Source organism: Gadus morhua, chromosome 2 (assembly GCF_902167405.1).
Source record: "Gadus morhua chromosome 2, gadMor3.0, whole genome shotgun sequence".
Classification (NCBI taxonomy): Eukaryota; Metazoa; Chordata; class Actinopteri; order Gadiformes; family Gadidae; genus Gadus; species Gadus morhua.
Window position 1 is genome coordinate 27,879,336 of NC_044049.1, and position 69,859 is coordinate 27,949,194.

A 69,859-nucleotide genomic window follows, 5' to 3' on the forward strand; every position below is an offset into this window, starting at 1 on the left:
GCTGCCTTGCTGCTGCGTCGCCTCGACTCAAGGTCACGGTTTCTGGGAGGACCACGTCAGGCCCTTGGGGTGGACGCAAGGAGAGTCTGCAAGGACGTGATGGATCCGTACACCCCCTGGTGTTGTGTCATCGTGGAACCATAACTAAGCCTTGGCTTGTAAAAAGCTTTGGATGAAAGCCTCTGCTAAATGTAGATGTATACCAATAGCTAGTTTGTCACCTAATGCCCTTCACAGTTCTGCTCGATGCACAAAATGCTGCACAAAGTATAACTGAGCCTCTGGTTGGTCATTAACATAACTGATCTCCCTTCATCCTTGTTCCAGACAAAGCTATGACATCAGTATTGTCGCCCAAGTGGACCAGACAGGATCTAAGTCCAGCAACCTCTTGGACTTGAAGAACCCGTTTTTCAGGTGAGTCTTTATACTTGTGTTGGTCCAAAGGAGGCAGTTATTTGTTGATATTAAGATGGATTGTTTGTTAGTTTCTTAACCCTGGTATTGCAAGCCAAAATTGAGTTTGTGTTCAGATGGAGCCCTCTGACGCGATTAAGCTAATACCCTCAGATGTTCCTCCCCCTTCTTTTGTTTGTCTAACCCTTCCCTGTTTGTCTAAACTTGTCCTTTTACTCCTGCAAGTTTGACTTCAAGGGTTATTCAATGATCATTTCATCTCGGTACACTTAATTTCTGGCGTTTGGTATTGTGTAACCTTGTCATTAAACAGTGTAACTGAGTCTTGTGTCTCATACCCCCCTGTTACCCTCACTAACCCTGCCTTCCTATCATGTATCTGTAGGTACACAGGCACCAGCCCCACACCCCCACCGGGCTCCCATTACTCCTCCCCCTCAGAGAACATGTGGAACACAGGGGGGGCCTACAGCATGGGCCAGGGCATGGCTGTGGCAGGTAAACGGGGCTGATTGACTCGCTCCCCACAAGTCAAGTAAGCTGTCGTTTAGGCCTGGTGTAGGACCCTCCATCAGCACGCACGGCCCCGCCGTAGACGTGGAGACAAGCCGTCTTAAACTTCCCTTGTTGTTATTCTGGAAGCAGGCGCCTCGCACACATGACCGCTCCACTTTCTGGAATATGCAAGCGGCATGGGGCAGGAAGGGGGTGGACACTGAAAAGGTTTTGGGCACGTCTCTATCTGCATTGTCAGCTTGGGGTAAACCGAACGCATGCAGGGTGAGCAAAGTTAAGTGATATTTGTAGATCCCTCATTATCACAAATACGGACCCAAATGGGATTGATAGTGGTGCACACTCAGATGCTGTTGGATGGCCTCCCCTGAACCAAAAGCCCTCAAACATTAATGGAAACGTAGGAAGGAATTCTCTAAGATGGGGTTGAATTGGCACGATAAGATGGCCAAAGACCCAGAATTAAAATATGAAGGTCAGTCCAGTGAGTTAATGGTGACCTCAGAGTTGCTGTGATGTAACGGCCGTGCTGTGTCTCCTCAGGGATGCCTGCGGCCTATGACCTGAGTACGGTCATCGGGAGTGGTCCAGCAGTGTCACACAACAACCTTATTCCGTTAGGTAAGTAAGCAGTCGCACCGAGTGTTGGGAGACCTGGGTTTGTCACGCCGCATCTCTGTCTTGATCTACACGCGGTGAATGAGTTAAGATGTTTGGGGAGGCGTAGTTAAGGCGGCAGGCGTGCGTTGCTCGCCCTAGGCTGCAAGGTGCAGTGGTAAACCCTGGAGCCTGGCTCCTGTGTAAAGCCACAGGTACGAAGGACGCTCAGCGTCTGGGAATTAGGTGGGAAACCCATCAAATAATCCCCACTGTTGGGTTTAAGGAGATGCGTTTAATAAGCTTAACGATCCTCAATTAACTTGTTTCATTAATTATTTGGTGGTTACAGGCCTAAAAGACGTCATGTTTCCATTTCATGACAAACGTTTAAAAAAAAAAAAAGAAAAGTATCGGCTGCGCACTTGAGTATAGCTGGCCGCCTTAAACCATGTTGCAGTGTACAATACTGTGACTAATGCGAGGTCTTAAGGGTCAAGATGGTTGTGTATCCATACGACAACCACGGTCAACATTCACCTCAACTAAACTCGGCTGAGATCTATTATCTTTATGGTCCCACCCACGGCACGACATTTCTATCACCCTTGGATGCATTTAAACCAACGCTGGTTGGGAACTCGCTATCAACGCACCAATCTATCTGGACGGCCGCAGCCGGTCATTGTGTTAGTCTTTCTCCTTCTTTTCTTTGGGGGACTGGGTTTTCACGCTCAACCACTTTGCCTCCTTCTTTCACAGTGAACTCTGGGATTGTGAACCACACCCATTCTAGGATGGGGTCCATCATGAGCACAGGCGTTGTCCAGGGTATGTCCACTCCCCGGGTGCTTCTCTGTCCATCCCTACACTTCATGCAGTGTTCCCCAACCTCGGGGTCACCTGATCTACAGACACATCGTCCAGCTCACGCTCTTATCCAAAGGGACTTACAATGAGTACATTGGTCTGTAGAAAGAGAAACAACCATAGATCGCTGTCAATACAGTAGAAGTAGAAAGTAAGAGAAAAGTGCCAAGCACTTAGAATGACTAGGTTAACCCAATCCCCGTACACAACAGAAATAGCTTGGATAAGATGTAGTGTTCTATTTATTTTTTGGATGATGGATGTGGACTGATATCAAAGTAGATTGCATGACATGAGCTTTAGATGTAAGATGTCCCATTCGTGACTGAAAAAGGGGAAAGGTTGTTGCAATGTGCTTAAGGTCACAATGTCCTAGATGGTTTGATATTAGGGGTAGATGTTTATGGTGTAAAAATAGATGCATGTTTGAGGAAGATGCCTGCAACACAAAATGTATCGGACATACTAAATAATGGCGTCACTGACCCACAGGTTGGGGAACACTGACTAAGAGTTAAAGAGAACCAGCCCTGGGGAGACGTAGACGTCTCTGGCTGAATCATGGGTTCACCACAAAGACTTTAAAGAGGGACCCCTTTGGGGCGTGTGGGGGCTGGGGGCGACTGGCCACGCCCTTTCTTTTCTTCTTTCAGCCCACTGTGCTCGGGGAAAGTGAAAGCGTCCTTCATCTCCATTTGAACCGTTCCATCCTTCTACAGTATGGCCACCTTCCTTTGTCCGCTGACGTGCTGCCTAGAAATATTCTTACCCTGACCTTAAAATCACCAAATAACTCCAAAAAAGCCCCTGAAATGCCTGATATCCTACCACTTAAGCTATTTACCCCAACTACAAAACCAATCCTGCGATCATCGGCCCAATAAGCCATTAAGTTATGTTCCATTGCTTTGTAAAGACCATCTTAACTTGGAGGACAGGAACAAATCAAACATAAAAAGTCAGAACCGATGGAGAGACCTTCATCGATGCTTAAACTAGTTTTGTTTTTTTGTGTCTAGCTAAATATTAAATATGAACTAACATTTTCTGCATAAACATGTTTAGGAAAACTTGACCCAACTAGTAATTAGAGTTTATTCTGTTCCAACCAATTTATATTTTAGTGTATTTTTGCTTGAAAAAAAAATACCCAAAGCCTTTCAGAAATCCTATTATTTCTTGCCCTGTTCCACTTGGCCGTGGATCTTCAGACGCCACCTCCCAGTATCTTTGTGGTCCATGAGAACGGCCGATTAGCCTGAGTGTCATGTCGTGGTACAACCAGCACTGCAGCACTCAAACACGGCTCTTAACCATTTACTTCCATCGTTCCTGGCGGTCTGCTGCTTACTCGGTACGAGGAACCAGTAACTGCGACAGAACAACTGTGTTCCTGGTCCTCATTCCTCCGTTTCCTTCCCCTCCAGGAGCGAACACGGGCCAGGCCGGGCCCAGCAGCAGCACTCACTACCCCGTCACCAACCAGTTCACCCTGGGAGGCGCAGCCATCTCCATGGCCTCGCCCATGGCCATCCCGAGCAACACCATGCATTATGGGAGTTAGGAAGAGGCTTCCTCCGGTCCCCCCCCCCCCCGCCCAACTCATGCATGAGGAAACTGAATCTTAAGCTCCCAAAGGTGCCCACACTCGACGGCCACAGCCAACTCCAGTATACCAAATCCAGTACTATCCAGGCCCCTCCCAGCCCTTTGCTTCTACGTGATGGTCTACACTATCCTCGATGCCGTCCTCCGCCCCACAGACACGCCTCACTCCCCTAACCTCTGGACTTAAGACCTCCCCGCCGCCCGACTGCGTCTCCCCCTCGCTATCTGACCACCTTCCGTCCACCCGACAGCCGCTGAACTTTTTTTTGGGACCCGCTACACTACACAGAAACGCATCCATAAACACGCGCACAATGCATCTGGGATCTTTCTTTAACGTTGAGCTGCATGGCTAGACTTTTAGTACCCCCCCCCCCCCCCCCCCCATCCAGGACTGCATGCCAGATATAGTGAAAGGAACGTCCCTTCATTTCACTCGTATCCTCTCCCTAGTTTGGGGGCATCGTGGGACATCTTTATTGTGAGATATCAGGTCACTGTCCCTTTTACATTGCAGCATCAAGTTCACTGCACTACCATCACAGTAAAGAACTGTATAGCAACCTCGCGAGTGTTGGACTGAGCTGCTGCTGTGCGCTCCTGCGACCGCCCGCAGGCTGCCAAAGGGACTCCGGGCCCTTTTCTCCCTTTTTGTTTTTTCTCCTTTTTTCGTATTTTTTTTTGTCTGAGGAATAAAAAAAATATATTTTGGATGTTTCATGGCAAAAAATGAACTGCTAAAATGTGAAGAAACATTTGAATAAGTCCAAAAAGTGAAATGTGTTTCAGACGACTATTAGCGTTATTAGAGAGCCAATCCTCTTTTTAAACAGCCCCTAGCAGAGCATTCTGATGAATACAACGGACCGCTGGGTGTCAGCCTGGCCGTCTCTTTTTATTGTAGAATAACCCGTAGCTTAGTTGTCCCAGTTTACATATTGTCTCCATCGCTCATATTCTTGCCTGGTATTGTTCCGAACCTCTTAAGTTCCACGCCTATCTCTTATCTTGGGATTGTCATGAAAATGCCCCAACCCAATTCAGTTTTTTCACTTGATGGGAACCAAACACTAGCATCAAAAAACACTGGCCCAGCCCCAAGCACCGCTAATGCAGTTGCTCCGTCTCTAATTTGCAATACAGGGTGATGACGTCACTCGCCACCAATTTGGGCCAATCGGAAACGATGGATGCAATATCCTGTTTCACCAGAGGTGTCGCTGTCCCTGAGCTCCGGTGTTAGTGTTTGGTTCTATATTGCGGCGGAAGAGATTTATACATTGCTTCCAAACGTTTGACCATTATCTGGTTTTCTTTCATTAACAAGCAAAGTTAAAAAAAAAAAATGGAAGTGTCATACACCCATCTGGATCCAAGTCTTGCTGTAGACCTACTAAACATTTTGTTTCATAGTTTGTTGAATAGAAATCATGAACATATCCAAATGCTTATCATGTAATGGCAACTCTATTGGCATTCATGCCCATGTTTCTTATATTGCTCTGTGTAGAAGATAGTGGTATCCACTTTTATTATGAAAAGTGAATGAGGAAGATCATTGTCTGACATTTTGTTGTGTCTGTGTTTCTGTCAGCCCATAAATAGCCTTTTTTGTTAACTGTCCTCTACCATAGGCAACGATGGCTGTCTCTAAATACCATTGTTTACCATGGCGGCCATTTGGTATTAAGGGTTAAGGGTATTATTATTTTTCCAGTTCAGAACTGGCTACTCTTGAATCAGCTCATATTGGGCGGGCGCAGTAGCGAGTCCAGGGGGCGACGTTAGCTTTGTTAGCCCGAGCATGTTCGTAATAGTTTGGGTTTTCTCGGCCGTCCCTCTGCTGATTTGAGGGAAGTTTTTGGGGAGGGAGGGGAATGGGGAATTAATGGTGTTAAAAAGGGGCTTCCTACAATTTGAAAGATGCCTTGATGTCTGTTGAAGCCTTTCATCAATTTATTTCTCAGGTACATGAAATTCCTCTAATCTCATGGATGTGTGGAACACCACTATTCACATGAAAGGGCCAATGCTGGTGTTTTTTTGTTTCTTTACTTTTTTACAAATCTGATAATTGCTGATTCAGCCAGGAAGCTTTAATATTGTTGTATGGGTCTAAACCTTTTATTTTGTATTATAGACTATAATGGATAACCACACACTCACGATGTTGAGTGTTTTTTCATTGACATGCCCCATACGTCCAAACAAGTATTTTAGACAACTCACACACATACTCAAACTATTCAGTAAACTGAGCGGGCAAATTCTTCCCTCACAAAATGCACATAACGGTTATTTTAGACGGGTGGATAGGACACCATTGGCCGAAGGGCTGCCGATGCCAAAGGTTAAGCTGAGGAATAAGTGACCGTTTTTAGCGTAGCTTACATTCATCGTCTTGGACCAATCCGTCCTGTATCTACCCTGATGTCTTGTGCTGGTGGGAGAACATCCTGTGGCTTACCAAGAGGATGTAGGCTTACCCATTTTCAGGGTATAACATTGTATAGGTCCAGGTGGCAAACAATGGAACATTATCTCGTCATGGTATACTAAACACCCTCAAACAGTGGGCATGCCGACTATCCTAAGTGAAGATGGCAAAGGTAAGTCACAGAAACTTGGGAAGAAAGGTGCATGCAATTTTTACATCTTTCAACCAACAGTGTTTTTATTAAGCAGTGACCGGGTTATTTGTAGGCAACAGAAATGGGAGTGCAATAGTTGGCATTGATTGACAGGTATTTTGTTTTTGTGATGACCAAAACAAAGAACAGCCCTTACCAGTAGGTGAACCATCAAGGATTCACTGAATCATAATCTGTTTATTTACACTCATTATGAAAATAATAAAATTTAGATGTCCCTGTTAAAAATGAAATTGTGGATTTCCCTCCGGTGTGAAGTAATTTTGAATGTCTAACTTATTACACACCTTGAAAGAAGTTATGGTATTTCCATTGTCTGGTACATTGCCTTTTCGTCAGTGAAGTGCCATGCCCCTTTTAAGTGGAATATTGTTGCCTTTGCATAGGTTTCTGCTGAATGCAAAGCAACAAGGATAGCGGTCTTGTTTATGCATTTTGTTAAGGTGCTAGAAAGGAAGGACGAATTGCACCACAATGTTGCGTCGATTCAAATCTAGATTCATTGCAATGTACCACAATGAAAAAAATAAATACAATAAAACTTAAGTGATGAGTCAAAGTCACAGTTTATCACCAGTAGCTGATCACATAGCAGGAAGAACTAGAGAGGCCCACTCAGTGTGCCTGGGTCACTTGGGTTGTCATCATAGGCAGCGTTGTGGTCGCTGGTGTTGCCATGTGAACTGCTGTATGAAAGAAGTACATCTGAAAGAACCAATGAACACGTTTCATTATTTCCATATCCGGTTAAATTCAAAAGGACAGTTTATTCCATGCATATTTTGTTTGCATAGTGTTTGGCATACATCCTGGTCAAAGAAGACATTGCTGTGACAGGATCTGGGGTGTTTATTCTAGATGGTATGAGCAGGTACTAGGTAGTATACTAGTAGTCAGCTGGTTAAGGGGTGAGTGACAGCAGGTACTAGGTAGTATACTAGTAGTCAGCTGGTTAAGGGGTGAGTGACAGCAGGTACTAGGTAGTATACTAGTAGTCAGCTGGTTAAGGGGTGAGTGACAGCAGGTACTAGGTAGTATACTAGTAGTCAGCTGGTTAAGGGGTGAGTGACATGTTCAATGTCCAATGGGTCCATTGTATTCCAATAGTGGATAAAGAAGCGATTTTTTGATTCTAACCAAACTGAGAACGGGCCACTTACTTTGCAGCCGATTGCCAGCAGCGAGTGCAGAACCAAGATGGTCAGCAGAGTGGTGGCGGCCGTCACCTTGGTGTGGTCACGCACGACGGGCAAGAAGGTGAAGACCAACACGGAGCCTGAGACCACGGTGGACACCAGGATCAAGAGCCAGCGCAACCACTCCAGGGGGATGATCCAGAGGAGCTGGGGGGTGGAGAACACAGCAGGGTCGGACACATGCACCGAGGGAAGTCTGCTGAGCCTCCATCGTGCTCTACTGGCACCAGATAGATAGATAGATAGAATTCATCCTACCCTGGTTGAGATAAAGGGTTAAGAATATATGCACCTGTACCCCTACTTTTGAAGAAAGAAATGATGCGGTATTAACCACACTTCAATGCAAATTGAATCCAGAGCTATACTTTCAAATATGGCAATCCAATCAAGTTTATGGATGTAAAGCATCAGGTCGCACTTGAAGCCCTTTAACGATCAGATAACAATCCTGTTTTCATCAATACATTTTAATTAAGTAGGATGAGTTCACTCAAACATATAAAGAACACAACAGCTGGTCCTACCATTTATGATGCATACTCGAAATAATTGATGCAAAGTTTGGTGGCAGAAAAGGTGTGAACTTACAGAGGTAGGGATGAAGATGAACAGGGAGTAGCCATAAACACACACGGTCTCCAGGAAGGTGTAGCACCCCATGTGGCCCTCAGGGCCTCTCCGCCACGTCAGGAACCCCCAAGCGCACAGGGGCACCAACGAGGCGTACATGAAGATGACTATCGCTGCTATGGTTACTGGAAACAAAATACATCATATTTAACAAGTAGTCAAGTGTCACCAACCATCATAACCGGTGTGACAGTGCCACCCAAGGTGTACAGTTAATGTCTCACCCAAGTCCCTTTCCATTCTAAATATTTTATCCCAAAAGAAACACAGAATTGTTAATATGATGCAGCAAGTAGTAGAGGGTCTGAGGTCAGTAGTTGACCTCCCCATGATTGTTATTAGGTGTCAAGCTAGGGAGGTTTATAATAGTTGTTGTATAATTCCACAACAATTCTAGTTCCACATGGTCCCCTGCAGTGTTGGGGGTAACTGCACTACTTTACTATATGACTATAGTAACGTGCCTTCCTGTGTTACCCAATCTGTGTTAGCCTGCGTGTTACTTGAACAAGTGTTATACAGACATGGAATCGCAGCTCAAAATATTTTTTTTCAAAGTCCTCCCTGGATCATGTGTCCACCACCGCGGACATTTGGTCCTCCAACAACAAAAGGCACTTAGGAATGACGGTGCACTGAATAGACGGCCTTACTTTAAAACTGGAGAAGGCTGCTCTCTTGCCTTTAAGAGGGTTAGAGGAAGACACACGTACGACGTCATAGCTTGCAAAATAGATCAGGTTCCTTCAGCCGTTGGACCACATACAGTAAAAGCATACGTCACCGCCGCTTAAGTACATTTCTGTTTTAATTGTATTGGATAAAGTGACCTTTTTATATTTTTTGTTGTCATGTTTCCCAAAGCCTGTGTTTTGAAACTTGTGTGTTGCTACTGATTGACCTCACCATAGCCTACTTTATCCTGTTGTTTGTGGATTTTACAGTGAGGCATTTCTTTGTGCAGACAGGGATATTGTTCTTTCATATGGTTTTATATGCTATTTTGTATCGATGTATACAATAAACAATCAGTGATGATAGGGCTATGATGTTTGTCCATTTATCTACACTAAATTAAGAAATGGGAAAAGTAAAGCAATAAGTAGTGAAGTTACTTTTCAAATGCAGTAACTAGTAAAGTAATCTCATTACAATTTACAGAAATAATAAGTTATAAGTAACTAATTACTTTTTTAGATTAACCACCCCAACACTGGTCCCCTGGCTACCTTTTGTACAAATAAAAACTAAAAACATTGATCAACAGAAGTCCTTAATATCCAAATCTATAAATAGGAAGCCATCAGACCAACTCTCTACCTAATTGGAAAGTTGCACTATTACAAAAGGCCAAAACTCAGTATAATTTGGCCAACTGTAATTTCTCTACATCATGGTAACAGCCATGAGTTACTTGACAAACCGAAATGTATACTTGCAGGGCTCACCATTTCTTATTTCGGTGAGCCCTACAGAACATCAACAACATAAATAGAGCTGGCTATGGAACTTTCGAGACCTTTTCTGAATGAACTTTCCTTGTACATGTCTTTCTGTGGGAGGAGACGCATAATCCCACTCACACCTGGTGGTATAATATGACGCCTTTAACTACATCTGGCTGGGATCAAAGGCAATCATATTATTAACCACTAGATGGCAGCAAAGTCAGGTTTAATAATGAACTTCATATATTTGCCAAGATATATTTTGCATGGATTGTACTAACCTCTGTGGAATTGAGGTCTGTAGTGATATGTCTGGTCTCCAAATTGGCTGAGGAATGTAGAGAGGTTGCCACTGATAGCAACTGAGAAGACCAGTGTCACACAGATCCAGAATGGACCTACGCACACACACACACACACACACACACACACACACACACACACACACACACACACACACACACACACACAGACACGCGCACACACATACACAGTATTTAACTACATTATATACGCACCTTTATATACGCACCTGCTATTGGGTATGGTCCAGAAATCTACAATGCTAAGCAAATCCTATTAATCAAACAGTTAATTTTACTTTTTTGCAAAGAGATGTTGTTATATTTTTATGTCACTTGCCATCAATTTCCTTTTAGGAAAAATGTGAATTAATTACTTAGGGCTAAGCTTACCATATAGATCTGGTTTGTTCCTTAGGTAGTATTTGACGAAGTTCCTTCCTGGTATTGGCATAACGGAGCCTTTCAATCTGTCCATAACCTGTGTAACATAAAACCTATATTAAACAGTTTAATCTTTTCTAAATGAGTTTCCTGTTTGATTAGAAACTCAACTTAGAAATAAATGAAAGATGCAGATAAAATGGGATAGGGGCAATGCATAACAGTTGCTTATCTTCATATTCACACCGTCTCAAAGAGTTTCTTAGTTACCATTTTATACAGGGTTGGTACTACATGTATACCACTAGGTGTCTGTTCATATTCACACCGTCTCAAAGAGTTTCTTAGTTACCATTGTATACAGGGTTGGTACTACATGTATACCACTAGGTGTCTGTTCATATTCACACCGTCTCAAAGAGTTTCTTAGTTACCATTGTATACAGGGTTGGTACTACATGTATACCACTAGGTGTCTGTTCATATTCACACCGTCTCAAAGAGTTTCTTAGTTACCATTGTATACAGGGTTGGTACTACATGTATACCACTAGGTGTCTGTTCATATTCACACCGTCTCAAAGAGTTTCTTAGTTACCATTGTATACAGGGTTGGTGCTACATGTATACCACTAGGTGGCGGTACATATTTTACCTGTGCTGTTTCCACATTGAAGAAGGATTGGTAGTAGTCAAAGGTCCAGAAGCCTCCAGTTGGGTTCTCTCCTAAGAGCTGGGAGCAGAGCCAGTTGTTAAAGAAAGCGGGGTACTAAGTGGTGAACTGGGAAATGCAGCTGCCCTGGGCAACATCTTACTGAGGCCACATTGGTCAAAATGCATCTTTTTAAGTTTATCCCCATGTTGGGAGGGGGGCAGCATAGTGTAGAAACTAGTGTTTGATTCCAATCTGAAAAGGGCTGGTTTTGATCCCAAATGTCTAAAAGTATTCCCATCCCCCATAATAGCAAGCATCTTAAAACCTCCCATGTCGTTTTCTATAGAAGAATGTTCAAGAACACATTAGAAAAAGTTATAAAAAGGTTATAACCCCGATTAGCTTATCTACTTTGAAATGCATCAGGATATTGCGAAATCACAATATCCGGATGAAGTTATTTCTTTCACAACCTATAGTTATACAAAAAATAGGCATGTTTGAATGTCACTGGCAATAGGACATATGTTGAAAACATGGACCTTTGACCTACCTTTGAATTCTCAAGACCCTCCTCATCCTCGTTTAAGTCCAGTTTGACATCCTCCTCCCCTGAAAGGGAGGCCAGGGAGTCAGAGACCGCCACCGTGGGGGCATTTGGGTCGAAGGACAGCAGGTTGGATACCTCTTCAAAATCTGGCAAGGGCAAAACAAGAAGGTGTCATTTGTTTGTTTGAATGCTGTTCTTCTGCATTTACTTGATTTACCACTCGTGTCATTTGAAAGATTGTGGTCCCTCACATACCCACTTTATAAAGAGCTGATTGGAAACAAGCTGTATCACTAATATTTAGCCAATATTTAACAACAGTGCTTTTGCTTGCGATTACAAGTATCGATTAACAAATGTCTACTGTATATAATCGAATCTCAGCAATCTATTGCAAACTCACCTTGGAATTTGAGTTCATCTGTATTGTCCATCGGGCTGACTTGAGAAACACCTAAGGGAGAAACTAAAAAGCATTTTTTTGGTGAGGGTAACATGGTGGCATTATCACCACGCTTCATTTAGTGAAATATAATTGTTCTGACTTCAAGTGATCAGTGTGTCTGGTCGTGTCATGAAGGCTATGTAGGCCTAAGTAACAAACAATATATGTCTTAATCATAAACTGCTGCTTTCAACAGTCACTGTGTCGTTTGCAGAAGTTGAGCTACGAACTTTTAATCAGATCGACAAGTCATTGCACAATTGCAGCCACATTTACTGGACTTACCTGGACTATGCGGTACTAAGAGGCTGCCTGTCTGCTGACGGTAGAGCAGCTACGACGGTGACAGGACATCCAAGCTGCTGGAAGAGACGTCGAGTGCAGAAGGACGGTTTTAGAAACACTGTTAGTTAAAACGATTCATGAAAATCGTTTAATATAGATGGACACAAATGTAAATATATATAATCTTGTGGTCTAATGGCATTTGAATGGAGCAGCTGTCATCATCCAGGTCCTTTTGTCGGGATAATGACGTGGAGGCATTTGACAACAACCTGGACACGTGACAACGCAGGGCATCCTGGGAAGAAAATGGCTGCCTCCGTAGTGACCAGGAGGCTTTGCTCCACCGCGGCCGTTGCGGCTGTAAAAACTACCCGTTGGGAGAGATTAAAAAACAGTAGAGTGGGTGAGTACCCCTGCTAGCGTCTGATTTTTTACCTGGTATTTTTGCGCATGAATGAATGTAGTTGACATTCAACATGGAGTCCAGATTTTGGAAACTTCTGCTGACTGCCTGCAGTCTGCGAATTTTCCTCTCAAATATTGGGGTTACCCCATCGTATTTTATTCAAAGTTAAATTATATCTCGAAGATGATTGCATTTCTGTCTCCTTTTCCCCGCAGCTAAGTGGTGCTCCGGCGTGCTTTTAGACTACAAGGAAGCTGTACGAGAAGTGGGACTGGGTATCCGGAACCGTCCGCTTAAATCTTCCGTGTACATCGGCCTGCTCGGCGGTGCTGGGGCTTGCATCTACACCCAGCCGGACGAAACCTCCTTCGAGACGGATCTGCTGGACGTCTCCAACAAGCTGGGTCTGCTGTCGCCATGGATACGAAGTGAAACCTCCGACCAGCACGTACTGAATCTGGTGAAGTTGCGAAACGAAGGTCGTTTGCGCCATATCAGCCTCGGACTGGTGGCCCTGACCTTCTGCGGTGATTATGACCCCGAGGCGGACCTCTACGAAGCCCAGTGCGGGAACCTGTCCATCCCTTGGAGGTCGCTTCATGAGCGGGTAGTGGACGTGGGCTTTGCCGGACGCTGGTGGATACTGGACTCCAAAATGAAGGACTATGATGTGAACGAGGCGGAATTCAAGAACCTACCAGTGCATATGCAGACAACGCAGCCCCCAACTGTCAAAGAGGTAGAGACCACCGAAAAGATGCATAAAGAGTCCTGGCTACCGATCCAAATGGAGGAGGACAAGGAGAATATTATATGAATTGTAACTAGTGTTTGACCGCCAGACTATACTATAACGTAATGAACATTCTCGGCTTGGCAGCAAACGCAGACTAGTTTCTTAATAGGGTGAAGTTGGTGCAGAGTAGCGCCTAACTCGGAATGCACCCAAACATTGCTCATTAATTTCTACGTTTGTTGGATCAAGCACATAGCCATCACGTGTATGTTGTATGAAAGACCAAAACATTAAAAAGAATAATGGTTTACTTCCAATAATAATGCACTGTCGTACTTTTTTTTTTAACTAACACACAGATCTACATATCTTTATATCTACATAAGTATTTTTGTATTGATTGTTTTGAAGTGCAATTTAAGATTTACTCTGCAGCTGATCTTAAAATATACATTTTATGTCGACTAACATGTTTTTTGATAGATTAAACAATATCTGAAAACAATTTTTTTAAATATTTGCAAGTGCATGTAGCCACACAGAGTATACCTTTTGCTCTGCAATTCGCTTTTGAAAAGAGATCAGTTGTCATCTGACACAAGATACCAGTATACATTTATATAGAATAAGTGGCTTGTTCTGCTCAATCAAATAGCAATGGAGGCTCCTCACGTGGACGCTGCGTACTCCCCGATTGCCTCGAGCCCGAGTGGACCTCCGGAGTGCGGCGAAGGGTGCACATGACTGCCGTAGTGGACTCGTCCAGAGGCCTCTTGCATAAATGAGGCTAGGGTTAATTGTGTGCCTTGCCTTCACCAAAATATGTCTCACGAAATGGATTTAGCTGACCTTTTCCTCTTTCTAGAAATAGGTAATTCATTGAGACTTCATTTCATATGATTGATTATAGAGCGATTGATTAAAGCGATTCGAAGCAAGTGATCAGCTCTTAGTAATGGTGGCGCCGCTAACCCCTGACTTTATACAGGACCCTGGACCCTTTAAGTTCAGTGCATCGACAAATATTTCAATGTAATTGAACACCATTCAGTTTTATATTTGTCCTATTTGCTACAAAGCAATAATTTGTTTATGTCATGAACTTATATCTAATGTTAAATATGGTGAGAAATAATCAGCAAAGTGGGCGATGTGTAAATCCTCCATGTTGGCTACGTAATATTATTCTTAAATCCATACTTCTTTCTCTGCCCATGAGCATCATTTATCACAGAGAATAACATTCCCCCCCCATCAATAGAAAAACACAACATACCATTTCTTAAAAAGCTTTATTTATATTGGAAGACTGTTACAACATAATGTTTTTACAGTTCTTTAAAGCAATCATAAAAAACAAACCCATTAAATTCAGACATGTTCACTTGTTTGTTCAATAATCATTATTTTGCTATCTCATTGGTCTTTCATCTTAGATATCTTTAATTTAAATTAAAGATATAATTTCTGTAACCGTTTCTGACCCGTGATGTTGAATCCAGATCTATCTAACGTGGACGGTCCATCTTGTGTTAAGGAGTTGCATACGCATGGATATCATTGACATTCAGCGTCCGGCAAGTTGACAGCATTATTCTCAACCCACCGACAGCGATGAATGTGAACTAAAATCCCGCTATGAGATTGAAGCACAGATCTTTCTCTATTTTAATGTATTCTCTTTTAATTCACAAAAACTTAAACTCTCCTTAAAGAGAAAGAGAGCATGCACACCATATTACCCGGTGTTGTAAGTTTCTAGTGAAGCACATTGCTTACATCAGAATCAGACTAAAGAATAAAAATCATACCATCAACAACACAGAACTGTTTTATTCTTGCTTCTTTTGTCGGTTCTTGGAGGCTTTGGGCTTCTTGCTGAATATCGATGTCTTCGTCGAACATTGAAACCCAAGGGTACACTCTCCGCCCGATGGTTTCTCTGAGTCACAAACTCACCGACAGCGTTGAATGTTCCCCCAAGTCCCAACCACCCCCCCCCCCCCCCCCCCCCCCATTAGCGTGTTGGAAACACCATAAATATGTGAATATGACCTAGTTGGATTCATATTCACTACTAAGTTGTCCGGTTGGAACCCCTTCTTGCTCTTTGGACCACTTGGTCCTTAAAGGTTTTTAAAGTATGTAAATCGAAAAACATTTTTATGAAAATATGTTTACTACATATCAGTGAGCTGGCACTGGGGCTAATGTTTACTGAATATTGAAATATCTGGAGTTAAGTGTGTGTGCGTGCGTGCGTGCGCGTGCGTGCGTGCGTGCGTGTGTGTGTGTGTGTTCAGAGAGAAGGTAGGTCAGAGCACAGAAGTAGGGAAATGATTGAAGGAAGGGGGGAAGGGAGGCTGTCTGGGTGGGGAGAGTGTTGATCGATTCCAGGCTTGGTATGCTCAGACATGCTGAATGGTAAAGTCAAAGGTCAGCCGCTCTTGTTTCCTATAAGCAAAGGCGCATGTGTTTGTGTGTTTCGGTGCATTTGCATGGCTAGTGGTAGCATAGTACACATACCAAAACAAGTAACCTCATGTACAACATGAAGACTAAACAAGGAATACCTTAGTTTGCACGGTGTCTGGCGTCGATGTCTGTTGTTGCAGGGGGCTGAGGACCGACCAGCTTGTGAGCACAAGACAAAACCAAGCATGTTAAACACAGAGAAACCCAACATAGTCATGACGAACAAACATGCACTCATAACCAAACACCGATATAACATCAACAGAGGTAGTCTGCATCGAGAACAACATGCACCGCTACTTCAGTATCAGCTCGTAGATATAGCTGTGTACACACAATTTCAAGGTCAAGTTAACGTGCGTTGTTCCCAGCTTCAGAGTGCGTCCATACGAGCCTGCCAATGCTGTTGATTCCTGATGTTTATCCCCTGACCACGGAGACAGCGTTAGCCACACCACTGGTCTGTTGAACCGCGTCTGAGCAGCAGCACGCATGAAAGCGTCAAAGCAGGGAGGAGGGGTCAAGACAGACAACTGAAACTGAAAAAGAAATGCCCCCACTAACCCCCCGGGACTTGAACCAGTGACCCCCCCCCTCGGTGAACGAGTTCAAGGGAGGCGCCGCCGTTAACAGGGAAGCTTTCTGTGGGCTGGTGTGTGTGTGTGTGTGTGTGTGTGTGTGTGTGTGTGTGTGTGTGTGTGTGTGTGTGTGTGTGTGTGTGTGTGTGTGTGTGTGTGAGACGTGTGTTATTGATGTTTGAGCTGGATGAGTTAAGTTAATGGTAGTGCTTGTGTCCCTTCCCCCACTAGTGTCTGGCTGACTGATTCTACACCAAGCTACCTGGGCCAGACTGGATCAATAAATTAATATAATTGTAATTAGCATTTTTTGCCGCCGACTCAGGTCTCATATAACGTATAGACAAACAAGACACATGCGCTCCCCCACACACCCATCAGCTGCTACTAAAGCAAGCATGTAGAGAACATTGATCACACATCCAGAACGCATTGATAAAAATGTCCTGATGTGTGAGGATGATGACAACTAATGCCCCACATCAAATACACCATGTCAAAACACATGTGCACTCCCTTCTTCCATAAAACAAATCCTGCAAGAAGATAAAAAAGAAGATAGAGCTAGACACACACCCTTACTTCTGTGCTGCACCTCATTGTGAATGAGGAGAGTGTAGCAAACATGGGAAATAGTTGAGAGAATAGCCTTGTCGCTTCTCAGGATGTATTATATCATTCTAGTGCAGTCTCTCCCTGTCTTGTCATTGCATCGCGTAGATAGTGGTCAAAGAGCAGTGGACACATGTCACATCAGCTTTGTGTCAACCGGCGGGAAGCCTTCAGGTGGGGACCGATGTCAAACCCACTCCTGTCTCGTTGCGCTCACAGTCAGCCTACGTGCCGCACAAAGGACAGAGCCTATTTAAATAAATCCCTGGGATTATGGGTTATGTTCAAAATAAGAAAAATAAATATAGCGCACCAGAAGACATGGATGCAACTTACCAGGCGCCGGAGCCAAAGACATGGATGTGCTCTGCTTGCTTCCCTTACCATGCTCCAGCGATGCCTTGGGTCTTTTTTGTCTTCCTGTGGTCGCCGTTGCATTAATTGTAACTGCGGGTTGTCTGGTGTCTTCTCTTTGTGCTAGTAGCTGCTGGAGAGTGAGAAAAGTGTGTGTCTGTGTGGGTGTGTGTGAGAGACAGCAAGAGGGAGTGTGAGGAAGAATGAGCGAGAGAGAGCAAACCGGGACACCCATAGACGGTGTCTGCGTGAACATACAAATTGTGCGTGCTGCTTGGGTTTTTCTCTCCAACCCCCTCTGTTCTCCCTCCCGCTCCCTCCCACCCTTCCTCTGAATGGACCCCTCCTCCACCCGGCGGTCTGGCACTCTCCTGCCCTCTCACCCGGTTTGTGTCTCTTCCACCTCATTTCCCCCCCTTTCCTCTCACTGCCACCTTCAAATTTAATTTAGGTACAAACTCTGCATCCCTCGCTCACATATGTATGTACCCACGCATGCATACACATACGCACATGCTTGTTTTTGGCAATAGGCATTATTTGTTTGATTTAAAGTAGAATATAGGCCTAGTTATGTTTGGATAGGTTACCGTGATTGAAAGTATTAGAATTATCTATGTTATTGTTACTACTAAAAGACAAAATCAATGTTTCCTCAAAAGGCATACTGAAAATAGTGATACAACAATCTGTGTCTCAGAGCAGATTATGAGGACATTTTCCTTCTACAGACGATATCTCCTTTTGTTTAGCTTGCCACATCGAGTGTGCCTGGAGCCTATTTTCCGATAATTTTGAGTCGAAGAGACTAAGGCGACGATCTTTGAGATTGATCCAGTATTTAGCGCGAACACTGAAGCCTTACGTAATCTGCACAAACAGGCTGCAATGAAATCCTTCGGGGTTAAAGCCCCTTCCAATATACATACCCTCTAAAAGTGAGTGTTTTTGCTTCTGACAGGCTCAGATTACTTATATTCTATCATTATGGAAAGGTACCCTGAAGATAAGTAAATCAAACAACCTTTTGCTTGATCAATGTTTCTTGTTGTGTCCAACAATACCAATCCATGGTGTCTCTGAACTCATTGTGCCTTGTTTTGTTCCAGGATACTTCCCTACCGTCATCCCAATCTCAACTCTCCTTTTCAGCCTGGTCATTTAGATAGCCCTGAGCGACGCTTTCCTTACACAACAAACTCTTTTACCCCAATGCTCACTCACGTTTCCACAGTTCTCTTCCTGCAACGACTAAACTCAACTCTCATTGTGCAAGACTTGGTTGGACATATTCACCAACCCACCGTCATCAAGCCAGAGGTTTTTCTGTAGGGACCCTTTCCATAATGATATTATCTAAGCATGACAGTGGCAAAAACAAGGCTGCATCCTTCACACTCAATACTGGAAATATCCCAAAAATCATTGTCTGCATAAGTCTCTTAGGCAGAAAAAGGAAAATGTAACAGCTATAAGTGACAAGCCTTACACAAGCCTTGTGAGAAGTTAGGAGCTCAGTCACAGACACCAACACAGAGTGGCCAAGAGAGCTGGTCATGTCTGGGGACACCGACTCAGCCTAAGGTCTTCTGACGACACTCCTTAGAGTAAAGCTGAAGAGGCGACCACAACCCGTGTAGGAAGACTTCTAAAACACTGTGGTGGCGCGGAGCCGTGCCGATTGTAAGCTCAACAAACACCCTCGCATAACCAGAGATTTAAACACTGCTGAGAGTGCGGCCCTTGGCAGCATCACTATTACACACGGTTCACACTGCTGTTTGGACTTTGATGCCCGTACCAGGCACAAAAGATGCAGCCTCACCTCTGACTCACTAGGTTCAGGAGGGGTCTGGAAGGCCATAAGAGCTATATCACTCAACTGAAAATAACTACTGATGTTCTTGGGGTGGAAGGCAGGATTGGGTCTGAACAACATGGAAAAGCTTTCCTCCTTGAATACCAGGCAGCTCGGGCTGACAGACGGAGCAACCAACCACCTGGCGGGTTTGGCAAAAACCATGGCCAGTAAAAGCCGTCTTAAAAGAGGCTCGAGAGGGTCCCTTGATATCCAATACAAACCCGAGGAAAGATCTGAGGCATGGTGTTAGCATGTTGGAAACGGTTTCTAGACCCTTCTCCATAGGGACTGTGGCGTGGTGGGACAATTAGCTGAAGCAATGGGAATGCATACACCACAGTCACAGCTACAACAAAGAATGATCCTGCGGGGTGAAAGAGAACCACATTCTCTAGTTGGTGATTCATCTGGACACCTAAGCCATCCCGAGCCTCTGCCAGATCAGTCTGACAATGTCAGAATGTAAAGGCCACTCATCTTTGCGAGGACCGACCATGTGAGGTCCCCGCGAGGCTCTGGGCACCCACAACATGATGCAGGGATGGGGGCTCAGCCGGTTCCTCAGAGCTCGACCACTGCTGGGTGGAGGCTAGAGGAGGGCAATTCTACCCCCATTGTTAATACTTACCACTGTCTGCCATCTTTTCTGATCAGAACGTAAGAGCTGTCCACCAGGGGAGAAAAATGTAAAAGCACTTTCATCAAGGTAGAACGTTCCAAATGTATGTTTGCAGCAGGGGCCTCGGCCACTCGCCTCTGACAGAGCGGAAGGGACACGTTCCCCCATTCCAGGTCCAATGACGGAGTGTACGGCATGGCACAGCGGGATTGGAGTTACAATCGAGAACAGCCCAATTGACGGTGAAGCTCAAGAGAAAGAGGTGATTATCACTGACTCAGTGGCTCAGAATGAGGATATCGTCATGAGGAAATAATCTCATTTTTCCTAGACGCCTCATCCCTTTCTCAGCCTACTTTGAGAAGGTGCGCGGTGCCAGAGAGTAACTGGATTCGTAAGCCACATCCATGAAGGCAAAGAGTGAAGAAATGTTTTTGTGCCTTGAAAATAGGGACGTGGAAGAAAGAATCCTTTGAGATCCAAGGATGTGAACCAATCTCCCTTTCTTACACAACACTCTGATAAGAGAGATTTCTTCATTAATTCAAATGGGTCTGATCTTCCTTGACTTCTTGGGAAACATGGAGCAGTGGGAGTGAAACCTTTGGCGCGATAGGGACAGCTATTCCCTAGACTAGGGGGTTGTAACACCCTTTACCAAGAGGCGAGCCACCGTGGCGGCTAGAACCAGGTCTCGCAATGGGGTCCTGTGGCTTTGATCCTCATAAAGGGCAGGGGACGATGCTAGGACTGAAGGAGGTATCCCGACTTCAGTGCGTTGTCAAAACATCTGCGTAAAACGCATCACCAACACAAATAGCAATCTGAGAAAGGGCAACCAAACAGCTGAGGAGTGCTGGTAAGGAACATGCAGTTTTCCTGGACCCCACCGCCCCACTGGGTATGATCCAAGAGGGTCATCCCTTGGAAAAGATGGGAAAGGTTGTCTGCAGACGGAACAACCCCAGCAGAAGACGATGGGCCTTAAGCTTTTCCTCGTTATTCGTTGTGCCAGTTGTTCCCGTGCGCATTTATTGAAACGTTTTACCTGTTAATCAGTGTGAATCAAATTGGGGAGAGGGAGGGGCTTCGCGGGGAGATACATGGGGGGGTTTAACTGTGGGTGGGGGTTAATGGATGGTATTCCAGAGAGCGTTTTAACTGTGGGTGGGGGTTAATGGATGGTATTCCAGAGAGCGTTTCCTCCGTAATAATTTCTTTCCAATTTATTAAAAGTAATTATTAAAAATAGTGCTCTCAATATATTTATCGTTGATGTTACGAGCCGCACACAGGGGAATCAAGTGAATTTATATTGCCAATCTCTGCAAAACCAACTAATTAGCAAACTTTTCTAACCGTTTTTACCGTTCATTTTTTTGCCACTTAACGCTGACAATCTAGCAATTTATTACCATTACGTGTAATTATGTTCTCTTCAAAGATGGCTACACTATATTCACATTAGTTAATTAGTTAGTTAAGGAACAGGCAGGAAGCCTCTCACCTGATAACATTAGACTCAGAAGCTCAGCTGGACGTTCCAGCCCAAGCGCACTCATATATATCCATGTTTGTATCTCCAGCCTTATTCCATTTGACGTAAGTCTATCAGGAGTTTATCTGATTTGATTCATTAATGATGTTACGTGAGGGTCTCGGCCCCAGGCAATCTACCCGTTGCTGCTAGAATAGTTCTCCCCCTAGGCTCCCTCTGTGATTGGATAGGGAAATTATTTTCTTGATTGGATAGTCAAATTACATGCCATTATATACCCATTGGTTATTCAGGCAAAGCGTCAAATGTGGGACAAAAGTTTGGTTTCCCGTAGGTTTGATATGTTAGTTATCAAACCTTTAATCTGTAAACACTAATTAATTATATTTGTTCAAATTCTTCCATTTTAATAATTTCACGCAACATGTTTTCACACATTCACGTATGGTTAAACAGAGCTACAATACTTCTGACCCTAATTTGATTGCAAAGCATAGATAGGCTAACATTAATAGCCTTTCAGCCTCATCCCCAATAAGCAACCTCCGCTAGCCAGTCTTCATAAGTGCAGAATAAGCAACCGCATTGTGATTTAAATCAATAGACGTCTACAATGAGGCCTAGTTGTGACCCTTTTGGCCTTCCATACGTGACCAGACACGCATCCCCTTCCCCCACCGAGGTCTTTGGCTACCCCCCTGCTTCGATGCCTCAGCTTGTGGTCGTCATCAGCATCGTCTTCACGGTCAAAATGGAGATATGAAGCCAATTGAAGATATGATAATGCTTTCGCCTGTGATTATGACTAATATATCCAAGATGGGTTAGGGCAAACTGTGAATTTGTGTAACCATAAATCTTGCCTAATGTGACATGAAAAAGCTGTGTTTTTTTCATAAGCATTATTTAATCTAATCAGTGGACCGTAAATTATAGTATATTTGTGTCAGTATATTGAAGAAGAGGTCACAGGTCAGATTTGAGAGACACCAAGATTGTTTATAAAGCAAACAACAACCTACAATCTACCTGAAGTATGAATGCCACCCTTTGGGGACGATAATCTTTTAATCCAGTAACGGAAGTCCCAAGAAGGCCATTGTAGGAGGAAAAATCGTACTATAGCGCCCTCTATTGTCGCTCAGTGCTCCCTACAGCTCTGACGCGCATCCAGTAGATCATCGGCAATAAAAGCCTACGATGTGATGTCATTAAATGAGTAGCAGTCTTAAATTGTCTCAATGCATTAAACAGTGGAAGATCATTCACGCCATGCAGTTAAATTATCTGAATACATTTGCTATTTTTGTTGTTTTACAGCGAGTCAAGTCTGTCCGACTAGCGCGTCGAGCCGCGCGCCTGCTCATCCGATCCCATGTGTGCTGAACGGACGCTTTCCACGCGCCGCGTCACTGCATAATCCACTCGATCGTTCCTGTCCTCCGATAAGCCAATAAACTCTCTTTCCGTAAGGTCATTCCGCACCTTCCGGCTGGAATTAGTGTTTATACTGTCTAAACATCTTCTAAAAATGAAGCATAGTTAATTAGCAAGTGTAATTTGTAGATGTTTGAAGACTGACAGTAGTCAAGTTTCGGATTTGGAGCGCCAGGACAGATGTGTCACTACTGCGGGATAAAATGTTTCGCCGGCGGGAAGCTTTACTTAGTTTTACTTCGTTCCTCGAGTCCCCTGGATCATTGTGCCGCCGATACCAGCCATACTTGTACGTTAAATGAACGCGTGGTGATAAAATGATACAACTAAATACGTAAGGGACGAGGTCGACAGAGCTCAAGTGATCAGTTGGACCTTGGTGGCATTACGCCTACGAACAGGTAATTTAATCAATTGATAAGAGCAGCCAACCAAATACATCAGGTGTTTTTACTTTTATTTTTTACATCAACTTTTACTAGATAGAGATAGGCCAATGTGTGCCAGTTGATAAGTGAGAACACCAGTTGCATATCCCATCCACCGGAAGATCTGAATGACAGAGGGCATTTAAATATGTTATAGTCTGACTCTTTATCAGATTTTCACAAACCGGCTTTTACGGGGGTGTCGACACACACACACACACACACACACACACACACACACACACACACACACACACACACACACACACACACACACACACACACACACACACACGCGCGCGCGCGCGCGCGCGCACACACACACACACACACACACACACACACACACACACACACACACACACACACACACACACACACATACCAACACACACACACACACACACACACACACACACACACACACACACACACACACACACACACACACACACACACACACACACATGGGTGACAACAGAGAATGGTTGTGCCTGGGTTGGACCCAGACTCGCTGTCAAGAGAAGGAAGAAGGATGTGTGGACCCAGAGACAGATCGGGGGAGCACATATGCGGAACTATTCAAACAGCTTGACCTGAATTACGACGGGAGAGTGGACATCAATGAACTACGGATTGGACTCGCCGCCCGCGGATTACAGTGGGATGATGCAGAAGAGGTGCGTGGTCACGTTTACTATTATAATACATGCTTACTAATATAAAGTTATTGATATTACACTTTAGCCATCTAATGTGGGTTGCATAATAAACTATTAAAGCTTAAATAGCAATAGCCTTTATGTCCAAATGTTACACAATTGCTTGGTCGACATACAGTCCTTCACACTAAACGTGAACACGCTTATAAATAAGAGTAATAGAGAATAAAGTTATAAAGCGTAGGGCCTCAGGCTAAACTATGCATGCAAACAGGGGAACTTGAAAGTATGCAGGAGATAGATGCATGATTTAATGTTTATTCTCAGTAGTGGCAATTGTTAAGGTCACAACTGACCAATTGTTGACCCATGCGTGGAAGACTGTTAGCCTGCCTGAAGTGGTTATCAACTGGAAGCCCCGTTTATGCAATATTTCACATCTGGGTTGTGGTCAGTGTTCACACTATGGGGGAGCCATGAGCACATGAGGGGGACGAGATCCACTGTACTAACGTCTGGGGGGTCTCGAACATTATATCAAAATGAAAATATCATTCAAACAATCTTCTTTACTTACAACAAAATGTGTTAAATTTTTTACAAAAAGGCAGTTTATTAGGAGAAAGACAGTGGATAATTTGTGATCGTAAAATCCACTTCAATCCTAGTTATTCCTTGATGAGGCTCAATAAATGAAGCCTGTTCTCTATTAATAACTGGCCATCCTTCTTCTTATTGGACAGATTGTGCGGCAGGGCGACAGCAACCAGGATGGCGTGCTGGACTTTGAGGAGTTCTCGGGGTACTTACGAGCCCATGAAAAGAAGCTGTCACTCATTTTCCACAACCTGGACCGCAACAATGACGGTGAGCACACACTTCATAATTACAGATGGAACAAACAAGCTGAAACAGTGTTTCTTAAACTAGTTTTACCAATAGACCCATGAGGATATATTTTCAGCCAAGTACCCATTCCACCAGCGAAAAGATGTAATGTGCTTTTCCCATAACTTGATCTTGAAATTGAGATAGAGGGATAGATCGGTTTTAGCTGGATACAGACCATACCAAGGTTAATTATTTGTCCCATGCCTTGTGCCTTGCATTAGGACATATTGATGTGAAAGAGATTCAACAGTCCCTTCAGGGCCTGGGAGTGGAAGTCAGCATGGAACAGGCCACCAGGATACTGCAGAGGTGAGAGAGAGAGAGAGAGAGAGAGAGAGAGAGGGGGAGGGAGAGAGGGAGAGAGAGAGAGACAGAGAGAGAGGGAGAGAGGGAGAGAGGGAGGTACACAAATATATGAAGTAATCCAGAGTTTAGAGAAGTGATAGTAGTTATAGATAGATAGTTGATATACATTCATATACAATGTGTTATTCTTACCTACATCTTGTTTGTGTATTTTCCCCAGTATGGACAGAGACGGCACGATGTCAATAGACTGGAATCAGTGGCGAGATAATTTCCTGTTCAACCATTTTCAAAACCTGGAGGAGATTGCCCACTTCTGGAAGCACTCACATGTTGGTCAACTACTTTTGTACACCAAGACGTTATATTTAGTTTTTATTGTCTCTCCATTAAAGGATTGTAATGGTTTGTCAAAGCGCCAGGTTAACTGTTGACATTGTCTATGTCCAGATGTAAAACCTCCTGGATTTTTTGTTCAACTCACTCCTCTAGCTGTTCACTCGCATTCCCGAAACTGTGCAGTTGGCAAGCAATTGACATCCATTACAAAACAAAGCTCTCTTTTCAGTCAAATCAGTAACCAATTAAACTTGCCCTCGCTACTTATTGAAATGTTGCACTCCATTCAGGATTCAGTTTTATCAAACTGCCCCTTATGCAGACATTATTATGGACGAGAATTGTAACTCAATCTTTTATGTCGTTGACCGTGCGCAATCGCAGGTAAATACAGAATCAAAACTTGTGGATTTGTTTTTTGTAGCCACTTTTCGAGAAAGCTACCTAGCGAGGGCAGTTCATATGTGCTTAAATCGGTGGGACAAAACAAAGTTACAGTTATGAGAGCTGCTAAACAGTTATTTTCGATACGATAGATGCTAATGGTTCGCCAACTTCCAATTTTGCAACCCGACAACACTGCAAGAGGGGGAGAGTTGAACAAAAACCATGGCTGATCTTCATCTCGATGTAGACATCTGACGTCAACAGTTAACCTGGGGTCTCAAACCTGCCAAACCCTCTGACGGGCAGGGCATTTAAGAAAGAAAAATCCCTTAGTGTAACTTCTGTAATGCAGTACAGACTTAAATAAGGATGAGCGGCAGAACACCAGCACAGCAGGTTCTCTTATCAGTCCACAGCTTTGAAAAGTAGGCATTTTGCGATGTTTCTCATCTCTGTCAAACGGTTATTTGGGAAGACAATGAAGTATGCTGATTTTAAATTGAACCAATGTATCAGCACCAGTGTGATGTCATCTAGATGTTTAACATCGGAGAACATCATACTGTACCGGATGAATTCAGCGAGCGAGAGCATCGCTCAGGAACGGTGTGGAGACAGCTGATGGCCGGGGCCTCGGCCGGGGCAGTGTCTCGGACGGTGACCGCCCCTCTGGACCGACTCAAGGTCTTCCTGCAGGTACGATCGTGACCGCTAGTTAGACCGACACTGGTCGAGGCGAATGAGTGAGCCTGGGATAGTGGGTTGGTAGGGCCTGGCAGATTGTTGTCAGTAGACTGCAGAAGTAGAATGTGGAAGTTATTTTGTAATGCTCTACACAAATAGTAGGCAGTTGTAGGATCAGCCTTTGGTCTATCCTCCTCGTTGTAATGTGATTCCCTTTGTCCTTAACCCTACGGTTGACCTCCATTCTCTCTCTTGATTTAAGGTGCGCTGCACAACTTCCAAGAGGGTCAGCCTTTGGGCAGGGTCTAAAGTGATAATTCAGGAGGGAGGTGTTTTCTCACTCTGGAGAGGAAATGGCATTAATGTCCTCAAGATCGCCCCTGAAACAGCGATCAAATTCATGGTTTATGAACAGGTGGGGGCAAAGAAAACAGAACTTGAAATCGAATGAGGTGAAAACAATTGACAGAAAGGAGGGTTATTGCTTGCGATTCAGAATGCACACGTTAGTGATTATTTCTTTAACATTTTTCTTGCTGTTTATGTCTGCAGTATTTATCTAGGAAGATATCTAAAACCCTTCTTTCTACAATCGTTGAAAAGTGTCAAATGAAAACAATGGATCACACTGGGATTTAATGCGTTCATTCATTCTTGATATGCTCCGGCCTCTTCCCCTTTCATCCTGTAGATCAAGTGCCGAATCCGGAGTAGTCGCGAAGGGGGCGCATTGAGGGTCCAGGAGAGGTTTGTTGCTGGATCCCTAGCCGGAGTTTCAGCCCAGACCTTAATCTACCCGATGGAGGTTTATCCTTTTTTTCCATTGTTTTATGTATCATCTCTCTTTTGCTGAGATACACACATTCCCTTCACCACCCCCTGAGTCCCGTGTCCTCCCTTGTGCAGGTGTTGAAGACTCGTCTCACACTCAGAAGGACAGGGCAGTACAGAGGGATTGCCGACTGCGCCGGGCAGATCCTGAGAAAAGAAGGCGTGCTGGCCTTCTACAGAGGATACCTGCCCAACATGCTGGGCATCATACCGTACGCCGGCATCGACCTGGCTGTGTACGAGGTGAGCAGCTGGATGTGTTTGAATTGAGTTTGGCTCAATCAATAATTGTATGTTAACAATTATACTGAAATATGTCCCACCTTGCTTCGCCTCACCACTGCCATTATCAATCCATTGATCGGTCCAACTTAAACCCACACCCCCAAAGACCCTGAAGAACGCCTGGCTTCAGCGGTACAGCAAAGGCTCTGCCGACCCAGGAGTGCTGGTCCTGCTGGGATGTGGGACCGTCTCCAGTACCTCTGGACAGCTGGCCTCCTACCCGCTGGCCCTGGTCCGAACGCGCATGCAGGCTCAAGGTGAGGCCGATGGCAAAGCTCGCCTTAAAATACGTTCATGAATACGCACAACACCTGACTTGTTTTGGGAAATTTGCCGCCAACCTAAAGGAAACGATAATCAAAAGGTTTGAAACGTAAGACCTTGATTGCTAAAGATACAGTGAATAGTGAAAAGTAGCGTCTCAACGTGGAGCCTTGAGGCTGACTGAGCCTTCAGTCATTGTTTCTCTGGCGCACCCCTCTTCAGTGTGCAGTGTCAAGGCTGTGGCTCATCAGTCCTGTTCTACGAGGGTTTCTTACCCAATCCTCAAACATTGTTGTCGACATTGTGATTATACTCACCATCCACTCTTGCTCTAGCGTTTGTCTTCTGACAACTTACATTACATTCAAGTTAGTATTCTGTATAAAATACTAAGTATTTTGTATTCAATTTTTGTAAAAATACCTGGTGGTAGCTGCATGTTGGCCTTAAATGGTCTGTAGAAATAGGGTTAGGGTGTTTGATCAGACCCTGCCAACCTGAAGTTCTATGAAGTCGAATATCCCCATCAAATCACTCAGCAATGGAAGCCTTTGTGTAACATACTCCTTCCTTTCTCCCCTAGCCACATGTGAGGGTCAGCCAAGACTCTCCATGTTGGGGCAGTTCAAACACATCATGTTCCACGAAGGCGTGCCTGGGCTGTACCGAGGCCTCGCGCCCAACTTCCTAAAGGTCATCCCTGCGGTCAGCATCTCCTATGTGGTGTATGAACACATGAAAAAGATACTGGGGGTGGGCTTCAACTGATGGACAAAATGGCAAACAATAGTTGCTCGCTTATTATGAAGAATGTCTCAGAATTCTGAATAATGGGATATTGACCTAGACAGTTTCAAACCTCGGGATGCATTTTAAACATGAATGTTTTGAACTGCAAGTGCTTTATCCATTGCTGATCATTCTACTATAGTCGCTTGACTAGGTTGGTCATAAATGCAAGGTCTTTTAAGATTATTATGAAAAAAATAAAAAGCTTAAAGATTCTATGAGTGGTATTATAGTTTTGTGACCTAAACTTGATTTCTGTAGATGCTATATTGGCACACATAACCATTGTAAATATTTATTCAGATTGCTGTAGCATCAACCATCAATATCACATATTAGTTGAATTTGCATGTGACCATATGTACCACTAAATGGTCATCAAGACACTTCGCGGACCATCTTATATGCAAACAGTAAAAAAACAAACATGCATGCAGTGGCTGAGCAATATTTGGCTGCTCTCCTTTTGTACACAAGTGTAAGAAGGTCGTGGCTAGGGAAAGAGTCAGCAGAGATGCTTATGCTTCCACAACCTGACCGTGTGTTTCTTTAGCCAACACAAATTAACACAAAACTTGAACGGTATCCGATGGAAAACCTACGATGAAATGCACAAAGCCACACTTTTTCTGAAATAAGAACTACTATATTTGCTTAAAATATTCAAAAGATATTTATTTAAAAGGATTTTTTCATTATCATTATTGTCAATATGTCTATTTCAAGAAAGAAATCCCATGGAAATGAATTAATTAGTGAAGAAATGGCACAGATAACTATATTGACAATCATATGGAAGATATACCATGTTTATGGGGAACACGACCAACTTGTTCCAGCACCTGCACCAGAGACATGCAGGTGTGTGTAGCAATAAGAGATGCAGATGCCAGCTCAGCACACAAAGCGCCTGAAAAGAAGCAGGTCATTCCTTATGCCAGGAAAAGGTTTGGTGGCAGGCGATCACAGATGCAGTGACATATTACATTACAAAAGATATGGTCAAAAACACATATTTGTGTGTCCCATCCTTTACTATTCCTTCAAGTGACTGCGTGTGTGGGAGTGTGTGGATGATGGCTGGTTGAAGCAGGCTCTCCTGGCCAGGTCTGAATGGACTCTGGGGCAGGTGAGGCTGAACACCTGGTGCACATTGAACAATAATGTGCAGAGGTGAAACCAGCCATCCCCAAACAAACACAGACACTCAGGGAGGCATCCTGCATGTCGACATGCAGCACCAGGCCATCTAACGCCCTTTATAATAAACCGGTCTCAACCCTAGCAGTGCTCTGCGTGTTTGGAGCAGCAGAAGTCCCCCAGGTGGTGTGTGGCGTCCACCTGGGGGGTGTGAACCCACACACTGCTACAGCGCGCTAAGAGGATGCAATTCACTTAAAGTTCCATCCAAACCCTATATGTATAGAAGCATGCTCTGTGTCTGTCTGACATTATCCTCAACTAGTTCAACACCATTCTGCTCGGACCAGCGCACACTTCCCCCCCAGGGAACACTTATCCAGTTCGGCAAAATCAACCTGCTCTTGTGAATTCAAGTTACAAATGAAGGCTATGCCTAAATGTCTTTATTTTTCTATGTCTTTCAAATTGAACAATTCAATTCTCCCCTGAAAGTTTAATTTCATTGCAAGCATGGTTCTCATGTTATGGAGAGAACTAAATGATTTATGACGAGACAAAGAATTCATTGTTTTGTTATAACAAAAGCTTTATCATTGTAGTAAGGTTACTGCGGTAGAAACACGGGCAGGGCCATTTTTATAGACTGCGCTGACCCTGGTTACTGTAACCTGCCTTGAGAACCGGCCCATTAATGTGATACTACTGGAGGAAAAGCATTCAGCAGTAGACGCTGTGACGTTACACTGAACGCTGCAGGTTTTACTACTAGGTTTGGTTGTAAAGAGTTTTTATTGACGTTCTCAGACTCTTCCTGGTCAGCTTAAAGGGTGTGCCAAGTATAATATCATGCAGCTGTCATCAGCTATCATCAAACAACTCTGACTGCCTTCTTTTCAGGATTTCAGGGATCTTTTTAAAGTCCATCCAAATCTTCAACTCTTTTTTTTTTTTCGAAAACTATACTGCTTTGTTGTTGCTTTTTATCCCAATGGATCTTTGACCTCCGGTCGCCCTCCCCCCCTCCTTGTGATGCTTATTTGAAAGTCCGCTTAGAAAAATAATAGAAATTTGCGCCCCCGATGCAATTCCGTCATAATTTTCTTTATGCCGTTTGTAGTATTGCTAGTAATATAAATACCAATAGCGATTTTTATTTTTTATGAACGAATGTCAAACGGAATCCGACAGCACCACGTCAGCGCTGCCTGCGTGTGTCTCGGATGAGGGCGTGTGTGCGTGCCCCGCTTACAAACGTCTTCATGTCACACCAGGAAGTGCTCCGTAATCTCTGCTCTGCCTCTACACCGACACAGTGCAAGGTTGTTTACCTGCTGAAAGAGACCAACCATTCCATTACTTAATGCACAATTCCGTTGTGCCGAAAAGACAAATACATACTTCATGTAGGCCAATTCAATTCACCGAACACGAAGTCAATTAAGGCAAAAACAAGTTTGAGTTGAGTGCGTTCAAGGTAAGGCTTTTCCTTAGCTTCCTGAATTGATCGTGAATGGGACAGGTGTTTAATGTACCTTCAGTTTAGTGGAGCGAGGGGTATCTTTTGACAGATAGCTACCTGTTCATGCTCGTGTTGGCAGATGTTTGATTTCCCCCGGATTTCCGGATACTGTCCTCACTTGCCGTTGTCCTCCCAATCGGTGCTAGATGTAATAGGAGAGTGCTTTCTAAAGGCATTGAGAATATACAAATGCACCCTTGATATTGAAATATTGTAACAACAAATATATATATATGCATACATATATATAACCCTTATATAAATGATATAATAACGATGCCTGTTTATGCATCACGTGTGTACTTTGATCTGGAGCTGGACTGAAAGAATGTAGAATGCTGTATTATAATATTTCTTCCCTACAGGCCTATCCTTTTTGGGCGATGGCAAACACGGCCCTGAGCGATATGGGCAGATATCTAAAGGAGATGGTGAACCTTTTAGAAGATGGCCAGAGGTATGATTCTTCAACAATAAAATAATCAAGATTGAATGCAAATGTGACAATATGGCCTGCCTCACTGTAGCCTTAGAGTGTATGTGTTCTGTAGTATGTCCATGTTGCTTCATCATGGTGCAGCAGTTTCACAAATCCATGTAGTGGAATGTCTAAACATATCTTGACATAATTACATTTAGTTTTGTCGATCTCTAAACCATTAAAGTTATGCCCAAATTCCGCATTAAACTATCCAAAAAACGAATCTGTGTTCTATATTTAGTTTAGTTGTGTACTTTCATTTACCCAAATGTTTCCAACAATGTTCAACACAGAGAATTCCGTAGTCATGGTAACGGTCCATTGGATTCGGTCATCTTTAAATGGCGTCATTATCCCTTAACAATTAACTTCTGGGGTAAACACGCAGAAAGAGTAATCCAGTAGTGATCTTATGTATTTATATTATATCGACCAAGCTAAGATCTGCGACTTGTAGGGCTGTGAGTTGTGGTCTGTTGGACTTGTTTGACCACATTCTCATTTGTCGGACTGGTATTACTTTCATAAGGAAAAAAACGATGGTTGAATAGACTATAAGACAGGTGGTCAAAACAACCCGGTTTAAACAACTTTAAACTGATGTCTACTCACTGAACTGTGGTTGGTGTTGTGGGGATTCTAAAAACGGAAGGCATAAGTTCTTTATTTTCCTGCTAAACGCCTTGTAGGCTTTGCACGCATCGCAGCTTCATCCACTGCGACCCGTTATATTAAACAAAACCTAGAATCTAATCTTTCAACGTCTTGTCTTTCTCCGCTGCCCGGCGCGACATTCCTCGACTGGTGTGACCCGCTATGCGTTGAGGCTGCCTCGAGACTCTCACAGTCTGATTGGACCAGAAGTGAATCTGATCCCCACGGACGCCCTCCAAACAGCCCTCGCCTGATATTGAGGCAACTATGTAGAAGGAAAAGGAAGTGAACAAATGAAACATTTAAACTTTTGGCGTGTGTGTGTGTGTGTGTGTGTGTGTGTGTGTGTGTGTGTGTGTGTGTGTGTGTGTGCGTGTGCGCGCACAGGGAGTTGGCAGTGGAGGTGGAGACGGGCTCGTTGAGCAGAAGCAGCTGTCCCGGTCCCCTGCAGGGAGAGTAAGACCCAATCAATTGAATATTTATGATCAATGTTTTACGTATATATGTGTGTCAGTTAAATACTTCAATGTATAATGGCGATACTGTCATTTCTCTTCTGCTTTCAGTGGCCAAAATGTTGCAAACATTTGTCATCTGGTCCAAGAGCTGATGTGTGAAGATACAGAAGACGGTGATAAACAGAGCCACAAGTACGTGCTCAGAATACTGAATCTGCACTGCTTCATTCCTCTTTTTAGTTTGGGGCTTATTTTAATAATCATTTATTTCAATATACGTTAACGCTGCCTTGACAAAAATGGTCTGTTTGTAGACCAGTACCGTCTCTGAGATTTATTTTTGTATATTTGTTTCTTGTAGGCGATATTGATACTCTTTGATGTATTGTTGTAAGGAAAGTTTTTCTTATTCTTTTTACCTTTATGAACATGAAGGGTACTATGTGTGTGTAGAATCAGAGCACAATGTAACTTATTTTGTGTGTATTCGAAAACATCTGTTATACAGCAGGTTGCAGAGTGTGGGCCAAAACGGTCACATGGCGTTGTTGGGCCACTGTCTGACCGCCTACCTCTCCATGCTCAACAAGGACGGCTTCCGCAAGCTGACCACAAGAATCCTCTCAGACACCACGCTCTGGCTCTGTCGACTCTTTAGGTTTGTACCGGGCATGTTTTGTTTTTGTTCTGTGTGTATGTCATAGACGATGGAGACGTAATGACTACATTCATCGTTTTTCCAAGTTGAAGTGCTTTTTCAATCGGTAGTTGAATATCATATATATAAAGATGTCTTAAGCTCTGCTAGCTTAGACTAACTTGACGTGATGTTATTTGTGATAAGAAAATATGCTAGAGTGACCTGCAAGTTACTGGAGTGTAGAAACCCGATGTTAAGCCTTGAGACCAATGAGATGGAAGCCATATAGTTTTGTTATTTACTTCCAATGGACCGCAAACAAATGCTCCTCTGAAAGAATAAATGTTTAATCAGACTCGGGTTTCAACACTCAACATTCTTCTTGCCCTCCACTGTAGCGCTAGGGTCTGTCGTAGCACATGTTGCGTCACATTCAAGTGTGTTTTTCGGTGTGCATATTGTATTGCACAACATAATCCAGCTGTAATTTTAACTCTGATAAATTGTAATTTTTAAATCTATTCGTTGCACGTACATTCCCAAATTGTATTAACCGGCGGTGATATCTTGCAAGTTTCTCGCACTGTATTTGTGGAATTTGCTGGAAGTGCAGTTCACACCTGACTGGGACGTTTCCTCCAGGTATGAGAACAGTTCCGCCTTCTTCCACGAGGACGACCGAGAGGGCCTGGTCAGAGTGTGCAGGCTGGTGCTCCACACGCTTTATGAAGACTACGCGTCCGAGGGCTACGCAGCCTTCAGCTCCGCTCAGCCCATCATCTACCAGAGCACCTCGTCTAGGGAGGGCCTCGGACAACACGTCTGCAACCAGGTATTACACCGTGCAAGACATGGACGAGCAACGACCAACGCTACAGCAGGCACTAGACATTGTTTTCATCAAATGGTTAGAAATCAAATGCTAAAAAACAAATCTTAATTTAATAGTTTTGACAGTGTCTGTGGATACCTTTTCTATTCGTAGTGGATATAGTTTTTCGTTTTCAAATTTGTAAATAGTACATTGGACATATTCACTGTAAGCAGAACTCAAAATTGGTACCACTTCGCCCATAGGGGGCGCTGTAATCCGCGATAAAGTCCAACGATCAACTCCACTGCCTGATTGATAAATATTTCGGAAACTTGGTATATTGTCATTATATCACATGCCGAAGATTTTGGCCTCTTAGGCCCATAAGGTCTCTCTGGATAGGTTTTTCTGTACACTGTACGTTTTTGGAGAACTTCAAAACCTTCTTCTAAATAACCACTTGCCAAATAAGAGTTGAACCAATCCGATAGCCGTAATCCGATCAGATTACTAGAACAACTGGGCCCAGGGGAGACTCGTAACAAAAGGTGTGTGAGAAGTACATGTGCCTGATTTAGAGTTTAAACCTCAAAAGCTCTCGTTGGCATTTAATGTGTGTGAGGGTGTGGGTGTATGAAATCAATATTTGTCGATTGATAAACAATATTTTTCCTTCCTAGCTTGGGTTGGCCCTTTCCAGCCTATGCACGGTGCCGTGTAACACTGTCTTTGGGTCACAACACCAAATGGTAAGAAACAAAACATTCTTTATAAAAAGATTGATGTAACTCAACCTAACCTCCCGAAGGGTAGAGGGTCTTAGGTTGATTTCACCGTTTGTTCCTTCTAGGATGTTGCCCTACTGGAGAAGCTTATCAAGGAGGATCTGGATGCAGGGAAGCTCCCCTTGCTGCTGATCGCCAACGCAGGTAACTGGAAGGAACTCCGTTGTACCGTGAGTCACCATCAGGACGGGGTGGAGCGGATGTTTAAACAGTCATGACTGTTGACTCTACTGTCATTGGCTGTTACGATGCTTTGATCACACAGGTCCGCTGTTGTCCTTTTTGTCAGTAACTATATCCGTTCCCCAGGTAACTCGAGTGTGGACCGTGCCTACAGGCTTGGGCGTCTGAAGGAGCTCTGTGTGAAGTACAGCATGTGGCTCCATGTGGAGGGGTCAGTCTGCTCCTTCTGCTGCTTTGCTATCACGTCGTGAACTTGATAAGATATGCACAGTTTATAAAACACATTGCAAAAACCGAGGGGGCAAATGGTTAAGCGTGAGGGCATGTATTGTGTATTGTCACTGATAGGCCGTGTTTCATTTGTTTCAGGGTCAGCCTGGCTACCCTGGCCCTTGATGACATGTCATCCAGTGTAAAGGTAAGACTTTATTTATTTTGTATCCATGTGTTGATGGAAACTGCTTATTCCATACATTTGATTTAAGATAAAATAATAAGTTATAATGTAAACGTAACAATGCACAATATGAGTATATAAGCGTTTGCGTAAATTGAAACGGTGCATTTTCTTCTTCTCACATTCCTGACGTCATTGGATGTTCCCACCCTTCCAGAGAGCCGTCCACTGCGACAGCATGACTCTGACGCTGGGCCCCTGGCTAGGTCTGCCTGCCGTGCCAGCCGTCACCCTCTACAGGCATGAGGACCCCGCGCTGGTAGGCTGGGAGAGGGGGTGGCAATAGGCCTCATACACGTTAGTATCTGATCTGGGCTCCAGCGTTCCTGATGCATTATAGCAGAACTACTGGGGGCAGATGACTCAGACTGGGCCGAAAGGGGAAGAGTTACACGTTATTTCCTTATTTTAATAACAGTATTTCTATAGTCGGCTCTGTGTTGATTTGAAACCCTTATAGACAAAAACAAAAAAGACAGATCCCTGCCCCCAAGAACTTGATTGTTCGAAGCTAATACTGGCAGAATAAATTGTTCACACAGGATTACTCGCCATCACACTCGAGATATGAATCTAACGTCTGATTTGTCAGACTAGTGTGCATCCACTTAGTTTTATTTCACTTTCTTGTTACATTACTGTTGTAGAGGCTTCTCTGACAGGTGCTACGTAAACGTAGGTTGTGGGTATAATCTGTGATTGCTAATCTTTGTTTTGTGTCTTCCTCGTTCTTCTCTCTCGTCTCCCTGTGTGTCGCGGTCTCTCCTCTCAGTCGCTGGCGGCCGGACTCACCGCCAGCCAGCCGGGGGAGAAGCTGCGTCCGCTGGCCCTGTGGCTGTCCCTCCAGCTCCTGGGCAACGAGGGCATCGTCCAGAAGATCAGGCACGCCACCGACCTGGTGAGCAGCCAGTGCCACACGGTGCAACGCAACGAGGACTCAGCTGTCGAACCCAGACACTGATTCGCCACGTGTGCTGTGTGCAAAGGAGAATGAGTCCTGGGATTCTCACTTGATATTCAACAAACTATTGCCTTCGTAAAATGTCTGCAACATCCCAGCAGGCTGTAATTTGCACATTTCCTTTTTATTTATAATTAAGTTTTGCTGATGTATAATTCATGCTTTTGTAGCACTTTCATAAATGGTCCAGAAGCCAATAGGATAGCGGGCTGCTAGGAATAGAGGACATAATCCGCGAGGCAGTCGATATTACATAGATCTGCACATTTATGACCCTATATATTGGAAATGGTTTTGAAAATGGTTAACAGACGCTAAAGTTATGCGAAATACAATTTGATGGTCCTCTCAGTAGAAAGGAGGAAAGCGAAGGTATAAAACGCATAGCGATAGCATCTGGCAAACATCTTGTGATGAAGATGGAAGATGAGCTGGGCGGGTGTGGTCCATCCTTAACTGGGAGAGGAGGTACTTACGTTGGAGGTGTTGGTATGCCAGTAGGGGGTGCTCAGCCCTCTACAGCGTCCTCAATGCCACAGGAGAGACGGCAGGAATGTCATTGTGTTGAAGAGCTGTGGAACCCAGGCTGACTGCCTGTGATTGGTCACTGAATGTCCCAAGGCACTTGTGGTAAGTGCAACCCGGCCACAAGTGCAACCCAGCTCCTTTATCTACATGGCCACCTAACCATCCTCTTGTCTACTATCTGAACGTTTCCTTCCTCGGCCTTCCACTGTGAAGGCCAGTGTGTGTGTTGAGCATCTTGGCACAAACTGGCATTACGTTGTATTATGTAACTCGACCCTCTGTGAAGATTGACCTCGGTTCTGAATATTTGTTTCTTCGTTGTTTACCGACTGTTCCCAATGTGTTTCTTCTTTGCAGAGTAAACAGCTAATGGAGAGGCTAAAAACAGTTCCGTCCATTATAACATCGGTATGTGAGCTCTAACACATTTTTATCTTAACTTATTGATATCTTCTTTTCCAACTAATCCACAAAGAAGATTAGACCTTGAAAATCCAAAAAAATGGTCATACTCAAAAGGGTTTTTTCTTACTTTGGTTCCACTAGATTTTACCTATTTACTTTTAGCAAAGTAATGTTCTGTTCATTACAATATCTTTTTAGTAGAAACCAAATGGTTGTTATTGGAGGACATTTCAAAGTTATGTGATATTGGTTTAGAGGTTGAAGGTGTCAATAAGAAGTAGCGAAAAATATGACAGAAAATGCCCCTTATATCAGATAATTTATACTTTCCTCATTAACATTGTTTTATAGGATGTGCTTGATACAGAGATCTCGCTCCGGGAGGCTTTGACTATGGTAAAAGTCCAGCTCTTCCTAAAATGTTACTTTATTCTTTCTCGCTCTTTTTTGGTTGCTTCTTTACCACTTTTGTAATTTATTGATATCCTAAGGCGACCAGTGATGGAGCTAACCATGTAAGGTTGTTCTTGACCCAGATATTTTATTGTCAAACCTGAGAAAAATTAAAGCCTGACAAAAATTACATACCAAATTAATATAATAAATACCGGTAATTTTTTTAATCCAACTGTGGCCGTTCTCTCTGGAGACGAGAACTTTGTTCTTTCGATTACAAATTGTAGTCACAATCGAGCATCACATAAACTATCGAGTTAGAGAACTTGTAAGCAATTGATTCGAAAAATAAAATACATGCGATTGATCCGTATCAGCACATAGAACAAATGTGGCACCGTTCACTTGATCAGAACAAAAATGCACCACTGACTACCGGCAGAGTATAATGTTCATCAGAGCGCTTTGTATGTTACTGACGGCTGGACAGTGCCACGGCAGTCATAAAAGAGCTGTCAAACTAATAATGATGACATTTATTGGAGGCACAACGCAACACAAAAAACTACAGACAGAGGACTGTGTCAAACCCCCACCCCCACAGAAAAAATATAAATTGTATGCTTCGCATTAACCTTGTTTTAAATTGGCTTCCTAATGTAGTCCGTAAAAGCTGTGGATTACCAACAGCGCCTGGTATGTCGTGCCTTTTAACCTCCGAGCTCTAACCGTCTGTTGGCTACACGTTGCTAGGGGCTATTGACTATTAAACCCCCTCATGATGTGTACTCGATGCATCCCGTCTGTATGAACAGGGCTTGACCTTTGTCCTTCTCTCCGTCTACAACAGGTGGAGAATGACGTCAGCTCTCCCGAAGTTTTGTTTAGATTCTCCCAGGAAACGAGCTCTGGTAAGGGTTGCAGCTCTGACCATATAAACTTGTGTTTGGTTACTGCGGAAGCATGTGTGAAATCCGGCTTGACGACTAAATGTAAACCTGAATCAGACATTCGCAAACAGGTTTACTGGCAGTCTGTTGCTGGATCATGTGTGCTTCTTCAGCCTCAGTTTTGTCGTCATTCAAAGTTGTAAACTAGTTATGTCGTCATAAATCTTTCCCAGAGATATTGACCATAAACCTGGTGCTGTCCTCTTCTCTTTGTTTCCTCTTGTCAGGAGCGTATAATGATTTGTTGGAGGGATGTTCCACGGAGGACAGGGACATCATGGACACGTTTAATAGATGGGTACGTTGTTGTACCAATTCGGCATTATTTGCATAGATTTGTGAATGGGATTATGTGTAACAGTAATAAGAGCTGACCACAACCGGTGTGTTCCGCCTGAGGGACGGACTTCCTGGAGATCTGCTCTGTGTTCTGGCTCCGCCCCGTCACTGAGTTCCCCTCGGTGTCCCTTCCCGTACAGGAACCTTTGTAGCCGCTACCCGACGGAGTTCAAATGGGACCTAATTAGTTCGCCGACACATTTTTGTCTTGCGCGATTATTTAGCATTCATATGGGATTATATAGCGTTTATACAAAATCTATATTTATTTTGTTTATATGCTGGGGCTGCATTGAGTTCTACTCGCGTCATATCCCGCCTCAATAGTACTTCGTCCTCGCGTCGTGTATCAACCGTATCCAATCAGCGTCAACCGGTTTAGAGCGGATCCAGTCAGCTCAGATAGATCCTGTCTTGAGGCAGGTACTACCTGCCTCAAGACAGGATCTATCTGAGCTGACTGAACCGCTCTAAACCGGTTGACGCTGATTGGATCCGCTGAACAGTGAGGCAGGGCAGATCCTCTCTCCCAGGCCACACATAGCGCTCACCAGAGCCAGAAGTCCCTCCGTCGGAGCGCGCCCAGAGGAGACAGTAACGGGCCTAAACGGATTGAAGGAGCACGTGTAAATCATTGATCAAGCTGACCGATGTGTGCAGCTGGGCGAGCGTCTGGCCCGGCTGGTGCCCGTCGGCGGGGTGGACGTGGTGGAGCTGGAGGACGACGGGACCTGCGTCCGCTTCAACCCTTTAATGACCGCCGCAGGTAAATCCTACAAAGCATCGGCTCCGTTCAAAACAAGTCGGGGATTGTTTTCTTAGTGCACAGCTTCACTTATACTTTTTCTTATTTTTTATCGAAGGAAGAGTGTCTGACATTTAGAAGGAATAAATGATCTGGGTTTCATTTTAGACCTTGTAGTTTTGTAAATATAAATACTTTGTGCTTTAAATGAAAAGCATAAAAATTCTTTGACCATTACAGTGTCAGCCCATGTTAGGGCCAGGGTTGCGTATTTTTTTAAATTTTATCAAGGATATCAACGACATCACTTAATCCAAGATCACCTCGGAGGACGTCCTAGACCCGATCTGGGAGACGAGGTTTACGCGACCTAACAGGGCTCTATCCTCTTCACCGTCCCCGTGTCAGGGCTGGGGACCCAGGCGTCGGACGTGGAGGTCCTGGTGGAGAAGCTGCTGGAGCTGGTGCCTGTGCTGTCCTCCACGCTGCGCCTCAGGGAGGAGTTCCGGCGGGAGGTGCAGCGCCACAGCCCCTTCCTCAGCCTCATGGAGGACCTCGCCTGGCCCGGCCTGGGCACGCTCAGGTAGCACTCAGCACAGCCCCTTCCTCAGCCTCATGGAGGACCTGGCCTGGCCCGGCCTGGGCACGCTCAGGTAGCACTCAGCACAGCCCCTTCCTCAGCCTCATGGAGGACCTGGCCTGGCCTGGCCCGGGCACCCTCAGGTAGCACTCAGCACAGCCCCTTCCTCAGCCTCATGGAGGACCTGGCCTGGCCCGGCCTGGGCACGCTCAGGTAGCACTCAGCACAGCCGCAGCCGGGCAGCCGACGGACACCACCTCTGAGAGAGGGCTCAACAGGGTCCTACGTTTAATTGAAGCACTCTTAAGTTGAACTTGCTTAAGTTAAGCAAGTTAAAGTAACTCAAGCGCTAGTTTCTACTTGCTTATCTCTACAATGTAAACGGTATTGATATCATTATAGTTTCATTGCAAAGTATAATCGTAACATTACAATAATCATTAGGAATTAGTCCTTGTCATTGGAACTGTTCCTGTGGTGAATGATGCATGCGACTATGCTGTGTCTCCTGCCAATAATGTTTAGTCTCTCAATCTGCCAATAAATGATTGCGCTTCCATTTCTATTGTCTAATGAAACATTCGATAATTTGAACTACCGAAGGTGCATGGTATATGCAATGAGTACAAATAGGTAAAATACTGGATGTCAGAAATGTTCAAATTGAATAATCTGTGTCAGGCTGATCTGTTCCAACTCAAATAAATCCTAATCCTTCAACTAAATGGTGAACTGATATTGCACCTTGAGAACATGTTTCTTTGTCTTTTGATACCCATGATTGTGCATGTGATTCTAGGTATAACCCTCAATGGTTTGCAGACGTGTTGGAGGACAAACAACTTCAGGAAGTGGAGAAGATGAACTGTGAGCTCATGAAGAAATTGCAAGAGCAGGAAACCAGCATCCTCTTCTCCTCAGGTACTTTAACAGGCAGCATCCTCTTCTCCTCAGGTACTTTACCAGGCAGCATCCTCTTCTCCTCAGGTACTTTACCAGGCCTGTGTTCACTGTCTGAGCTGCTTCAGGTGATGGAATGGTCTGTATTCACTCTGCACTGACCGCTCTGCAGGCCCGGAGTACGGGACCGCCCGGGACCGTATCTTTGTTGGCATGGCGACCGAGGACCTGGTGAACGAGGACATATCCCACCTGGTCAACACCGTCGCCGCGCTGGGGAGGGAGATCGAGGAGAAGGGAAAGGTAACCCCAGCTCACCTCAGAGTTAGGGCCTTGGTTTAATGAGGATCTCTGTATAAAGATAATACCAATCCTAGAGGGCACCACGGTGTAACGGACATACGCGGGCAAACCTTCTCAGAAATCATGCCCTTAGTCTGACTGTCACATCTAACCTTGGACATTTGGGAGTTAAACTTCTTTTGTACTAGCTTACAGCTTAACTTACTTCTGTGGAGAACGGTACAAATATTTGCGTCTAATGCATATGACCAAGCAGAGAGAGTAAACCAACCCGTGAACATCTGCAGTATCTCACCTGCACTACTGGAAGGTCTTCTTAAAGGTGCAGTGGGTACAATATTGTGGCATCCAGCGTGACAGACTTGGCATAAATTGACTATAATATTCATAAGTATGTTTTAATTAGTGTATAATCACATGATGATAAGAATCATGTTTTTCTGTTATCTCAGAATGAGCCCTTTATATCTAAAGTACATAGGAAGTGTGTCCTTTCCACAGAGCTATTTCCTATAACATTAACATTAAACATGTCGCTATGAGAAAGATACACATTTATATACACAATACCAACTGGCACTTAACACAATACAGGCCAATTCAGGTCGCTGTATTCTTTGGAGGGGAGAAGAAGGGTATTCAGTAAGTCTGCTAGTTGCTACAGCATTTTATGCACTGGCCCTATAAAAGACCACTGTAAATATATTTTATCTGTATGTATTTCATTCAAAATTTGTACATTTACCTCGATTTTTTTTTTTCTTTTTTTTTTTTTTAATCCTGTATTTATTGCTTGCTATAAAATGTGAGAATACATACCACCATACAGAGTTGCTTGGCTAACTTGGTTTCCCTGCCTTGCAGTTATTTGAGAACATGGCTGAGGTGGTGCAGAGAGGCATTCTGGAGGCACAGCTACAGCTGCAGAAGGACAGTGAGAAGAGAATCCTTGAAGAGGTGGGTTTATTCACCTTATTCTTTCCTAGGAAAAAAAGTGTGTGTGTGTGTGTGTGTGTGTGTGTGTGTGTGTGTGTGTGTGTGTGTGTGTGTGTGTGTGTGTGTGTGTGTGTGTGTGTGTGTGTGTGTGTGTGTGTGTGTGTGTGTGTGTGTGTGTGTGTGTACCAGTGAACATATTATGATGAAAAATGTATGAGTCAAGTTGTTCATTGCCTGTCATGATGTTCTTCTAGAAGCATGCGAATAGTCAGTTTCCACCTCCTTAAATTGAGAAAAAAACGTTGCAACCTAAACCCCCCCCCCCCCCCTTATCATAGAGACAGTGTTATGCCCTTGTTATGAAGCCCATCATTTAACCTCCATATCCAGAAAATTGCAAGTTTGAATCACAGCTGCATATTGCTTCATTGGGTTTGCCGGTTAGCAGAAATTGAGAGACAAAGACACAAGAGAAGAGACTGAATAGGCTTTAAACTAGTCCTCGCCGTGTCATTGTATTAGATACGAGAAAGTCTTTGTTTGTGTGGGTGTATTTTCTCATTTAATGTTTACGGTTTGAGCGTCCACATTATTCTTTCCGTGTATGGAGTGTATGTAGAGTCTTCTAAAGGTTGTATCCTCTTACTAAACTCCAGGGAGTGTTGAGGCAGCTTCCCGTGGTCAGCTCTGTGCTGAACTGGTTCTCCCCCTGGGAGGCGTCTGTGAATGGAAGGACCTTCAACCTGACAGATGGTGAGCCATCCCAGCGCATTTGTTTGTTCAGGGAACAGTTTATGAATGGATATCTCTTTCCGGCCCACTTAAGTCGATTTTATTTGGATTTTATTTGAAAATCGAGAGAGTGGTATTTCTAAACATTTGGTCAAAAGTCAAAGTCAAAGTGTGTTTATTGTTGGTACGTATATATTATAAATATTGTTAGCTTGGCTTGTTTTTTTTTTATGTTTTCTTTTTTGGCTTTCCATCATATATTTTAAATTGTAATTTTTTGTGTTCATTTCGGGTTGCTAAATGAACACACCGAAGGCAGCATTGCTGAGTTTATCCTTCCAGTGTTTCCAATGGCCCTAGCCTTCTCATAATGTGCATCAACTGGGAGCGGTCCTGTTTGCCCAGCGCCTGCGTGTGTGTATTATCTATTTTCTTACTGTTTGCTTATGAGTTGGCAGGCGAAAGGCCTTGGGGACATTTGGTGATTCTCCTAAAGACCAAGGTTGGGAACCACTGCATTGAACAACCTTATGTTCAATTCCTCAGGATTATTGGACTCTACTGAACCTACGTACTCCAGTAAAGACCAAACCAGTGCGCTCCATCTCCCAGACACACCAACAACATTATCCAGCAGACTGCAAGGTAAAGGTTGGCAAGTCTCTGTTCTCTTGACAAGCCTATACTGCATAAAGCACTCATAGAAAATAAGAAAACCAGGTTATATAAGCCCAAACTGATATTTTGTGGGTTTCTTTAATATCTTCTTGCCACTCAATGTATACTTTGTTTGTAGTTGAGCAATTTTTTACATATTGTCAGAGTTAAGTCTGATATAGGGAGCAACAACTGATCGGGTCTTAAACTAAGGATGCTCACAAATGTATGTCTAGTGCGAGATTACTTTTCGTGTAAACCCACGCACAGTAGGCTGACAAGGTCGTTTGGTTTCTAGGTCGCAAGTTATTCCTCCATTCCGAAGACGCGGGTACTGTAACCAACCCAGGCAGGGACTCAGCAGACACTGCAGCGGACGAGGCCGGCGTGTCTTCCATGCCTGCAGCGGCCCTCAACACCAACCCCTTCAGCCCGAGCTCTCCCGGTCCCCCCTCTGTCGACGCAGACCAGCGCCCAGAGCCCCACGCCGGGCCAGTTGTGAGGCAGGACGACTCACTGACCTCCAGAGAGGGACGGCTGGATCCGACGGCCAGATAGGGCAGCTCTCCTCTTTGTTTTTGTCGGACCGGTGGCTAACGTCTGTCAAAGTCGGTCTGCAGCGTAGTGAATACTTTAAAGTCCAATCACGTCACAAACTCAACGGTTGGGTCTTGTCTTTGAGCTCGGGGCCGACTCACTGCAGCGATGGGGAATAGTGATACGTCTCTGTGTTGCCCGAAGGTCTATGTCAGTCTTTTTACATATTACCTTCCAGTTATATACTACTAAAAAAAATTGATATTTTATTAATTTTGTTTCAATAAATTACAGATTTAACACAAAATATTTAATTGAGAAACTGAAGGGAATAAGGGTCACAAATATATATATTTATTTGGGTTTCCTGGTGTCTGATGACAATTTGCACTTTCTATTTTTATTTTTTGGGACGGCCTAGTAGTTGTGAATGATTTGAAGTCCCAAGTAGTGTGCGATTCAACCTTTATAAATTTTCTGCACTGCATACAGTAGGAGCTAATATGAAGGAATGTTAACAATTATTTAAAATAATATTTTGTCCAGAGATGTTTGAGAGGGACACTTAATTATGCAAATGTATTATCTTGAAATTATCATTTAAGTACTTTTGATAGTAATATGGTGGAGGTCTTTATTTAAAAAAATCTGCTATTGTGTGATCATAATGGCAAACCAAATAACTATATGATAAAGTGCAATCATTAAACATACTTGTATCATTCTCAATGTTATATATCCTTCCATTTTTGTCATTAAAATAATCGAATTAGCCCATTCTGTCCATTTCTGTCAATCACCATTAGTTATCATCACATTCTATGACGGTATTAATGCATAAAACACTGCTGTAAGAGCTTGCATTCATACTCTGGCAAAAATTTGCTAATATATGTAGCCTACACGTCCAATCACAATGCTGATAAGACTACCCTCTAAAAAAACATAATAAATTAATAACATTTGCAAACAAATGAATAATTCCATTTTTAAACCACTTTCGTGAAATTAGAGTTCACGAAGTACAATGTAATACAACATGAAGTATCTGTCGCGCTAAAGCGCTGTACCGAACAAAGCAATGTACATGCGCAATCACTTTTTTAAGTTTAGATGTCGTGACCGCGCTTCTCCAAGGTTCGGTTGGCGTGACCGCAGTTGGTTAGGTAGGGTTCTTCTTTAATAATTCGTTTTTTTTATATTATGAAAGTAGGTCGAGTCGCAATGTGTTAAAATTATATAACAATGTGTTATAAAATATTTATACAATAGTAATAGTCGATAAAGTCAGAAATCGCCTCCTATAACTGATATATTGTAAAAAGAATGTGCCCTATCCCCCACGGCCTCATTATAACGTCTTTGACTAGTTGCCAAAAAACACATCACGTCACACATCATGCAGGGAGATTGCTTAGAATACAGTTATAGTTATCTCTACGTTTTCTGAAAAAACAACAATCAAAATATATATATATATATCAATTAAAACCAAATGTAGGCCCTATAGGTGTGTATATATGTGTGTGTGTGTGTGTGTGTGTGTGTGTGTGTGTGTGTGTGTGTGTGTGTGTGTGTGTGTGTGTGTGTGTGTGTGTGTTGTTATGATTTGACGGGTTTTGATAAATGCACGACACAGACTGACTTTCAAACACACACATCACACAAAATCCCTCCTCCAACAGAACTAATTTCCACACTGTGAAACACAGGGGGGTGCTCCACCCCCAGCCTTCCCCCTGGATCAGTAGGTTGAGGAGGGGGAGCGGGCTGTCTCTGTCGCCATCAGGTGGCCCATTGAATGCCACAATTACCGGAGTCACCGCCTCTTAACCCTCGGGACTCCGGCAGTGCTTCAGCTTGACCCAGCGAAGTCGTCCAGGGCATCGTCCATCGGAAGACGAGGTTAAGAACACTTCTGGGTTACATTATTCAGCCACTGGTACAGTTGAGTTGTTGGCGCATCTGCTGACAATGAAGTCGTTGATGAAGAGGCCGGACTGATTCCAGTATGGAAGCTGGGGATGGCAGAGAGACTGATCATTCAAAGCTTCCTTGCATTTGTGTCAATTCGTTTGGGGTCGCAGACAGGAAATGGAGGGAAACGGCCAGGTTCAGGAGTTAAAATTTTGCTTCTCTTTTGTTGTTGAGTGGCCGTTGGGAAACTACCTTTAGGTGCCACTTCTGTCACCAATGTAATGATTTGAGGCCTTATGAAAAATGGAAGACACAGATTGACTTCCATTTATGTGTATAACAGATCTTAAACAATCTTTAACTGATGCATGCCTCAGATCATGCTGCAACAATTTGCACACTCTCCAAGGAATGTAAGTATGTATATATGGATGGATGGATGGATGGATGGATGGAAGGATGGAAGGATGGAAGGATGGATGGATGGATGGATGGATGGATGGATGGATGGATGGATGGATGGATGGATGGATGGATATGTTATGTGATGGAGGTGGTGGTTGGGACCTCAAATAAATGGAAAACCCTAAATAAACCTACATAAACAAATTTCTTAAATATGTTTGATGTTGGTAGTTGGATGTTTACAGTTAAAAGTTCGAACATTACTTATTAAAAAATATGACAACTAGAATGACAAGTATGACAAAAATGTACTAGGCTTCTGCTCGGCCCACTAAAAAAATGGGTCCCTTCAATTTAGGGACCGCTGGCAACCCCTGACGTAAATTGTCGTTTTTTTCTTTTAACGGAAATGTAGTTTTTCTTCGGGATATGTAGTTTTCTAGCCTTCAACGACATCTACAGTGCATTGTGTGAACTTGCACCCCGAACTCCATTTCCCAGGGCTAACACCGGTCTGCTCGATCGATTGACGGGAGTCAGCCGCTCACGCGGACTTTCTCTGGAACTATTGAGTCGTCCGTCCCGCACGCTCGTTTACCGAGAGAATCGGTCGGTTTTATCTCCACGGAACGGTCAACATCAGAATAAGCGCTCGACTGACGAGGAATTGTTTCGCTTCGACAGTCGAGATCAAGAGCGCTATTCGGAAAGACTAAAGCGTAGACTAGGAACTGCGTTTCTGAAGTCTCACATTAGTTTCAACCGAAGACCCTACGATGGACCCGAGAGAAGCTGCCCCCGACTGCTGGGAGCAGGAGGACGACGTGGAGGCCACGGTCGTGGGTCCTCTCGAATCGGCACTCACCGATTTAAACGTGAACGCCAGAGACTTTGTCCCGAATATAAACGCTGCTGAGTTTGTCCCGACCTTCGCTGTTAAGAAGCCCACGGAGAACCACGACCACGACGGTATGTTGGCAGTCACGTTGAGGAGCTACGTTAGCTAGCGCTGTTTGAATAGCATGTAAGCCGACTAGCTCCTCGGAGAGACACACGTCCCCGGAACACTCCAACTGCTTAGTCAAAATGAGTTCCCCCCCCACCACAACGTTACAAAGTTTAATGTTGCTCATATCTACAGGGTTGTCGAGCAACCCGGCTTATTCGTTGAAGATTAACAATTTGCCAGAATTGTTATATATGAAGTCGGTATGGGGTGGCAACGTCAACCGGCTCCTACTGAGCCTGCTGACGTTTGTCTTTATAATTACTTTACCGTTATGTGTAATGATAAATAGGGCAGGTCGAGGTGCTGATCAACATCGATTGGCAGATTCTTTAAAATACTAGTGTCCCTAATTACGAAGGCTAACCCAACTGAAACGGCAGCAGGACAAAGTTTAGGCTGTCGCTCCACTTCATATGACCGATAAAGGTGAGTCCTAGGAGGGTGCTATGACGTAGGTGGAGACTCCTTCAGGCAAACTTTGAAGGGGTAAATGTAGGGTAAGGAAGTCACAATGTGTGCTTCATAATTTGACACATTTGTATTTATCCATGAATCGATATAGCTATATATATATTTCATTTGATGTGTTAATAGAGATGCACACGTAAGACTTAGTTGGACGTGAATACGTTTTCCTTTCAAAGGTCCTTTAAAAGTAATTCGATGTACTTTTCATGCAGGTTATTCCAGTTGAGCATTAATCCGCCCCAATTACTTGATGTTGAATGAAGAAACAAAAAAGCACAGTTCATATCATAGGTGGCAAACTATTGTGGACATAAGAGGTAGCAGCATTTTAACTTAAACTAGGGTGACAATGGGTGTGAAAATAACAGATTACCCCAAAAGCTTGCCAGTCTAGGTGAAATTGGTTTATAGACTTAGCTGTTTGATAGAAATAATGCCAACATTTACCTTAAAGGCCTTTCACAGACATAAAATACAGCCTCTTGTAAAAAAAGTAGAAATGCTACTTTTGAGCATATGAAAGCAAATGGCATGTGATCATTTTAATCTTCTGTGGTGTCGTTGTAATGATAGCTGTTCAACACTTGGTTTATTCAGAGATGCAAGGTAAACGAGCTTGCACTCTGGAGGTAGTTCATGAAGCATCCCTCAAATGCCGGTAAATAAACCACTCTACAGGTTCTAATTGACCCAGGTAAACCTTCGTTCTGGGCGGGATGGCAAAGAGGCCCGCGCTTGCAGGGTCCGACTTATCTCAAATCTGTGAAACGTGTTGGAGTAGAAGAGGAGCGGACTGTTGGCTCTACCATTATGTGTTCTGATGAGGTACTGGTGTTAGCTTGAATATCAGGTGTCTAAATAAAGCATAGAATAAACTAATATCACTAATACCATGGGAAAAAGAAGTAATTCAGCTTGCCATCAACCAATTGTTTGTCCATATAGACCAAAGTCTTGAAAAAGCAGAAATGCAATTCTCTAAAAGCATGGAGTCCTTTAGGGAAGGAAGGAAAGAGCATGTGTGATTCAAACCATACCAGATAGGTCCTAGCTCGCCGTCTTCAGCCATGAGGTCCAAGCCACGGCAAATAATGGCAGTTAGAAATGGACAAAGTAAATGCTAAGCAATTAATAAATTGGGGTAATTGTACATACAACATTCTGGATGAAAGAGACCCGGATATGCTTGTCCTCTTTCAGAATAACTGTTGAAATAAAGCTATGTGGTCAAAGCATTTTTTAATTTTATATTTTCCATATTCAACAGATATTCAAGCTCTGAACGACAGTGATCTGATGCGGGGAACTAAAGACGAGATCGACGGTAGGAGCCCCGTGTGGGAGCGGTGTTTATCTGGCCAGCCGCATGTCTGGTTGGTCGTTACTTCTACAAGGGCACACGTACTCACTGAGATCCGTACCGACTCTATGGAAGAGGGGCGCCTGTGTCCTATTATTCATTATTCTATGGGCCCAACATATGTAGCCGAGCAAGACTTGCACAATACACACAGCGTTGTAGGCTAGACAATTTCATCCATAGTCATTTACCAGCAGCTCAGCTTTTATGTTTATTTAAAAAACCTTGCAACCTGCGTATACCGTACACCCCAGTTATGTCAGAAAGGTTTGATAAAGAAGATACTGCCCATCCAAACCACTGAAACACATTGTCTGTGGAAAGGAATGAAGTTAAGGTTCCTCGCTTATATTTATCTTGATGGCTGTTGACTCAAGGGATCAATTACAAATTATTAGTTATTATATATATATTTTTTGTTTTCTTGATGTATAGAAATGCAGCTTTTCAAACATTGACTTCTACAGAAACCTTCTATGTGGTCTAAGTACGACTTAATCTAGAAAAACATATCCATTTAGTCCTTGAGGTGTCATTATTCAGCATTTTAGTTAACAAATCTTTTTCCATTTAGGAGAGATTGAAACGATTGCCAAGATGGAAGAGTCAGAAACTGAAGGTATGTCTAACATGTTTTTTGTGTGATTGACTAAGATGATCAGAAGCTGATCATTTCCAATACAAACTTTTTTGCCTAGAGGTAACAAAACGGCAGTTATAGATATTGCGTCAATAATAAGCCTGGATAACCCTTGTAGCGAGGTCCTCGCGCCTCCCAAGAGGCTGACACGTTCCCTCTGGGGGACGTTTATCTGGAGCCTCCAGCAGAGGACTCTGGGTGGTGATGTTGTAGCAGGTCTATTGTCAGATCTGGGTTGTAATGATGCGTGGCCTAGTGCTCCATCTGAGTGTGTGTATAGAGATGGCTGGTCTAACCTGTGCACACTGAGTGCTCAACGTGCCCCAGATGTGCAGCCTCCCCTGGCCCCAGAGTCCCCAGACTGGGCCAGGTGAGCCCTAACCAGCCCCCTGCCCCAGCCCTAACCCTAGGCCGCGCTGCTGAAGGTAGACCTGTACCTTATTGGTCGTCATCAGCAGAGTTGGCCTTATTGGAAGGTGTTTTTGTGTGTACAGCTACGGTGGAGAACGGGGTGTCAGAGACGACCACAGAGGAGGCCTGGGACCAAAAGCTGGCAGAGCCAAACGAAGCGGAACCAGGGGGCGGGCCCGAGCCGGACGGGGGGCCGGAGGAGGTCGAGGTCACCGCGGTGACCCCAGAGATGGTCGAGGAAGAGGAGGAAGTGCCAAAGCCGAAGGTTGCACCTTGCCAGCCTGACGCTCCCAAAAAGGAGCACGTCAACGTAGTGTTCATCGGCCATGTAGGTCAGTGGTCACACGCTCATCCTCTGGTCCTCAAAGCAACGATAAGACCGAAGCTGGCCTAACTAGAACGCGGATCTATATGATCGCTGTAAAATGGCCAAAACAATTATTTTCGGGATAATGTTGAGGATTAACTTCATACCTTAATCTACAGACCTTGCTCTCCACGTGATTTGTCACAATAATATTTCTATATTATAATGTGTGTATATACATTTTGTTCTTCCAGATGCTGGTAAATCTACCATCGGGGGCCAAATCATGTGAGTAGCATGTTCCTTGTTCCTACAAAAGGTTTTCAAAGTTCATGTGTTGATGTCAAGAGTCTTTTTAACTTCAATTTACCTTTGATTGACCTCACTTCCACCACCAAAGATACATGAGCAGTGTTTCCCCCATAATTGTTTGGCCTGGTGGACCCGCCAGGCCAAACAATCACAACAAATATAAGATTTAAATGCAATAAATAATAATAATTATAAAATCGCTGTGTTATCCTGATGCGAGTGCCATTGCCAACATTCCCTTCAATTACTGTGCTGTGAGAGCGCATACGCGTCAATTATTGGATCAACTCCTCAAGAGTAGTGGAGGGCAGAGCGGTGTTGGGCAGGGAGGGGGTTCATCACAGGATGAGGGCTGAACTCTGCCCAGGGGGGCGTGAGGGCAGGGAAAAGGTGTCCTCGAACTGACAGGTAAGAGGGTGAGAACAGGATGACGGTGGAACATATTTCTACCGGGCAACTGAAACAATCCTCAACAGCCCGTAGAAAATCGACCGTGGCGTTATTAAAATGAATGTCGCCTTTTGGCAAAGTGGAAACCATGTTGTATGTGTACAGTCCCAGTCAACTCAAGTGATTCTGTTATTTCATTATCGTCAGTGCACTCATCAACAGGGAAAACACGCTGATTATAATAACGCCGTCGAGAGGCGGTGTTCATATCTATCTATATCTTGTAGCCTGTTAACTTGGTACAATGCCCTCTACTGGCCTGAACGTTTAAGAGTGGCGATGGCAATGCATAAGTAAGGGACTTTGTTTCCCTGGTAACGCTTGAGGGTTTGACTAATACCTGAATGCAACGGAAACGTTGTTCACTCCTCCAGTAAATAGGACGGACCTTAGCTACGACTGGGCAACGGGAGGTATTCTAGTCCGCTCAGCTATGAGCCAGAGAGCTAACGTTATGGATTGACCATATTTATAATACGAATTTCGTCCCAGCCTTTATACCACGGATACTCTAGGGTCTGTGATATGATTGACCATCAATTGACCATCCCTCGTTTTGAAGGCTGGACAGACAATCTGAATGGAACTACTTAGCAGGTGTCTGCATATCAGGGGTTAATGCACACCCTGCAGCCAATCAGAATCGAGTATTCCCCCAGACCGTGGTATGAGCCTGTGTATAGAATGTATGTAATATTACAAATAATTAGGAATGAAATCCTAACGGAGGAAGATTGACAGATCTACTGTGTTCATGATGAGCTATGTTTCCATTGTTAATTTTTTGATTTATGCAATAATGGCACTGTTTCCAAGTCATCCTCTCCTAGCGATCATTTGATTTAAGTTGTGATATACCGAGTGAACCAATATTTGAACGCAAATATAAATTGCAGACGGCCGGCTCAGCCATCTGACCCAGACAGGTTCTCCCCGCGCCTCGTCCCTTTGGGGGCTCTCTGTGCGTTCCACCAGCCCTGACATACCACCAGGGGAAACACTGTTTGAACTGGACTTTATTTCACTACAATAGATAAATATCTAGCCAATGAAAACGGGTTGTGTGTGTCTAGCAAATAACAACGTACAAGTGTGTTGCTTCCTAACCCGGTGGACCGTGAACTGACTTGGGTATTACATTTTTGTCTACCTGAAGGTATCTGACAGGGATGGTGGAAAAGAGAACTCTGGAGAAATATGAGAGGGAAGCCAAGGAAAAGAATCGGGAAACCTGGTAAGAACATTCCCTGCAAGGCCATGTCCAAAACAGAACATGTGTGAGTTGATCCGTGCTAGTTATCTCCAAGTGCTTATTCCCAGGTTCCATCGGGGGGTGAATGTGGGCCTATCAGCGCTGATACAGACTCGGCTTGTACTTCTGTTCTCTTTAAGGTATCTGTCTTGGGCTCTGGACACAAACCAAGAGGAGAGGGACAAGGGCAAGACGGTGGAGGTGGGACGGGCCTACTTTGAGACGGAGAAGAAGCACTTTACCATCCTGGACGCCCCCGGACACAAAAGCTTTGTACCCAACATGATTGGTGGAGCGTCGCAAGCTGATCTGGCTGTATTGGTGAGTCAGGACTGCCATGTCGTTGGTTATTGATGTAAACAATGCTTCATACATGGATCCTTTTGATTCACTCAAGTGTAAAGCCACCTTTAATGTGATATTGTTTTATATCACCATATGACATTGATTATTATTTTGAACTACTACATGAGCCGGCCGTAATCCTATAAACTCTGTCTGATGGCAGGTGATCTCAGCCAGAAAGGGGGAGTTTGAGACGGGCTTTGAGAAGGGCGGTCAGACACGGGAGCATGCCATGCTGGCCAAAACAGCCGGGGTGAAGCACCTCATAGTCCTGGTCAACAAGATGGATGACCCGACAGTCAACTGGAGCCTGGAGAGGTACGAGGAGAGGGCCTGGCCCTCAGTTTATAAAGGGGGACTGTAGGCAGTACTGTAGAGTACTGCTATTAAAGATGCATTGAATCCACATTGTGACCTTGCTCAGTTGCTGATTTCATTGTTTTGTAAGCATTTACATTATCCTGAATGATTTCTCCTTGCCGGGCTGATTGACTGTAAGATTTGTAGTGTAATGCCTTGTGTGCATTGATGATTGAGGAAAGATTGCAGGCTTTTTGAAACTGGATCCCTATTTGTTAACGGTCGGGTTCCTTGCTTGCGCAGGTATGAAGAATGTAAGGAGAAACTAGTGCCATTTTTGAAAAAGGTGGGCTTCAACCCGAAGAAGGACATCTACTTCATGCCATGCTCAGGCCTGACGGGAGCCAACTTGAAAGAACCTGTAGATACTTGCCCCTGGTATACGTGAGTCCCCTATTCATCCTCGTACCCAACACAGTGATCCCTCTTCTTCTGTGGTGGATTATTGTACTACGACCCAGAATCTATTGTGAAAACATCTAATATATGGAGATTGTGTTGCAAATATTTTCCCTCGAGGATTGGTTATTTAGAACTATGAGGAACTATGAACATATTACATTACCTATAACATTTAATTAATTGTGTCAGTGTAGTAAATCCTTCTGACCGGTCAGTATTCGGGCCATACCGATTGGCCGCTTGATTTATTTAGGTAGGTTGATGTGTCTAATGCAGGGGTCACAAGGACCATATGAGGCGCCGCAGCCTAGACATGGCACTGCTCATTCTGGAACAACTCTCCCACCTTTTTGAAGTCATTGTTGATAATTATTGTGAGAAATCGTTAACATTATCAGTGTCTTCACATAGATGAGTATCATTAATCATTAATAATAAGGTTTGGTTCCTGTTGTCAGTTGAGGTCATGGGTAGGTAGGGAATTTATTTTATTTTTTTATTTTATTTTTTCCTGCGGCAGCGAATGATAGGTAGGTTGTTTTCATTTAAAAACAAGAGAATGCCCTCATCCTTGTACAGAATGAAGGGTTCAACAGGTCGGTGACCCCTGGTTAATGTATGTATTGTTGTGCTTCTATTTCAGAGGGTTACCATTCATTCCACATCTGGACAGTTTGCCATCTTTAAGGAGATCAAATGACGGCCCGGTCCGATTAGCCATTGTAGACAAATACAAGGTAAAGATCCCAGACCATGATCCAGTTGTTACCAATCCAATGTGGGTTGGAGCCCATGCTCCCTCTTCTTCCGACAGTATAATGAGTTTGGATTTGTATTAGTTAGGCAATCCATTTTCTTCTTTTCTATGTTAATGTAGTCACTTTTTAGGTTCGCTGCAGTGAAAATAATGCACATATTTTGATATTCGATACCATATTTTGTTTCCGACAGGATATGGGCACAGTGATTCTAGGAAAACTAGAGTCGGGGGTCATCTGCAAAGCCCAGCAGCTGGTCATGATGCCAAACAGGGTAACACATCGCCATCATTCTGCCAGTTAGTTTAAAGTGTCATGATGCCAAACAGGGTAACACATCGCCATCATTCTGCCAGTTAGTTTAGTGTCATGATGCCAAACAGGGTAACACATCGCCATCATTCTGCCAGTTAGTTTAGTGTCATGATGCCAAACAGGGTAACACATCGCCATCATTCTGCCAGTTAGTTTAGTGTCATGATGCCAAACAGGGTAACACATCGCCATCATTCTGCCAGTTAGTTTAAAGTGTCATGATGCCAAACAGGGTAACACATCGCCATCATTCTGCCAGTTAGTTTAAAGTGTCATGATGCCAAACAGGGTAACACATCGCCATCATTCTGCCAGTTAGTTTAGTGTCATGATGCCAAACAGGGTAACACATCGCCATCATTCCTGCCAGTTAGTTGAGGTGTCATGATGCCAAACAGGGTAACACATCGCCATCATTCTGCCAGTTAGTTTAAAGTGTCATGATGCCAAACAGGGTAACACATCGCCATCATTCTGCCAGTTAGTTTAGTGTCATGATGCCAAACAGGGTAACACATCGCCATCATTCCTGCCAGTTAGTTGAAAGTGTCATGGAGGCTGAGGATATGTGGGCTAGCCGTCGGGGGGCCTGCTAGTTGGCAACAGGAATGCTTGTGGCAGGGCTTCATGTTATCCTCGCCACACCGTGCGGTTGTGGTCCAGATAGGCTGTTTCATAGATCGGTGTGAAGAGCTGCCGTCATGAAGGTATTCACAGCCCACACCGCCCCCCCATCAGCCTCATCTCTCCAGCTGTTCTGAGGCACGTCACTGTGGACTAATGTAATGAGGCTTCCCCCCCCATCAGCCTCATCTCTCCAGCTGTTCTGAGGCACGTCACTGTGGACTAATGTAATGAGGCTTCCCCCCCCATCAGCCTCATCTCTCCAGCTGTTCTGAGGCACGTCACTGTGGACTAATGTAATGAGGCTTCCCCCCCCATCAGCCTCATCTCTCCAGCTGTTCTGAGGCACGTCATTGTGGACTAATGTAATGAGGCTTCCCCCCCCATCAGCCTCATCTCTCCAGCTGTTCTGAGGCACGTCACTGTGGACTAATGTAATGAGGCTTCCCCCCCCATCAGCCTCATCTCTCCAGCTGTTCTGAGGCACGTCACTGTGGACTAATGTAATGAGGCTTCCCCCCCCATCAGCCTCATCTCTCCAGCTGTTCTGAGGCACGTCACTGTGGACTAATGTAATGAGGCTTCCCACGCCATTCAGCCTCATCTCTCCAGCTGTTCTGAGGCACGTCACTGTGGACTAATGTAATGAGGCTTCCCACGCCATTCAGCCTCATCTCTCCAGCTGTTCTGAGGCACGTCACTGTGGACTAATGTAATGAGGCTTCCCCCCCCATCAGCCCCATCTCTCCAGCTGTTCTGAGGCACGTCACTGTGGACTAATGTAATGAGGCTTCCCCCCCCATCAGCCTCATCTCTCCAGCTGTTCTGAGGCACGTCACTGTGGACTAATGTAATGAGGCTTCCCCCCCCATCAGCCCCATCTCTCCAGCTGTTCTGAGGCACGTCACTGTGGACTAATGTAATGAGGCTTCCCACGCCATTCAGCCTCATCTCTCCAGCTGTTCTGAGGCACGTCACTGTGGACTAATGTAATGAGGCTTCCCACGCCATTTGGCCTCATCTCTCCAGCTGTTCTGAGGCACGTCACTGTGGACTAATGTAATGAGGCTTCCCACGCCATTCGGAGCCAATCCTCAGGCTCTCACCGTACATGCCATTCATTATATGATTTATGGTGCGCCAATCAAGTTCACCAACCCTGAGGTAATGGGAACGGTTGGACCTAATGGCACAGAGCAGGTTTCTATAATGTAAGTCTGGGTTAGTAGACACTGACACCAGTAGACGTGGAGCGGACAGTAGACCCTCCAGTAGACGTGGAGCGGACAGTAGACCCTCCAGTAGACGTGGAGCGGACAGTAGACCCTCCAGTAGACGTGGAGCGGACAGTAGACCCTCCAGTAGACGTGGAGCGGACAGTAGAGCCTCCAGTAGACGTGGAGCGGACAGTAGAGCCTCCAGTACTTCTCCTGTGAAGCATCGCTCCATTAAGTTGCGGACACTTGTCTCATTGTGCAGATGCTATCTACACCAATGATGTTGAGTGAGAAAAAGCTTAGAATCCACAGAGGCAAACAGTTTATGCTTTATCAAGAAAAGTAATGTTCTTTCGGCCAATTTTAGAAATGCACATTTAATTTTCTACTCATGCATACTGGGTTTCTAATATATCTAGAGATACATGATCTGATACCAGAGAGACTGTTGATCTGATACCAGAGAGACTGTTGATCTGATACCAGAGAGACTGTTGATCTGATACCAGAGAGACTGTTGATCTGATAGAGAGATACATGATCTGATACCAGAGAGACTGTTGATCTGATACCAGAGAGACTGTTGATCTGATACCAGAGAGACTGTTGATCTGATACCAGAGAGACTGTTGATCTGATAGAGATACATGATCTGATACCAGAGAGACTGTTGATCTGATACCAGAGACGCTTGATCTGATACCAGAGAGACTGTTGATCTGATACCAGAGAGACTGTTGATCTGATACCAGAGAGACTGTTGATCTGATAGAGATACATGATCTGATACCAGAGAGACTGTTGATCTGATACCAGAGAGACTGTTGATCTGATAGAGATACATGATCTGATACCAGAGACTGTTGATCTGATACCAGAGACTGTTGATCTGATACCAGAGACTGTTGATCTGATACCAGAGAGACTGTTGATCTGATACCAGAGACGCTTGATCTGATACCAGAGAGACTGTTGATCTGATACCAGAGAGACTGTTGATCTGATACCAGAGAGACTGTTGATCTGATAGAGATACATGATCTGATACCAGAGAGACTGTTGATCTGATAGAGATACATGATCTGATACCAGAGAGACTGTTGATCTGATAGAGATACATGATCTGATACCAGAGAGACTGTTGATCTGATAGAGATACATGATCTGATACCAGAGAGACTGTTGATCTGATAGAGATACATGATCTGATACCAGAGAGACTGTTGATCTGATCTTAAATACATTGCACTTCTAAAATGTTTTTTTTTACTTAGCCTTCATTTTCTATCTATTTGACTCATTTTTTAACCTTGCCAATGTTTTCTTTTACTTCTCTATTATATGTTATTGTGGTATGACCATGTTTCTACGTGCAGCCCTCTGCCTCGGGGTGGAAGCTGCGGTGTGAATAGCGCTGCGTTGCCTAACGTGTGTTCCCCGCGTCCCGCCGCAGCACACGGTGGAGGTGCTGTGTGAATAGCGCTGCGTTGCCTAACGTGTGTGTTCGCCACGTCGCGCCGCAGCACACGGTGGAGGTGCTGTGTGAATAGCGCTGCGTTGCCTAACGTGTGTTCCCCGCGTCCCGCCGCAGCACACGGTGGAGGTGCTGAGCCTGCTGTCCGACGACGTGGAGACGGACGAGGCCGTCCCCGGGGAGAACCTCAAGCTGCGGCTGAAGGGCATCGAGGAGGAGGAGATCCTGCCCGGATTCATCCTGTGCAACCCCGACAACCTCTGCCACTCTGGGAAGACCTTCGACGCCCAGGTGGGTTTGGTTCAGATCTGAGCCCTGGCGCTCACCTTAAAGGGGACACATTAGACCCCCAGGTGGGTTTGGTTCAGATCTGAGCCCTGGCTCACCTTAAAGGGGACACATTAGACCCCCAGGTGGGTTTGGTTCAGATCTGAGCCCTGGCGCTCACCTTAAAGGGGACACATTAGACCCCCAGGTGGGTTTGGTTCAGATCTGAGCCCTGGCGCTCACCTTAAAGGGGACACATTAGACCCCCAGGTGGGTTTGGTTCAGATCTGAGCCCTGGCGCTCACCTTAAAGGGGACACATTAGACCCCCAGGTGGGTTTGGTTCAGATCTGAGCCCTGGCTCACCTTAAAGGGGACACATTAGACCCCCAGGTGGGTTTGGTTCAGATCTGGGCCCTGGCTCACCTTAAAGGGGACACATTAGACCCCCAGGTGGGTTTGGTTCAGATCTGAGCCCTGGCGCTCACCTTAAAGGGGACACATTAGACCCCCAGGTGGGTTTGGTTCAGATCTGAGCCCTGGCTCACCTTAAAGGAGACACATTAGACCCCCAGGTGGGTTTGGTTCAGATCTGAGCCCTGGCTCACCTTAAAGGGGACACATTAGACCCCCAGGTGGGTTTGGTTCAGATCTGAGCCCTGGCGCTCACCTTAAAGGGGACACATTAGACCCCCAGGTGGGTTTGGTTCAGATCTGAGCCCTGGCGCTCACCTTAAAGGGGACACATTAGACCCCCAGGTGGGTTTGGTTCAGATCTGAGCCCTGGCTCACCTTAAAGGAGACACATTAGACCCCCAGGTGGGTTTGGTTCAGATCTGAGCCCTGGCTCACCTTAAAGGGGACACATTAGACCCCCAGGTGGGTTTGGTTCAGATCTGAGCCCTGGCGCTCACCTTAAAGGGGACACATTAGACCCCCAGGTGTGAGGGGGATTAGTCGTTACAAGACGTTTTGGAAATTGTCTTGTAACGGCTAATCCCACTCACCTGGTGGTGTAATGGGTCACCTTTAAACGCTGCGTTGACTTGACATCAGCTGAATGATCAACTTACTGTTTCGTAAGGCTGGGGGTAAACGATTATTTATTAGCCATATGTTGCTTACAATGTAAGAAGATTAATTATTAGACAATCCAAACAAGGACACCGTAACCTAGCTAATAAATGTAGGACACAAAAAATGGACGCAGCCTTTCCATCCTAAAAGATGCTCAAAGCAAGTGAGCTAGTAATTACTCACTCTCCAGATCCTGATCCTGATGCTCAGTTCAGCTGCGTTCTGTGGAGTGCATTGTGTCTCTTTGCCAAGATAGGATGGCAAGGTTCTTTGCTTTGTCCTAGAAAACACAAAAGCAATGCATCTTAGAACAACCGCTATGACAGTGGGGCACCTTATGTCTACTCTTAACCTCATTGCAGTGCTATGCTATGATTAGTTTATTTGAATGCTAACGTGGCTACTTCTAAAAGTGTGTTATGTCCAACAATGCATTGGATCATCATGGCTAGCCTAACGCAGCAGCTGTGTTTCTGTCTGTGTTGTTTTGTAACATGGAAGTTGCCAGGGGTGCACGTAACAATTTGGATCTTGTTCTCACAGGAGCTTGTTCTTGGTGCTCATGCATTCATGTTTATCTAGGGGCTCGTAGAGTACTCTACACTGTACAATGTTTGGTACTCAAATGAGCCCTAACCCTCATTTTAATGTTTGCAGCTAGGCTAACCAACGCATCTTAGGCCTAAAAAAATAATTTGTTTGGTTCCGGTTTCCGACCGACCCTGTCAATATATGTGCGACCCAAATTATTTTATGAGCTTTATAAAAAAAAATTAAAAAAAATTGATGCAAACTATGATTACGTTTTTGTACAGCACCTCTTCATTCTGTACAAGGATGAGCGAATTTTCTCGTTTTTAAATGAAAACAACCTACCTATCATTCGCTGCCGCTGGAAAAAATAAAATAAAAAAATAAAATAAATTCCCTACCTACCCATGACCTCAACTGACAACCAACAGGAACCAACCTTTTTTTTTTTTTAGGCCTTAGCTCTCTGTGCAGTTTGTTCGTGCTAGGTTAGTAGCTAAAGTTCACGTCAGCTACTATAACTGAGATAGCTGTGTTCTGTAGCCGTAAGCCAGCTACCATTCAAGCTAACATTAGATAACTAACGTTAGCTAAACAGCTGTCTAGGCGCCAGTAGCTAGCCAACGTTAACGTTAGCCACCCACCCAGCACGAGCAAACCCCACCGCGCGGAGCCCAAGCCACACAACACACCACACAAACATGAAATTAAGTTAACCAAGGTTGGTACTTACTTGCTATTGTCTCCCTCACAAATGACACTGGGGGGCCTCCGGTTCAGAGGCTCCAACATCTGACAGCCGGCAGGCGGAAAGGGGCAATGTTTGTTGGACTAATGTAGAAGTCTAAATGTTACTCTCTTCATATCTCCTTTGTAGATCGTCATCATTGAACACAAGTCCATCATCTGTCCCGGTTACAACGCAGTGCTACACATCCACACGTGCATTGAAGAAATACAAATTACGGTGAGCATTTCTTGATAAGCTGTGTTAATATGAAATGCTTGACTAGCTTTGGAAATATCCCTGTTGATTAAGTTTTTGGCGTGGCCAGTTAATTGTGTAATGATGGGGTACATCACACTTGGAGTGGGGGCTGTATCGTGGGGTACATCACCCTGGGAGTGGGGGCTGTATCGTGGGGTACATCACCCTGGGAGTGGGGGCTGTATCGTGGGGTACATCACCCTGGGAGTGGGGGCTGTATCGTGGGGTACATCACCCTGGGAGTGGGGGCTGTATCGTGGGGTACATCACCCTGGGAGTGGGGGCTGTATCGTGGGGTACATCACCCTGGGAGTGGGGGCTGTATCGTGGGGTACATCACCCTGGGAGTGGGGGCTGTATCGTGGGGTACATCACCCTGGGAGTGGGGGCTGTATCGTGGGGTACATCACCCTGGGAGTGGGGGCTGTATCGTGGGGTACATCACCCTGGGAGTGGGGGCTGTATCGTGGGGTACATCACCCTGGGAGTGGGGGCTGTATCGTGGGGTACATCACCCTGGGAGTGGGGGCTGTATCGTGGGGTACATCACCCTGGGAGTGGGGGCTGTATCGTGGGGTACATCACCCTGGGAGTGGGGGCTGTATCGTGGGGTACATCACCCTGGGAGTGGGGGCTGTATCGTGGGGTACATCACCCTGGGAGTGGGGGCTGTATCGTGGGGTACATCACCCTGGGAGTGGGGGCTGTATCGTGGGGTACATCACCCTGGGCTGGGGGCTGTATCGTGGGGTACATCACCCTGGGAGGGGGGTATTGTGGAAGAAAACTGAATGGGTTGATTTTATTGAATTGATTTGATTGGTTTGCTACTAGCCCACTCCACAACTGTATTAAAACCTGGTGTATCTTTTCATTTATTAGTGGCCAATAGTTCTACTTACTCTTGGCAGACTAACATGTAGCCTACGTGTTTCTTCTGACCTTGTTGTATTTCCTTTCAAGGCCTTAATCTGTTTAGTGGACAAGAAGACGGGCGAGAAGAGCAAGACGCGGCCGCGCTTCGTCAAACAGGACCAGGTGTGCATCGCCAGGCTGAGAGCTGCAGGGACCATATGCCTCGAAACATTCAAAGACTTCCCCCAGTTTGGACGCTTCACCCTGCGAGATGAAGGTAGGCTATGAACACGAGTGGTTCACACCCCTGGATGGGGCTTCACCCTGGATGATGAAGGTAGGCTATACACACGAGTGGTTCACGCCCCTGGATGGGGCTGGCACTCTGTGCATTATACGACTTCTGACAAATGTACTTTTTGTAAGTCGCTTCGGATAAGTGTCTGCTAAATGCCCTAAATGTAGAATTATAAATCAAACGAAATACAGCATGATCTGGAGGATTAAGATACAGGAATTGTATTGCATAATAATCATGGAAAAGAGAAACAAATGATTGCTGGAGAACTACGGCTTCACAGGGGGGTTGGCTCATTATGAATGTTGGATCGGACAAGAGACCAACAGATCAAATACAACCTTGACGGGCAAGTGTCGCAACGTGGAAATGCTACCTGGACCAGAAGATCTGTTAGAGCTGTACCTGTTAAACTAGCTCATTCTTGTTTTGACTAATTGACCTGCATCAATTAGGCAGACAAGGATGTAATTCAATCATTGCTTATTGATCTTGTTAAAGTTGGAAACGTACTGGATATTATTTTCATAATAAGGAGAACTTAAGCAGGGAACTAATGGGATAATCCTTGGTGGTTTAGTCGTGTTAACTGAATACTGACAAGCCGAACCAATGGCGTTAAAGTGGGGCAAAAAGTCTTGGGATGTTATTCATGAATATCCAAAAACCCATCGTTGGACTCAAGTCTGCTTTGCTTTTGGCTTCAGAGCGCTTTACTGCAGGCTCAATGTACAGACAGATGATCACTGCTGGAGACCACATAAACCAGTTCTCACAGGATTCCCTTGCAGGTTTTTGCGTAATAACTAGATTATCAATTATTTTTATATGAAAACTTGCAAATTCAGAAAAATATATATGCAAATATACGCTGTAAATATATGCCTTTTCTTTATAAAATGCTGTACATCCTCCTTCAGGGTGTATACCGAAACGTGGGTCAAAATAAAGACAGGAAAGGGGAGATGGTACAAACTGTGGCCTAATTGATGCTTCTAGTCCACCTCGAGCGTCATTATGTAAACACAATGGTGTGTGAGGACGCATTGCCTTTAAACCCTTGAGGTGGACACACAGCTGTCCCTTGGTATACCGCTGTGTGGTGCTCACCCTTGAGGTGGACCCACAGCGGTCCCTTGGTATACCGCTGTGTGGTGCTCACCCTTGAGGTGGACCCACAGCGGTCCCTTGGTATACCGCTGTGTGGTGCTCACCCTTGAGGTGGACCCACAGCGGTCCCTTGGTATACCGCTGTGTGGTGCTCACCCTTGAGGTGGACCCACAGCTGTCCCTTGGTATACCGCTGTGTGGTGCTCACCCTTGAGGTGGACCCACAGCGGTCCCTTGGTATACCGCTGTGTGGTGCTCACCCTTGAGGTGGACACACAGCGGTCCCTTGGTATACCGCTGTGTGGTGCTCACCCTTGAGGTGGACACACAGCTGTCCCTTGGTATACCGCTGTGTGGTGCTCACCTTTGAGGTGGACCCACAGCGGTCCCTTGGTATACCGCTGTGTGGTGCTCACCCTTGAGGTGGACACACAGCGGTCCCTTGGTATACCGCTGTGTGGTGCTCACCCTTGAGGTGGACCCACAGCGGTCCCTTGGTATACCGCTGTGTGGTGCTCACCCTTGAGGTGGACCCACAGCGGTCCCTTGGTATACCGCTGTGTGGTGCTCACCCTTGAGGTGGACACACAGCTGTCCCTTGGTATACCGCTGTGTGGTGCTCACCCTTGAGGTGGACCCACAGCTGTCCCTTGGTATACCGCTGTGTGGTGCTCACCCTTGAGGTGGACACACAGCTGTCCCTTGTATACCGCTGTTTGGTGCTCACGCTTGGCTCCGCTCTACAGGTAAAACCATCGCCATAGGTAAGGTGTTAAAGCTGGTGGCCGAGCGCGACTGAAGAGCCGGGGGCGACTGCGTGGTCCCCGAGGTGGCAGGCAGGGGGCGCCCTGCGGTCACTCTGGGCTTCTTAGCAGCCCGACAGCTGCACGTTCCCTGCAGCCCCGGCCCCCCCCCCCCCCCACCAGCCCTGGCTCCCCCCCGCCAGCCCAGCCCTGGGGGGAATCGGCTTTGGGGGTTTCAAACAGAAAGGACCTCCGGTGTGAAAGGAATGCCTGTTTTTTAAGCAAAATGGAAAATCCTAAAATGTCTTATTCTACACGAGTCGGCTTTCTCATATTGAGAGCTCAGTTATACCATTTTTTTCCCAATTTACTTTCTCTGCTCAATTAATGATTCCTAAAGAAATTATTTCCTTATTTTTTTTTTTATCCTTTTGAATTGAATCAATAACAATGTACGCCGTTGGAACCAAATGTTTAATCTCCTGGCTAATTGTCTTCCTTTGCTTTCCTTCACGTTTAGTTTATCATGTTGATCATGTCATCAGTGTTGAAGTGCGAACATGAAATAAAGCAAACCAGTATGACAATTAAATGGTCAATGTATTGTCTCTTTCTTCTGACAAATGTACTTCTAAGTTGCTTTCGATAAAAGCGTCTGCTAAACGTAAAATGGAAATACCCATTTGTCATCCACTGAGTAAATCCTATGGTGTCCATTTTCACAAGTTGAATTCTTGATTTAAGATTTTGTCATTGTAATTGTTTGGGAAGTGTCCATTGGAAGCTTTCACAATAAAATAAGGATTATTCTGGCAATTACAGAATATAAAGTGAAGAGAGAGGGATCATTTTGCGTTCCTTCAGTGAACCACAGCAACAAATCTAAGCTGACATAAGGACTCGTTTTTGATAATTGTGTGACAACCAGACCATAGACTAATTTTTTATTTATTAATCACACTGACAAATGTGAGTTTGTGTTCTTCCTACAGACTCACCCAAAAAAGGGAAGTGTGTCTTAGCATATGGACACTTGTTGAACTGTCTCAAACTACAGCCTGGACATCTTTCAGGAAAGGCAACTGTTTGCATGACTTTTTCGCTTTGCTAACTGGCTGAAGTTAGATGGATGGATAAAATACGACTTCATTTATTTTTTTATCTAATTGAATTGCCTTTGCATAATTCCAAAGCTTTATAAGATTGGTGGCTGGTTTTATTTACCTTGATAAAACGGAACAGCAAAAGTATGGCCTGAAACCATTCATACCAACAGGGTGCTCAATGACAAGGATACAGTTGTCACCCCACTTGTGCCGTAGCAAGTGGAGTTTTAACTATAATTTAGGGGTGGCAATTATCAGAAGATAAAAGGGAAAATTGACCGTTCTCCTCCAAGGCATAGTAGGCCTACATCATTTTCTGCGGCTAGGGGGCTCTCAGTCAAAAAAAGTGAAGTCTAGGTGGATGACGTGTCTAGCGTTGGATGAATCGCCATCAAGAATATCCGCAATGACACAACACCATGGTCTGTGTTGATCTGTGACATTGTCATTCAAAGCCTCTTAGTCCAGACTTAAAATAAAGGCATATCTTTTGAAGGTGAACATTTTTGGTTCTTTCTCCATTCCAATTATAAATATTTCCTCACTCATCAAAGCTGCTCGTATTCAATAAACAGCGGGTAGGTATAAAGGATCAAACCATAATGAAACCATGATCTTCGTATCAGTACCAAGATCATAATGAAACCAGGCTAAACCAAGACTAAATGGATAAACTGGATTTACATATTAACAGGTTATTTACAGAACATCAACTTCAACATTAGTTGGTGAAGAGGATAGATGTGCCTATTTTCCAGGGAAAAAACAGAATCATGTTATGGATACTAATGTTTTGTTCCTAATTCATTGTGCTTCTCATACATTATATATATTTCAGAGCAACGTTTTGGGAAAGTGGCCATCTTTACCAATGGTTAATTTACAGTTTTACAACAAACAGTAGATAACCAATCTTAGAAATGCATGAATGATGCAGAAAGATTGAGGACATGGTTGTACATTTGCCACAATGGGTAGAAACAACGACAAGAGTAAAAATCACACTGAACTAAGAGTTGATACATTTACATTTAAGGCGTTTAGCGGACGCTTTTATCCAAAGCGACTTACGTACATTTGTCAAAAGAAAGAAACAACATATCGCTGCCGGTACAGTAAGGACCTTCATGGAACCATGTGCTAACAATTGTGAGCTGATGTTGTCTGCAGTTGTAGAGTCTGGTTCTGTGGGAATAAGAAGATAGTTTAGGGGCAGGCCTCACCTATTGTTTGAACAAGCGGCTTGGTCTTTTTGAACCGTTTTCATGGGGGAGGTTAATGGTTCACCGCTGATAAGGGAATTTCTTGTTCTCTTTTCATTTCCCCCAATTTCCTCAAGTCATACCAAACAGGAAACATAAGTAGGTTATGAATTGGGTTACTAGAAGGAAATGTTTTATAGGCAAAGAAACTTGAAACTTGAGTAGCCTAGGCTAGAAGAGGGGAGTGAACGATACATTACCATGAATGGCATAATCTATATTATATTTTTAGTAGGCTAATATTTATTGATTCTAAACTTTATTCATATTCCACGATTCCCAGATTTATGAAGCCTTCATATAACTTATAGTATAAGGTAGGCCCAAGATGAGCTACTTTCGGGCCATTGTAGCCATCCAACGATACATTTTCAATACAACTATACTGTAACCAGATTCCAAAACATTTGATAAAAAGCACGGAAAAAAAACCACACCTTTTGTGTCTTTTAGACATTAGGAATATTCTCTGATGTCCGAATGTCAAATTCTACAAAGTCTGAGACTGTACTCAAGTGCTCGCGCTGGAGGGTCGTGCTTGCGGCCGATGAGGTTCCCCCCAGCTGCTGGCCATCCCGCGGAAAGGCTCTGTGTTCGCTGAACGATTTGGGAGTGCGGTTCCTGAGAGAATGCAGTATCCCATGGGACAGGCGCCTTGAAAGACTCCTCACGGTGCCCTTGATGCCCTCGGTGGCCGGCTTCCTAGGAGGTAACCCAATATCATCCTCCAGTTCCTCAGAGGGCACCTCGATGTTGCCCGTGAACCAGAACAACCACCAAATGAGACTGAGGAAAATGATAATGGCGCCAGCATATATTAGAAAGTCGTAGAAGAAAACGTCGGCCAAAACTCCAGTAAGAAGAATAAGCATGCCCAGTATGTCGAAGGCTATAGCCAGCCAGAACATACACGCACAGTTCCCTAGTCTCCGGTAATTTGATTCCATCTTGAAAGGCTAGACCCAGGGAGCGATCGGTCCTCCGCTCTTTTCCACCGCTGTCCAATGTTTCGTGTTATTACTCTTCAAACTTTTCCAGACAAATTGCAGGTGAGTGAGGTATTGATCGCGATTTCGTTTGGTCTATTTGTAGGATAACGTCACCAGGGGGCGTGGCGGTAAGGAGAGCGCAACGGAGTCTGTGTGATGGGTCCCATCAAACAGATGGCTATTCTACCGTGCAAACTGGGAGCTTTGCAAGTAACTGTAGGTCTCAGGAAATGCAAGACGCTCGTTTAGCATACCAAATTGTACTTTTTGGTGTATACTTTCTCTAGCATTTTTTATTGAGTCCAAAATACCCTTTATATTACTTTGTTTTTGGTTTAAATGTTCATAACAGATTAATCATTTTTTAATTCTGTCAAAAGGGCCACCACAGCGAACATTTTTCACTAAATAGAGCCATCCAGGTCAAATAAAACGTTTAAAAGGTGCTAGAACATGAAAAGGCTATTCCAATCGGACTATGCATGATTTGCCACATAATTTACTCAAAAAGAACCCTGAAAAAAGCTGTTACCAGTGACGCCAGATTGCTCAACCATCTCGGAAGTCATTCTTTGAAACTGTTTGGGCAGCAAGTACCTTCAAACAAATCCTTGGCAGATGATTGGATGAAGCATCTCATCAGCCATCACTAGGCTTACATCACTAGGCCCAGGTAGGCTCACCCCTGCTCTAGTCACTGCAGAGGAGTAGCGTTCAAAGGTCATCATTTCAGTCCCTTGCTCAATAAACAGACAATCATCCGCCTGATGGTACTTCCTTGTGTACTTTCTATGTCAACATTGTGTGTGATGTAAATGGCCTATAAACGAATTTGAAATATTTGAGTCCATCAATAACACAAGCTGGCCACCTAAGTACTGACATTTCACTGTTCCATGATTTATATTGACTACCAAACAATTGGTAGAAGTACCCAGATCTTTTTCTTCAGTAAAAGTAGCAATTACTCTAACTGTTACAAGGAAAAGTCCTGTAGGCCTACTTATTTGATATTACATAAGTATCAGAATCCAATATAACTGTACATCAACCCTGATAGTTAAGTAGCTGGACTGGGACTGGACTGTTGCCATAGATACACATTTCCCTGCATAACCAGCTGGCTACTTGTGTAGGACTATAGGTACTACACCCCATCAACCTGTATCACGCACATCTGTATGTTTCTGCAACCAGTGAACATAGAGTGTGTAGACCGTCGCACTGGGGCCCTCTCCAAACGACCATTCATTATTTCTTTGCGAGTTAGTTAGTTATAATCTAACAACCATTGTTGATATTAATAACGGTTAACTGTGAGGAGTTATGCTCTCAACCTGTGTTTGAGCCTTGAGGATGTGTAGTTAGAGGTACCAGTGCTGCTATACTTTATGTCAGCACTCATGGTATGACTCTTGTCCGATTAAATTACCTGGTCAGAACTCACTGTTGTATAAACATAATTATTTCTAGGATCGTTGAGCTGGGTTGGCGTATGCTTTT

The 69,859-nt window shown here is 44.4% G+C and overlaps 6 protein-coding genes across 12 annotated transcripts in view; 5 read left to right on the plus strand and 1 right to left on the minus strand.

The window, feature by feature from the left end:
- Positions 1-5,626, plus strand: part of carm1 (coactivator-associated arginine methyltransferase 1) — a 13,645-nt gene extending 8,019 nt beyond the window's left edge. The window contains exons 12-16 of one of the 2 annotated variants that reach the window (XM_030344604.1): positions 328-417; positions 803-915; positions 1,477-1,554; positions 2,293-2,361; positions 3,828-5,626. In XM_030344604.1, coding sequence (XP_030200464.1) covers positions 328-417; positions 803-915; positions 1,477-1,554; positions 2,293-2,361; positions 3,828-3,964 — 487 coding nt within the window. In that variant the 3' untranslated portion in view covers positions 3,965-5,626. The remainder of the gene's footprint in view (positions 1-327; positions 418-802; positions 916-1,476; positions 1,555-2,292; positions 2,362-3,827) is intronic. The other variant, XM_030344612.1, reaches the window with a different exon arrangement.
- A 1,580-nt stretch (positions 5,627-7,206) lies between these two features.
- Positions 7,207-12,840, minus strand: yipf2 (Yip1 domain family, member 2). The gene is made up of 9 exons (XM_030344700.1): positions 12,558-12,840; positions 12,231-12,293; positions 11,831-11,973; positions 11,278-11,355; positions 10,632-10,719; positions 10,218-10,334; positions 8,447-8,613; positions 7,820-8,002; positions 7,207-7,364 (listed from the first exon to the last, which is right to left on the minus strand). The coding sequence occupies exons 2-9, from the start codon at positions 12,259-12,261 to the stop codon at positions 7,275-7,277; spliced, it is 897 nt and encodes a 298-aa protein (XP_030200560.1). The 5' UTR covers positions 12,262-12,293; positions 12,558-12,840; the 3' UTR covers positions 7,207-7,274.
- Positions 12,743-14,027, plus strand: timm29 (translocase of inner mitochondrial membrane 29). Its single transcript, XM_030344713.1, has 2 exons — positions 12,743-12,963; positions 13,182-14,027. The coding sequence occupies exons 1-2, from the start codon at positions 12,753-12,755 to the stop codon at positions 13,781-13,783; spliced, it is 813 nt and encodes a 270-aa protein (XP_030200573.1). The 5' UTR covers positions 12,743-12,752; the 3' UTR covers positions 13,784-14,027.
- Positions 14,028-23,947: 9,920 nt separating this feature from the next.
- Positions 23,948-29,218, plus strand: slc25a23b (solute carrier family 25 member 23b). 3 transcript variants are annotated; one of them, XM_030349905.1, is made up of 10 exons: positions 23,948-24,244; positions 24,970-25,093; positions 25,339-25,426; positions 25,644-25,755; positions 26,687-26,845; positions 27,096-27,248; positions 27,525-27,638; positions 27,740-27,907; positions 28,056-28,206; positions 28,797-29,218. In XM_030349905.1, the coding sequence occupies exons 1-10, from the start codon at positions 24,032-24,034 to the stop codon at positions 28,979-28,981; spliced, it is 1,467 nt and encodes a 488-aa protein (XP_030205765.1). In that variant the 5' UTR covers positions 23,948-24,031; the 3' UTR covers positions 28,982-29,218. The 3 variants fall into 3 exon arrangements, with proteins under 3 accessions (XP_030205765.1, XP_030205771.1, XP_030205778.1); XM_030349911.1 differs by lacking the exons at positions 23,948-24,244; positions 25,339-25,426 and having other exon boundaries at positions 24,968-25,093; XM_030349918.1 differs by lacking the exons at positions 23,948-24,244; positions 24,970-25,093 and having other exon boundaries at positions 25,408-25,426; positions 25,644-26,146.
- Positions 29,219-31,343: 2,125 nt separating this feature from the next.
- pdxdc1 (pyridoxal-dependent decarboxylase domain containing 1) lies at positions 31,344-45,879 on the plus strand. Of its 4 annotated transcripts, none has more exons than XM_030341978.1 (24): positions 31,344-31,619; positions 32,030-32,121; positions 33,187-33,255; positions 33,366-33,449; positions 33,766-33,915; positions 34,540-34,729; positions 35,392-35,460; positions 35,562-35,640; positions 35,806-35,890; positions 36,049-36,097; positions 36,294-36,395; positions 36,909-37,034; positions 37,983-38,033; positions 38,382-38,426; positions 39,277-39,337; positions 39,604-39,674; positions 40,376-40,481; positions 40,869-41,043; positions 41,840-42,027; positions 42,113-42,243; positions 43,108-43,200; positions 43,836-43,932; positions 44,458-44,556; positions 44,867-45,879. In XM_030341978.1, the coding sequence occupies exons 2-24, from the start codon at positions 32,048-32,050 to the stop codon at positions 45,124-45,126; spliced, it is 2,454 nt and encodes an 817-aa protein (XP_030197838.1). In that variant the 5' UTR covers positions 31,344-31,619; positions 32,030-32,047; the 3' UTR covers positions 45,127-45,879. The 4 variants fall into 4 exon arrangements, with proteins under 4 accessions (XP_030197838.1, XP_030197858.1, XP_030197848.1 ...); XM_030341998.1 differs by having other exon boundaries at positions 41,840-41,961; XM_030341988.1 differs by lacking the exon at positions 38,382-38,426.
- Positions 45,880-47,912: 2,033 nt separating this feature from the next.
- On the plus strand, positions 47,913-65,591 carry gspt1l (G1 to S phase transition 1, like). The gene is made up of 15 exons (XM_030350423.1): positions 47,913-48,396; positions 50,172-50,228; positions 50,839-50,883; positions 51,399-51,647; positions 51,877-51,910; positions 53,541-53,618; positions 53,777-53,957; positions 54,145-54,299; positions 54,585-54,725; positions 55,387-55,480; positions 55,695-55,775; positions 59,249-59,422; positions 61,883-61,972; positions 62,957-63,125; positions 65,003-65,591. The coding sequence occupies exons 1-15, from the start codon at positions 48,204-48,206 to the stop codon at positions 65,053-65,055; spliced, it is 1,794 nt and encodes a 597-aa protein (XP_030206283.1). The 5' UTR covers positions 47,913-48,203; the 3' UTR covers positions 65,056-65,591.
- Positions 65,592-69,859: the final 4,268 nt, after the last annotated feature.

Bases quoted from the DNA above. Each gene is read 5' to 3' on its own strand.
- gspt1l (XM_030350423.1), top strand. From the start codon at position 48,204: ATGGACCCGAGAGAAGCTGCCCCCGACTGCTGGGAGCAGGAGGACGAC. The intron at 53,958-54,144 runs GTGAGTCAGGAC...GTCTGATGGCAG, and splicing joins AAGCTGATCTGGCTGTATTG to GTGATCTCAGCCAGAAAGGG. The intron at 61,973-62,956 runs GTGAGCATTTCT...TTTCCTTTCAAG, and splicing joins TTGAAGAAATACAAATTACG to GCCTTAATCTGTTTAGTGGA.
- pdxdc1 (XM_030341978.1), top strand. From the start codon at position 32,048: ATGGCAAACACGGCCCTGAGCGATATGGGCAGATATCTAAAGGAGATG. The intron at 32,122-33,186 runs GTATGATTCTTC...GTGCGCGCACAG, and splicing joins CTTTTAGAAGATGGCCAGAG to GGAGTTGGCAGTGGAGGTGG. The intron at 35,641-35,805 runs GTAACTGGAAGG...TCCGTTCCCCAG, and splicing joins GCTGCTGATCGCCAACGCAG to GTAACTCGAGTGTGGACCGT.
- timm29 (XM_030344713.1), top strand. From the start codon at position 12,753: ATGGCATTTGAATGGAGCAGCTGTCATCATCCAGGTCCTTTTGTCGGG. The intron at 12,964-13,181 runs GTGAGTACCCCT...TTTTCCCCGCAG, and splicing joins ATTAAAAAACAGTAGAGTGG to CTAAGTGGTGCTCCGGCGTG.
- yipf2 (XM_030344700.1), bottom strand. From the start codon at position 12,261: ATGGACAATACAGATGAACTCAAATTCCAAG. The intron at 10,720-11,277 runs GTAAAATATGTA...TATGTTACACAG, and splicing joins TCAATGTGGAAACAGCACAG to GTTATGGACAGATTGAAAGG. The intron at 8,614-10,217 runs GTTAGTACAATC...TTTTGTTTCCAG, and splicing joins CAGACCTCAATTCCACAGAG to TAACCATAGCAGCGATAGTC.
- slc25a23b (XM_030349905.1), top strand. From the start codon at position 24,032: ATGGGTGACAACAGAGAATGGTTGTGCCTGGGTTGGACCCAGACTCGC. The intron at 25,427-25,643 runs GTGAGAGAGAGA...TATTTTCCCCAG, and splicing joins GCCACCAGGATACTGCAGAG to TATGGACAGAGACGGCACGA. The intron at 27,908-28,055 runs GTGAGCAGCTGG...ACACCCCCAAAG, and splicing joins TCGACCTGGCTGTGTACGAG to ACCCTGAAGAACGCCTGGCT.